The sequence below is a fragment of the Hesperophylax consimilis genome, chromosome 20 (assembly GCF_061612785.1).
Source record: "Hesperophylax consimilis isolate HC1 chromosome 20, BYU_Hcon_1.0, whole genome shotgun sequence".
Taxonomy (NCBI): Eukaryota; Metazoa; Arthropoda; class Insecta; order Trichoptera; family Limnephilidae; genus Hesperophylax; species Hesperophylax consimilis.
This window is the reverse complement of record NC_142855.1, coordinates 6,783,583-6,855,671: the sequence shown is the minus strand read 5'-3', so window position 1 is coordinate 6,855,671 and position 72,089 is coordinate 6,783,583.

Here is a 72,089-nt window from a genome sequence, read left to right as displayed (position 1 = left end):
CACTCTCTAGATCGATATCTTCGGGCTTTTTGTATGGCCCCATTTTGTCACCCCCTTAACCACGGACGAACACAGATAAAACGGTCGTTTGGTCCAGACAGGTAAATATATCGTGGACCATAAAGAATCTCAAGGCCATTTAAAAAAGTGTATACATAGACAATATAACTGCACCCAGCTAAAATCGTTCATTCACTAGCCCAAAAAAATTATATTTTAAAAATAAAAATATTGGAATGCAGGAAAAAGAAAATTAAAAAAACCCACAGCTATGCACACATAAAAATACTTTTTATTTTCAAAAAGACAATGGACAGTAATACAAAACAGGGTCAGTACAACCGATGTATTGAGCATTGATTTATCATTGAAGTAGAAGATAATACTTATCTATCTAAACAAAACATGAAACAGAACAAGACACAGAAAAATAAAAAGTAACGGTCTCAACTAGGAATCGAACCCAGTCTTACTGCAACAACTTAATAGGATTTAATTTGACCTTGCACAAAAATACAAGAATATATACACAAAATACATATTCAACGTGTTGAAAGATATTCATTATGTCAAGTAATAGTAACGCCTTTTGACTTTTACATGGTATAATTTAAATCATTATACATAAACCATAATAAAAGAAATAAAGTGTACATAATAAAAGGTTTAAATGACCTTGTTTGATGTAATCGTGGCTTTGTTTAGCAGTTTTAGCATCCTTATACGTGGTATAGTATCGCGTCGGAATACGGATAGGTCTGAAAAGGAAAATTAATTAAATTATTAGCCAATGAAGTACATTCAGGAATCAGGAACATTGTAACAAAGAACGAGAGGTTAGTACCTGTATTTAACAACGGGCTCGGGTCCTTCTTTCAATTGGTGGAGATAGACCGGATAACACACTTTAACACAACACAGAATTAATTTATCACCTTGAAGAATTCTAGCAAACAACATTATTTTTAGATGGTTGAAAGAAAATTCAAAATATTTACGCTAAAAACTTCAACTTTTGAAATGACGTCTTGGAAATTACCGCTAATTTTTATCGCAGCATAACCCATGATTAGCTTCTCTTTCTGTTACATAAGTCGCTTTGGTAGAGAGCGAGAGATCAAACTACAATTTTTGGTCTGAGCCAATGAGATCTGTGCTTTCAGCCACAACAGCTTTGTCTATAAGAATTTGGGTTAGGAATAACTCGTCCCATCAGGGGTTACAAGGTCAGACGGGAGTTGTACGCCCCTGCTGCGAGTACTGCCTACCAGGGGCATTTATCTCAGCTCTGGCCTTGAAACCCATTTGAAACCGCCACGCCCACCTTCTTATTCGTATAGAAAACGAATAGTGTGGCTAAAAGCTCAGATCTCATTAGTCAGAGCAGAAGGATTGGTTCGATATCTCGCTCTCTACCATAGTGAATCGTGTAACAAAAAGAGAGGACGGAATGTTGTCGTTTGACTGTTTTCAAATCATTCAAGCAAAATGAGAGTGGTTTATTTATACACGCGGTTGTCATTTGCTGCCGAAATACTATAATTTCGCGTCGAAAATATTGCTGTTAAAATATAGTGTTAGCGAGCTATATTCAAACATCTATTCAACCTACTCACTAAGTTCAAGTTTAAAGTGAATTGACAGTTTCAAGGTTATTCCTTCGTTTCGGTGTTTTGTTAAAAAATGCTTCATAGATGGCATATATCTTCCTCCACAACGTATAAATGTTTTTTTATTATATTGACCGACTTATTCATGCTATTGATTAATGTATCCTGTATTATTTTGGTGAAATTAAAGATTTTTAAACATACGTAACCATGAGTTCAAAATAAGCAAAAAAATGTCAGAGTTCATCGTCGTACTGTCGTACAATTGTGTTTGCAAATTTGCTGCAGTTTTTTTGAAAATTTCTAGATATTTTTATATTCTTCTCAGATCTCTAAGTTTCACCGACAAAGTTTCATCTTCGGGAAATAAACAATAAAAGTTCATTTTCTTTATCAGATGAACCTTGCCCTCAGAAGACATTTCGATATTTTTCTGTTTCTTATCTGTGGTGTGTATTTACTACACATTGCTTCTAATAACTATAACTCTAAAAATATAATAAATTCTGGGTTCAGATTTTAGGTATTCCTTCGTTATACATTTATGCACTGAATTAAAGATCAATATTTTACATAGTTTCCAAATTCAATTAAAAATCAGAGATTTTTGTTAAGAATCGGAAACAAATACACCAATACAATCAACCGTATGATACTGCTACGCAAAGAGTGTGTGAGAAAATGACACCCTATGATGTCCCGCTTTAGTTCGCTTCGCGGGAACATGAAAAATCCACACGTCCGCAGTTGTATTTTCATTTAGACCATCGATACCTGCGACCGCACTGCTGTGTGTGTGTGTCAGCCACCAGCCGCCAGCCAGTCGGTCGCGGATCGTCGTTAGATGTGGACTCCTCGCACGTTTTTTTAGCATCTGCCGATGGTTTTTTCATGTTTTCAGCAATTAAATTACAATTATTATCACTTTTGATATAAAATATAATAAACACAAGCGATTAGCTATGAATATTCATATTTTTCCGATATTAAATTGCCTATTTTGAAATGTGTATTGACTACACAGCACCGGAACGCGTGGATTTTTTAAGCACAGTAAGGGAAAGTTAAGGAAATTTTTATTTTTAAAATAGTTTTTTGGGCTAAATAATGAATCGCTCATTGCGATTATATTGTCTATGGTTGCACCTTTTCTAAAAGGCCTTGAGTTTTTCTACCTTGTCTACTGCTCCGCTCCGTACGTCAAGTACTGCTTGTATATCTGTGGTTAAGTACTGTATATAATTTTTGGACGAAAAATGCCGAAGATATTGATCAAGGGAGTAGTTTATTTATGCTGCCTACTGAGTAGCCGCCCCCCTGCGTTACTTCACCGCGCTGCTACAGGCCACAGACCTACTCACCAAGCCCGCTTTGCTTTCAATGTTGATCGTCTTATGCTGTCAAACATGTATCTAAAGTTGTTGCAAAAATTAGTAGCTTTTCTTTTGTTCTGAGCACCCTTAAAAATATCTTAAACATCGAGTCAGTAATCACCGCATAGGTACTATGGATACGTATACTCAATGATAAAATACGGAATAGTTTTTTGGGGAAACTCAGTAAACGCCAAAGATGTTTTTATCATCCAAAAGAGGTGCGTACGAAAAATTACAAACTCATCACGGAACACAAACAGATCACCGGGATTCATGAAGACCAATTTTTAAAAATCTTAAACTTCTGACAGTGACGGACATATAAATATAATGGAGTGATGCCTGTTAGTACGATCATCTCCAGAAAAGTTCCCACAAAAAAACTCAACACATAAACACGCTACAAGGTTCACAGAAAACCTATTAATCCCTAAAGCAAACATAACTATTTTTCATAAAGGACCACACTACATGGCCATTAAAATATATCACAACCTTCCACGTAGCATCAAACAAATAACCGACACACTTAAATTTAAATCAACACTAAAATCATTTCTTTTCTAAACCTTAGGTACATGAATTAAATACCTCTGTTTTTTTATTTACTGTTATGTCTTTTTATTTATTTGTTAACATGTAATTGTTGGGTTATGTGATATAATGTGTATTTGTTGGGTTAGCTGGAAGAAAAAAGATGTAACCTATAAGTTATACCCTTTCTACTCTTTTTGTGCAATAAATATTTTTTGAATTGAATTGAATTTGAATTGAACATTGGTCCCAACTGCTCCCAACCATTTGGAACTGGTGAGACTACGGCAACCCAGATTGGGGTGTGTTGTGAAGCTGAAGGTGTTGGGGAGGGAAAGGAGTTGGGATGAGGAAGGTGGGAGATTACATGGCTTTTTATATCTGGTCACCAAACACGGCTAAAAGCCATTCCGTTTCAATTCTGAATGGTGGTCTTACAACAGGGCTGTATATTAATTTAAATTGTGGGTGTGGTTGTGAGAGACGATAAAACGATGAGTGAAGTTCAGTGCGGATTAATTGAAGTAGTCAGAATATATAGAATAGAGAATGTAGTAGTGGTTTGATGCTGACGATGAATGACATTGTAGTGGTTGGTTGGTGTGAATCCCGATGGGATGCATGTCCTCAATGGGATGTGAATCCGTGCTCCATCATCACGGGGATGTAGTCGGTAGCTTGACAGAGACCAGACTGAGTGATCTTCCTGATGCTCCAGTGAGAGAGGTGCCGAAGATGCAGTGGAACTTGACGGTAGGTGATGCGACCACGTAGGGCTCGTAGTGCAGGCGCAGACCGGCCAAGTGTCGTATTCTGTGTGAATGACTAATAAACACTACTCCGAAGTATTGATCACTGTATGGGATCAAATGTGACTCGAACAGCCCCTTATGGATTTCACTGAAGACAATATTTCGTCATTCAGCTTATAATCGAATTTGGGTTTTTGAATCTCGTAGGTATGTGTCGTGGCGACAAATTCACTCGAGTAAAGTTTCTTAGCTTCGGCCCATAACCAGAAGCGGATGCCTAATTCAACAGTCATGAAAAGTATGTAATGGTGATGCATTAAAATAATGTAGTGGTGTGTACAAACTTATACCTGTCATGTATACCTATACATACCTAACTTTTTTGACAATTCAGTACGCACATTGTTCATGTTAAAAAAAAAAACATTATGTCGACTTTTATTCGACACCTTGTGTATTATCCTAAATAGTGTTTCTATAAGCGAACCTCGATAAATATATTTTCTACAAACCTTTAGGAAAGCAATTGTCCCTCTGACTATTACTAGAGTTTCAAAATACAAATTAAAGAAGGAAACTGTCCGATGCTTACTTTGGTGATTACATTCTTTAATTTTCTGTTGTCTATAGATATGTCAAAATACTTCGACCACTGTCATTTGGTGTGTGGTTCATTTATGGTAATTTGCTTCCTAAAACCTTAACACGCAGTTATTGCTACTCCGCCTTTCTAAAATAATATCTTATAAACTACCCAATCATTGTATTAAATTTATTACATTTTTATTGCAAGGTTTTAAAAATTCAAGCGCTTCAACTTTTCTAGTGACGTTTCTTCAAGACTTGAATTGACCGCTGTGTACGTACTTAATTAGGTTCCTTCTACATTGACTTAGTAATAACTAAACTTTCTTTTTTTCCTTAATTATTTGTGTTAAAAAAAGTAGTTCGTCATTTATTTCTTTCGAACAAATTTACAATCTGTATTTTAAAAGTTATGTGTGTGTGACTTGCAAGAGCATTGTGTTGGGTTAGGTTAGGTTAGGTTTCTTGGGTCGCAGGTAGATACTAAACAACAAACACGTGTTCGTAGATCACTGCATGTGTACCGGTATGCACACATATAGAATTCTCTGATTTGGTCGTCAAATTGAAGGAAACGTGCGGAAACGAATACAAAATATGGGATTGGCTTGAGGAATGGACAATCGGACGATCCAGCTTTTCGACATGGTTCATTCGGCTCTTGCAATGAAATTGTATATTTCCTTTTTTTGCAGTAAGCTACAGATAATTAACATCCCTTACTTAGAAAACCAAAATTACTGCGCTTCAAAGAGAATACTACAAATATATTGTGTCAACTTTTTTTAATTTTTTTTATTTTTATTTAAGTACATAAAACAGGCTTGGTGCCCAAGAATTTACATACATGGATGTTTAAATACATAATAACAACAAAAATAGTAACAAAATGAATAAACTTTGTCAAGTAAAGTAGACTAAAAATAAAGAATAAATGTCAAAGTTTGATGTAACATCTCTATCTGACTAGAGAAAAAAATGAGACGCCATGTTCAACGTAGGTTAACCAATTTGAAACGGAAAATAATGCGTTGTTTTCACTGTCTATACTCTATACCAAAGAAATTTAAAATATGCTGTTTCATTTGACGTCGAACTGTGATGATATTTAAGAAAATATTTTTTATTATTTGACCTAGAATTGCCACAGTTTTTAAAATATTTTTAATGGTTGTAAAAATATGTATTTTAGAAATGCCTAAAATACTGATTAATTTGTATGTGCTTTTACGGACATATGGAAGATTTAAAGACCAATATAGACCATCGTTACATTATGGAAGCGGCCGCGTTAAAGAACATAACAAAACTAAGTGCACAATAAACTGTTACACATTGAAAACATAAAATATAATTGAATATTTAGGAATAATAATAGCCAAAAACCTGAACAGGAGTGAAAGAATCAACCTTACCGTCAACAAAATAACAAATATAAATGATATATTTTTGAAAGTTTGAAACATCTCTCATTGGAACATCTAACGTCAATCTACCACGCTATAGTACAGTTATCAAATCTCCAATACGCTGTAGAGTCAGCTGGGGAGCTGCATACAAAATAAATCTACTCCCTGTTGAAATTGTACAATGTCTAGTTATAAAAACCAAGAGATTATACAACACATCTAATTTTTTTAATTTAAATTATTAAAAATTAATGATCTTCGTCCGATAAATACCTAATGATTAAAATAATAAAAGAAAAACATAAGCAGAACTTTTTAACTGATAGTCATACTTGTCGAAAACATACACTTCCAACACAAAAATGTAACACCACTTTTGCTCAACATCATAAAATATATTTCGGGGAAAAATGCTTCAACAGCCTACCCGAAAATATCAGAACAATCGAAAACGATGAACACCCGCCAAAAGCGATTTAAGAGAAATTCAATGTAAAAATACCAAATTGATGAAATTATCTTCATTATTGATGTAAATTTTAATTTGTTTATTTACGAGTACGTATATATTTTTTTAATAATCTTATTTCCTAAATTGATAATTAATTAAAAACACTTATTAACACGAGTGCCTGCTTCTATAGAAGAGAAACATAAAAAAATCAAAAGCGGTCAAAAGTAACTACGAATTATTTTAGTAAATATAAATGATATTCTGTGAACTCATTAATTATATTTAAAAAAAATATTGCGTACGAATATGAATAAAGAATTAGTATTTTAGTTATTATTGCTAAGCAATAGCTTATTTCAACCAAATAAATAAATTAACGTTATCTACGAAAACGTAGATTATAACGAGCGTTGTGTTCCACAAAATAACAAAGTGCATTTCGATACAATTCGAAAATACTTGTTTGACAACAAATTCATTTTTGAAATCAACGAAGACAAACATGAAAGTCAAATCAGTTTATTATAAGTTGTTTAAATACATAATTCATGGTAAATTCTAAGGTTGGGAACAAAAATGGGTTTCTATAATTAACAGCCACAATTCTTAGATGTACAATGAATGTACGTACAAGTTAATGTATGCTGTTGTTATTATTAATTTAACGATCGTAGAAATTAATGTGACAAATATTATTTATATTCTTAGAATTATGCTGGCAACGAAATCGCTATGGGTTTTATCTTATCGCTTAAAAGGTTTTTTTGCAGAGTATTAAATCTCCCTTCTGAGTGGAGGAAAAGCTACAGAATGTAAATTTATAATTTTTTTTTTTAGTATGGGTAAGAATGTGAAGTTTTAAATATCCCTTTTGAAAACCTGAATAGCTGCAGAAGGAACATGAATAAGGTTTTTCTCCAGTATGGGTAAACATGTGACGTGCAAAATTTATCTTAACTGAACATGAATAGCTGCAGAACGAACATGAATAAGGTTTTCCTCCAGGGTGCGTCTTCAGGTCCGATATTAAGCCTGAAAAAGTGGTAGATAAAGCTTAATAAGTTATATCTTCAAAAAAAAAAAAGAAAATTATAAAAACAAATTCGGACACACCAAAATAATTTTACCTGAAGTCTGGGCTATACTTTCAGAGTGCTCCAAGCATTCCTTTTTAACATCCAGCAGGTCTATGTCTATTTCCGTATAAGGAATCCCCCCTTCGTCTTCTTCTCGGTGTCCTGCCTGGATCGGAACAGTCTCCGAATGAATGCTACCTGGAATAACAATACAATGATATGTAAAGATCTGCTGAATGTCCAGCTGTTTGCAGTAACATAGCCTTTGCGGGTACAAATTTCAAAGGCAATAAATACAATATTTATTTATTTGAAGAACATAAACAGTCATAGTAATAAAATATACATAAGAGGATTACAAAAAACAGACCAATTATTAATGTTCACAGATATATATTCAGAAACATAAAACTAACCTGTAAACGATAAACCTATAATATGCCTACCATAAACAGCAATAAATAAAAGTGATTATAACTATAATTAAATAGACTTGGGTTGGAACGGAAAAGGGGAGGAGAGGGATAAGGAAAAGTTGCCACGCAAGTAATATTAAAATATTAGTTACAATCAATTTAACAGTCGTTAATATGAGTTAGAATGTGATACAATGAGATTCTGTAGTGATAGTAACTAGCAGTGAATATGTCAGCACGAGTGAGCAAGAGTGTCTATATTTGCAAATGTAATATCATAGTAGTTACATGTCCTTTGCATAAATTCATTTCGGTTGGAATTGGTATTGCATCTATCAATGTAGAAAATGGTATTTTGTCTGCTGTATCGAATTGGCGCATGGATATTTATTTTGTTCAGCAACTCCGGGCAGTCAACTTTTGAGTTAATAATTTTATACAAGAACATCTGATCAGCGACAATCCTCCTGTTGAGTAGTTTCGTGATTCGAAAATGTATCTCGATTTCGTCGTATGAGTTGTATATGTTAAATGATTTAAAATTGAGGAATTTGAGAAATCGTTCCTGAACTCTTTCTAACCTGTTAACATAAACAATATAGCGCGGGTTCCAAACAGGTGAACAGTACTCCAGGTGAGGACGAACATGTGAATTGTAGAGAGTCAGATATGTCTTAGTATTTTTGAAAATTTTGCACGTTCTCAGTACAAAACCTAGACTTTTTGATGCTTTGGTGACAATGTTATCAACGTGTTTATCAAAGGTAAGTTTAGAGTCCAAGAAAACTTATAATTTATTTAAAAGATTAATTCCCTTTTTCACAACAAAACAAATAAAAAATGTCATCCCCAAGTGATTACCTGTAAGAAAAACTTTTTTTTGACAAACATATTTGTTTTAACCAGAACTTTAGACTGCAAAAAACCCTTTCGGAGAAAGTGCTAGAGAAAAACTAAATTAAAAAAAAAAATTGTAATAAAATGACAATACCATTAACGAATGCATTAGATATTCTATTGAAAAATCATGAAGAAAGAGTAAATTAGAAAAATTAGTAATTATTTTCTCTTTTTAACATTAAACATTGTCTGTTGGGGTATAGTAGCTGAGAGGGGTGAATTTGGATTACTCTTATCGTAGCTTCTGTCATTCGGTCATCATACCTTAGAACAGTGTTCCGCAAAGCGTGCGCCGTGGCACACTGGTGTACCGCGGTCATCAGTTGGTGTGCCGCGGAAAAAATTCAAGGTATTGTGAAGATAATAAGAAAGCAAATGGGAGCAGATGAGAGATAATATCAATCACTTAAGTTTCATTCAGAAGTACGATGGCTATCTTGCGGGAAAGTGCTATTTCGGATTTACTAGCTAAAAAATGAGTCCTAGACGTTTTAAGAGGACAAGGGTTCAGATTTTGCTTCTGTGTTTAAAAGAGAAGAATGAGTATTAAAACTTGCATATCTGGCGGACATATTCGCTCATTTAAATGAGCTCAACAGAAAAATGCAAGGCAGTAATTCTTATATTTTAACGTCTTCGGACAAAATTGAAAGCTTTCGCGCTAAGTTGCTATTATAGATTAGCCACACTGTCAATGGTAGTAATGAATTGTTTCCAAATGTCATGGCTGCCGATTCAGAACAAAAGGAGGCTTTGATAGTAAAACACTTGGAGCTATTAGTAGGAAAAATTAACTGTTATTTTCCTAAGTGTAACCTACAACCTTTATGCTGGGTACACACTGGGTATAGATAGCACATTTTTGGCTACATAAAAAAATGAGTTTGCTACTTTCAAAGCTTGCTGTTAAAATATATATCCATTTGCCACAACCTAGTTATGCGAATTGGAATTTTCAACTCTCACTACTATCCATGAAGAGATGAGAGCAGCCGTATCAAAGATTGCTCCAAATTTTGATCGCCTCTGCTCAGTTAAACAGGCTCACATTTCTCACTAAACATCGTTTCATATTAGGTATATTGATTTTAGTAATAAATAAACATTCCTATTTTTTTGGGTGTACCTCTAAAATTTCTTGTTTTGATAGGTGTAACTTGAACACAAAAAGTTTGCGGAACACTGCCTTAGAAAGCCCATATTCGATATAATCCATCTTTGTATGTTATGTAATGTACTTATTTGATTAAGTTCAATTAGAATTGTAATGTGCTCATCTCAACACAGGTATTATCTAGAGACATGAGCAGCGGAGGAAAAAAAATCCGATATCATCGTAATAAGTCATGATACAGAATGATTCAATTCAATTCAATTCAATTTGTTTATTCCTTTAAAAACATTACAAAATTACATTTTATTTCGTTCTTAAGTACATTTGTAAAATGGTATTACATAATAAGTAAGCGGTGTATAAACTATACCAGCATCAATAGAGCTTGCCTTTTAGAGGCAGCTTCACCGTTGCTAAATATGTCGATATCCGAATTGATTCTGTTCAACAGCAAGACTGCTCTCCCCACCGGCATGACCATCGGCAAGTTAGTCCTGCAAGCCGGGAGATAAAACAGTCTATGCTGTCGGTGACGGAGATAACCATCAGGAACATAGAGACTAATACTCTCCATGATAGTCGGATTTTCAAACCATCCACGAATCAGTTTGAAGAAGTGTGATACAATATGCACATCTCTTCTGACCCGTAGATGGTTCATACCGAGCATGCCCAACAGAAAGTAGTAGTAGTAACGGGTAGTAGCCATACTCCCTTAGGTAGAGGAATCTCAGAAATTTCTTCTGCACTCTCTCCAACATGAGGGAATACTTCACCTGATGTGGGCTCCAAACCACCGACCCACTCTCAAGCCTACTCCTAACTAACGCAATGTATAGCACTTGAAGAACCCGGGTGTCTCTAAAATTCCTCGCAGTGCGTAGGACGAAGCCCAGCATTTTCAGTGAAGCACTACACGTCATTTCGATATGAGAATGAAATGTCAGCCTACTATAAAACATGATGCCAAGATCATTCATAGTGGAGACACGTTTTAAACTTCGGGCATTCGTGGTATACCGGTAAAACCAAGTATGACGTGCCCGTGTGAAAGAAAGAATGAAACATTGAATTCGATCCGATTCCGTTTACTCAAGTCAACAATTCTATTAATGTCCGATTGGAGTCGAATGCTGTCTTTTAAAGTTTTAATTTCCAAGAATAGTTTTAGGTCATCAGCAAAAAGAAGTGACCTGGAATGCAGAATATTTTCTGTAATATCGTTAATAAAAATCAGAAAGAGGAGCGGTCCTAAATTAGAGCCCTGTGGAACGCCTGAGAGCACAAGGGATAATTTTGACAAGAATATTCCATGAGATACAAATTGCTTTCTTCCAGTAAAATAGCTTGCAAAGAATATGAGAAACCGTAAAGAAAAACCTATAGTTGACAATTTATTTAATAATATGTCATGGTTTACGGTATCAAATGCCTTCGAGAAATCATTATATGAGCAATCTACTTGGTAGCCCTTATCTAAAGATTTGGAAACATAATCTGTGAGTACCAGTAGGTTAGTATCTGTTGATCGACCTTTTCTAAACCCATGCTGTTCCGATATTAAGAAAGGCTCTACTTGAAACAGCACATGTTTATGAATTATCGATTCGAATAACTTAGCCGGGGCGGAAAGTATTGCCACTGGCCTGAAATTTTCGACAGATGTCTTTGATCCACTTTTGAAAATAGGACAAATTTTTGAGATTTTCCAGGAATCAGGAAATATACCAGTATCTAAAGATAGGTTGAATATAAAACTTAGTGGCATTTTTAAAAATTCAACACATCCTTTTAAAAAAAATACTGGAAGAAAGTCTGGCCCAAGTGAATGTGTATGTTTCATGTTATTAATTGAAGATTTAACATCCGATTCGTCTATATGACTTATATCAATGTTTTGGGCTCCATTCACATTCATCTTGGAAGCAGAAATGGCATTTAGTAATGGAGGCTCATTACTGTACACTGATTGGAAATGAGTTGCAAATGCATTGGGTACATCCGCTCCTCTAACTTCCCGATCACCATGCATCATGATGTCTGTTATACCACCATCCTTGCGCAGTGATTTTACGTAGTCCCAAAATGCCTTGGGATCATGTTTGATATCACTCTCTATTGAGTCGACATACGTTCGGAATGCTATATGAACATTTCTTCTAACAACTGCTCTGAGGTTACTGAACATTTCATACTCATTTTGGTCACCAGTAGCTTTCCATTTTTTATGGTGAGCATGTTTTATCTCAATGCTCCTGATGGTATCTCTAGTGAACCACTTCGGATATCTACGTCCACCTCTGTTGGGAGGTTTCCTAGGGAAGCAAGCGTCAAATACATTATATAAACATGGTGTAGCGCCTCATTAACGGTATCGAATTTAGAAAGTTCATGCCAATCCAATTGTCTCATCATCTGATAAAGTTTGACAAAATCACCAAAAATCCATCCCCGCAAAGTGCCGTCTGTAGTTTTAGGTAATTTGGTAGTCTTCGGAGGCTTTTTACAAGAATACCGGAACTCTAATGCGGGGTGATATTTGTCCTCATATACGAGGGGAGAATCGCTATGTATGACATTTAATTCAATGTTACACAAAACGAGATCCAACATCCTCAACTCAGAATTGGGAATACCATTATGATGTTTTATAATACAAAAATACACTTTACATACATATCTTCTAATCTCAAATTATTTTTGGAATGGAGAACGTTTAGAAGAGATCTTTATTTTAGTGGTATAATATGGCGAGGAAACAGCTTGAGGAACTAGGAATTAAATTTTCACGTTTTCTTTGTTCTACAGTTTCCTGCAAAGTGATTTTTTTTTAAAGTTTCTTTATTCTATGAAATTATTAGTTACATGCATTGAGGAATTTTTCGACCACCATGCTAGGCACATGCCCGTGTTATGGTGGTCGAATTTAAAAAATAACGAAAGAAAAATGAAAATTACTAATGGACGACAAGAGGTGAAGAAGTATTCAAGCAACTGTCCTGACTGCGTCGTCTGAAACTCCTTTGTGACAATATACATAATGCAACTTACTAGTCAGCTGAACACTCTCAGCATACTGCAAACATTCCTTCTTTACATCCGGAAGGTGGATGTCTATATCCATATACGGCATTTCACCTGCGCCTTCTTCCTGGGATCCTGGTTCCGTCTTGATGGAAACACTCTCTTTGTTGGGAAGGTCCATGGCACTGCTGTTATGTGATGGTAATTGGTTACTTAATAAACATTAATTAATAAGTACAAAAAGGCTCTTATAATAAGATAACTTGAACACACTGATCGCGTATTCGAAGAATCTTACATTTAAAAACTTATTTGAGAAACATTAATGGCCAAGTCATCAATAATAAAATCAACCTAAATAGAAACCCAATACGAAGTTTGTCCCTCTTTAAAAAAGACCACTAGGCTCGGTTGGGATAGGTTACGTTATGTTATAGGTTAGATTATGGGTCGCCATTTCGTCAGATTTTTTTAATCTGGAGAGCATATACAACATGACTCATACTTCATAAAAAAAATGTGACCTCTCTTGAAGCTTCGTTAACTATAAGCATGAAAGGAAAAAAAACGAACCTCGACACAAAAATGGCTCAAGGAACGAATAAAATTCTGTGAACGAATAAATATTACATTCATATGGTTTCATTCGCTACATACTTTTAAATACATTTGAACTTTTCCAAAAACTATAACAAGAACTTCGTTCCTGGCATCTTTATAAGAGTAATTTTTGCTTGTAGTATACCCAAAGCTAGTCAAATCATTATACATATAATCTCAAAATATCCGTCAAAACTTCACGATCTTTAGTCATGCCTGACATTTTTATCTTATTTTATCAGTTAAATGTACGCTTACAAACAATTACGTACGACGGCTCCCTAGGCCGACTGAGAAAGGTTGATTCAACCACGATACAGATGATCCAACTTGGTTAAACGATTGTGTGATTGGATGTTCTAACCGTTCTCCTTAATAGCCACGCCACATATCACATACAACGCATCTTCACATGGTTAAACATTCGGCTAAACTCAACCAGATTGATAAAACCGCTTAACCAAATTAAATGGTATGTAAGGCACAATGCGCGAAGACGCACATAACCTCAATTAATTTGAACACAGAATATGGAACACGATCGATGGCATAACTCTCGGAATAATCCAGTAATGTTTAAAGTTAATGGGTACTCATATTATCTACTTACTCACAGTTAGCTGATCAATGATCACAATGAATTGCACACTTGATATTTACAACACATCAAACTGTGTTGTTCTTGTTCTTTTGACAGATAGGCCCATAAATATATCACTCTCTAGATCGATATCTTCTGGCTTTTTGTATCCAACAGAATTATACAGTACTTAACCACAGATATACAAGCAGTACTTACCGTGCGGAGCGGAGCAGTAGACAAGGTAGAAAAAAACTCAAGGCCATTTCAAAATATGATGCAACCATAGACAATATAATTGCTCTCGGCCTATTCCATTCATTCACTAGCCCAAAAAATATTTTAAAAATAAAAATGTCCTTGAAGCAGAAAAATGTCGAAATGTTTTCCAAGTGCAAGGTTCATCTGACTAAGAAAATAAACTTTTACTGTGTATTTCCTTAAGTACTGTATAAAATTTTTGGATGAAAAAGGCCGAAGATATTGATCAAGAGAGTAGTTTATTTATGCTGCCTACTGAGTAGCCGGCCCCCTGCGTTACTTTAGGCCACAGACCTACTCACCACGCCCGCTTTGCTTTCAATGTTGATCGTCTTATGCTGTCAAACATTGGTCCCAACTGCTCCCAACCATTTGGAACCGGTGAGACTACGGCAACCCAGATTGGGGTATGTTGTGAAGCTGAAGGTGTTGGGGAGGGGAAGGAGTTGGGACGAGGAAGGTGGGAGATTATCTGGCTTTTTATATCTGGTCACCAAACACGACTTAAGCCATTTCAAGCAACGCTTCAATTCTGAATGGTGGTCTTACAACAGGGCTGTATATTAATTTAAACTGTGGGTGTGGTTGTGAGAGACGATAAAATGATGAGTGAAGTTCAGTGCGGATTAATTGAAGTAGTCAGAATATATAGAATAGAGAATGTAGTAGTGGTTTGATGCTGACGATGAATGACATTGTAGTGGTTGGTTGATGTGAATCCCGATGGGATGCATGTCCTCAATGGGATGTGCACCAAGATCACGGGGATGTAGTCGGTAGCTTGACGGTATCGATGAAGAGACCAGACTGATCTTCCTGATGCTCCAGTGAGAGAGGTGCCGAAGATGCAGTGGAACTTGACGGTAGGTGATGCGACCACGTAGGGCTCGTAGTGCAGGCGCAGACCGGCCAAGTGTCGTATTCTGTGTGAATGACTAATAAACACTACTCCGAAGTATTGATCACTGTATGGGATCAAATGTGACTCGAACAGCCCCTTATGGATTTCACTGAAGACAATATTTCGTCATTCAGCTTATAATCGAATTTGGGTTTTTGAATCTCGTAGGTATGTGTCGTGGCGACAAATTCACTCGAGTAAAGTTTCTTAGCTTCGGCCCATAACCAGAAGCGGATGCCTAATTCAACAGTCATGAAAAGTATGTAATGGTGATGCATTAAAATAATGTAGTGGTGTGTACAAACTTATACCTGTCATGTATACCTATACATACCTAACTTTTTTGACAATTCAGTACGCACATTGTTCATGTTAAAAAAAAAAAAATTATGTCGACTTTTATTCGACACCTTGTGTATTATCCTAAATAGTGTTTGTATAAGCGAACCTCGATAAATATATTTTCTACAAACCTTTAGGAAAGCAATTGTCCCTCTGACTATTACTAGAGTTTCGAAATACAAATTAAAGAAGGAAACTGTCCGATGCTTACTTTGGTGATTACATTCTTTAATTTTCTGTTGTCTATGGATATGTCAAAATACTTCGACCACTGTCATTTGGTGTGTGGTTCATTTATGGTAATTTGCTTCCTAAAACCTTAACACGCAGTTATTGCTACTCCGCCTTTCTAAAATAATATCTTATAAACTACCCAATCATTGTATTAAATTTATTACATTTTTATTGCAAGGTTTTAAAAATTCAAGCGCTTCAACTTTTCTAGTGACGTTTCTTCAAGACTTGAATTGACCGCTGTGTACGTACTTAATTAGGTTCCTTCTACATTGACTTAGTAATAATTAAACTTTTTTTTTCCTTAATTATTTGTGTAAAAAAAAGTAGTTAGTTATTTATTTCTTTCGAACAAATTTACAATCTGTATTTTAAAAGTTATGTGTGTGTGACTTGCAAGAGCATTGTGTTGGGTTAGGTTAGGTTAGGTTTCTTGGGTCGCAGGTAGATACTAAACAACAAACACGTGTTCGTAGATAACTGCATGTGTACCGGTATGCACACATATAGAATTCTCTGATTTGGTCGTCAAATTGAAGGAAACGTGCGGAAACGAATACAAAATATGGGATTGGCTTGAGGAATGGACAATCGGACGATCCAGCTTTTCGACATGGTTCATTCGGCTCTTGCAATGAAATTGTATATTTCCTTTTTTTGCAGTAAGCTACAGATAATTAACATCCCTTACTTAGAAAACCAAAATTACTGCGCTTCAAAGAGAATACTACAAATATATTGTGTCAACTTTTTTAAATTTTTTTTATTTTTATTTAAGTACATAAAACAGGCTTGGTGCCCAAGAATTTACATACATGGATGTTTAAATACATAATAACAACAAAAATAGTAACAAAATGAATAAACTTTGTCAAGTAAAGTAGACTAAAAATAAAGAATAAATGTCAAAGTTTGATGTAACATCTCTATCTGACTAGAGAAAAAAATGAGACGCCATGTTCAACGTAGGTTAACCAATTTGAAACGGAAAATAATGCGTTGTTTTCACTGTCTATACTCTATACCAAAGAAATTTAAAATATGCTGTTTCATTTGACGTCGAACTGTGATGATATTTAAGAAAATATTTTTTATTATTTGACCTAGAATTGCCACAGTTTTTAAAATATTTTTAATGGTTGTAAAAATATGTATTTTAGAAATGCCTAAAATACTGATTAATTTGTATGTGCTTTTACGGACATATGGAAGATTTAAAGACCAATATAGACCATCGTTACATTATGGAAGCGGCCGCGTTAAAGAACATAACAAAACTAAGTGCACAATAAACTGTTACACATTGAAAACATAAAATATAATTGAATATTTAGGAATAATAATAGCCAAAAACCTGAACAGGAGTGAAAGAATCAACCTTACCGTCAACAAAATAACAAATATAAATGATATATTTTTGAAAGTTTGAAACATCTCTCATTGGAACATCTAACGTCAATCTACCACGCTATAGTACAGTTATCAAATCTCCAATACGCTGTAGAGTCAGCTGGGGAGCTGCATACAAAATAAATCTACTCCCTGTTGAAATTGTACAATGTCTAGTTATAAAAACCAAGAGATTATACAACACATCTAATTTTTTTAATTTAAATTATTAAAAATTAATGATCTTCGTCCGATAAATACCTAATGATTAAAATAAAAAAAGAAAAACATAAGCAGAACTTTTTAACTGATAGTCATACTTGTCGAAAACATACACTTCCAACACAAAAATGTTACACCACTTTTGCTCAACCTCATAAAATATATTTCGGGGAAAAATGCTTCAACAGCCTACCCGAAAATATCAGAACAATCGAAAACGATGAACACCCGCTAAAAGCGATTTAAGAGAAATTCAATGTAAAAATACCAAATTGATGAAATTATCTTCATAATTGATGTAAATTTTAATTTGTTTATTTACGAGTACGTATATATTTTTTAATAATCTTATTTCCTAAATTGATAATTAATTAAAAACACTTATTATTCTTCATATTAATGCTCACCACTCCTTTAAACACGAGCTCCTGCTTCTATAGAAGAGAAACATAAAAAAATCAAAAGCGGTCAAAAGTGACTTTACGAATTATTTTAGTAAATATAAATGATATTCTGTGAACTCATTAATTATATTTAAAAAAAATATTGCGTACGAATATGAATAAAGAATTAGTATTTTAGTTATTATTGCTAAGCAATAGCTTATTTCAACCAAATAAATAAATTAACGTTATCTACGAAAACGTAGGTTATAACGAGCGTTGTGTTCCACAAAATAACAAAGTGCATTTCGATACAATTCGAAAATACTTGTTTGACAACAAATTCATTTTTGAAATCAACGTAGACAAACATGAAAGTCAAATCAGTTTATTATAAGTTGTTTAAATACATAATTCATGGTAAATTCTAAGGTTGGGTACAAAAATGGGTTTCTATAATTAACAGCCAGAATTCTTAGATGTACAATGAATGTACGTACAAGTTAATGTATGCTGTTGTTATTATTAATTTTACGATCGTAGAAATTAATGTGAGAAATATTATTTATATTCTTAGAATTGTGGTGGCAACGAAATCGCTATGGGTTTTATCTTATCGCTAAAAAGGTTTATTTCCAGTATGGGTACGCATATGACGAAATAAATATCCCTCGAAACCGGAGGAATAGCTACAGAATGCACATTTATAAGTTTTTTTTTCAGTATGGGTAAGAATGTGATGTTTTAAATTTCGCTTTACAGAACATGAATAGCTGCAGAAGGAACATGAGTAAGGTTTTTCTTTAGTATGGGTAAGCATGTGACGGTTTAATTTTCCCTTTTGAGAACATGAATAGTTGCAGAAGGATCAAGAATAAGGTTTTTCTTCAGTATGGATAAGCATGTGACGATTTAAATTTCCCTTTTCAAAACATGAATAGCTGCACAAGGAACATGAATGTGGTTTTCCTCCAGTATGGGTAAGCAGGTGACTTTTTAAATATGCCTTTAAAGAACACGAATAACTGCATAATGAACATGAATATGGTTTTTCTCCAGTGTGGGTTTATGTTGTTTTAATATTCCCTTTATAGAACATGAATAGGTGCATAATGAACATGAATATGGTTTTTCTCCAGTATGGGTAAACATGTGACGTGCCAAATTTCTCTTATCTGAACATGAATAGCTGCAGAACGAACATGAATAAGGTTTTTCGCCAGTATGGGTGCGCAAGTGAAGTATTAACAATGACTTCCTTTGGCTGAAATAGTTACAATGCGAACATGAATAAGTCTTTCCACCAGGATGCGTCTTCAGGTCCGATATTAAGCCTGAAAAGATGGTAGATAAAGCTCAATAAGTTATATCTTCAAAAAACAAGAAAATTATAAAAACAAATCAGACACAACAAAAGTAATTTTACCTGAAGTCTGGGTAATACTTTCAGAGTGCTCCAAGCATTCCTTTTTAACATCCAGCAGGTCTATGTCTATTTCCGTATAATGAATCCCACCTTCGTCCTCTTCTCTGTGTCCTTCCTGGATTGGAACAGTCTCCACATTAATGCTAACTGGAATAACAATACAATGATATGTAAAGACCTGCTGAATGTTAAGCTACTTCCAGTAACATAGCCTTTGCGGGTACAAATTTCAAAGGCAATAAATACAATATAATTTATTTAAAAGATTAATTCACTTTTTCACAACAAAACAAATTAAAAATGTCATCCCCAAGTGATTACCGGTAAGAATTTTTTTTTTTAACAAACATATATTTTTTTCCAAGAACTTTAGACTAGAAAAGACCCTTTCCGAGAAAGTGCTAGAGAAAAACAAAATTAAATAATGTAATTTATTTATTTATTTGCAAAAACAGTACAAAAACCAATACATTGCAAAAGCGGTAAAAAAATTATGGATGAAAATTTTATACATAAGTATACAGTTAAAACATATGCAAAAGCGGTAAACAAAATATGGAAAAAAATTATACATGAGTATACAGATAAAACAAATACAATATTTCACGCTTAAAGTCGTTGTAGGACATATGGAAAATATCCAAGTTAGCTGGAAGGGAGTTAATTAACCTAGTGAGTCTTCCCAGGGGCATCACCATTGGTAAGTTAGTTCTGGACCTGGGAAGAATTAAAAGCCTGTGTTGGCGGCCTCTCGTGAAATTATCCGTGACATAAAGTCCTATTTTTGACAGAATGTCTGGAATTGATAGTAAACCATTCAGAAGCTTGTAGGCCATCAACAATAATGCGACGACCCGTCTGGAACTAAGGCTGCAGATACTCAGCATTCCCGAGATAAATGCTGTTGGAAACAGCCATGGGTAAAAACCAAACTCTCTCATATAGAGGTATCGTAAATTTTTTTTTGTATTTTCTCGACCATTAGTACGTAGACAGTGTCCTCTGGCCCCCATACCTGAGATCCACTCTCGAGAATGCTACGCACTAAGCTAAAGTAAAGCAGCCTAATGACTGCAAGGTTTGTCAGTTCCTTTGAATTATGTATGACAAAACCTATCATTCTTGTAGCTGATTTACAGATCTTTTCAATGTGAAGCAAGCGTCATACACAATTCCTAAGTCCTTATAAGTCACCGTATGCTTCAGTGATGTTTCTTTCATTTTGTAATTAAAATATACGATCTTTTGTGACCTCGTAAATCACATAACTGAGCATTTTTGGAAGTTGAAACCGAGTTTGCTGTCAATACTCCAGTCAATAATTGCATTTATATCTTCCTGGAGCTTTTTACAGTCTTCTAAAGATCTTATTCTTAAGAACAGTTTAAAATTATCTGCAAAAAGTAAAAAACGGACGAATTTGATTTTTCCCCGAATATTATTTATAAAAATTAGAAACAATAAGGGTCCTAAATTGGAACCCTGCGGCACACCAGAGTATGTAGGATACGCGATAGAGTTAAAAACACCATAGGAAACGAATCGTTCCCTTTCTTTTAAATAGTTAGCAAAGAGTTTTATTAAGTTATTAAGTTATGACGATACCATTAACGAATGCATTTAATATACTATTAAAAAATCACAAAGGAGGGGTAAATAAGAAAAAATTGTAATTATTTTCACTTATTAACATTATACATTGTCTGTTGGGGTATAGTAGCTGAGAGTGGTGAATTTGGATTACTCTCATCGTAGCTTCTGTCATTCGGTCATCATACCTTAGAAAGCCCATATTCGATATAATCCATCTGTGCATGTTATGTAATGTACTTATTTGATTAAGTTCAATTAGAATTGTAATGTGCTCATCTCAACACAGGAATTCTAGAGACACGAGCAGCGGAGGAAAAAAAATCCGTTATCACCGTAATAAGTCATGATACAGAATGATGTTTTATAAAACAAAAATACAATTTACATATTTATCTTATAATCTCAAATTATTTTTGGAATGGAGAACGTTTAGAAGAGATAGAAGAGAAAGCAATATTACAAAGGTAAAATGAAAAGTACTGATGGACGACAAGAGGGTAAAGAGAAAACAAGCAGCTGTCCTGACTGCGTCGTCTGAAACTCCTTTGTGATAATATACTTAATGCAACTTACAAGTTGGCTGAACACTCTTAGCAGACTGCAAACATTCCTTCTTTACATCCGGAAGGTGGATGTCTATATCCATATACGGCATTTTACCTGCGCCTGCTTCCTGGGACCCTGGTTCCGTCTTGATAGAAAAATTCTCTTGGTTGGGAAGGTCCATGGCACTGCTGTTATGTGATGGTAATTGGTTAATTAATAAACATTAATTAATAAGTACAGCAAGGCTCTTATAATAATGGAACTTGAACCCACTTATCGCGTATTCGAAGAATCTTACATTTAAAAACTTATTTGCGAAAAATTAATGGCCAAGTCATCAATAATAAAATCAACCTAAATAGAAACCCAATACTAGGTTTGTCCCCCTTTAAAAAAGACCACTTGGCTTGGTTAGGATAGGTTACGTTACGTTATAGGTTAGATTATGGGTCGCCATTTCATCAGTTTTTTTTAATCTGGGGAGCACATACAACATGACTCCTACTTCATAAAAAAAATGTGACCGCTCTTGAAGCTTCGTTAACTATAAGCATGAAAGGAAAAAAAACGAACCTCGACACAAAAATGGCTCAAGGAACGAATAAAATTCTGTGAACGAATAAATGTTCCATTCATATGGTTTCATTCGCTACATACTTTTAAATACATTTGAACTTTTCCAAAAACTATAACAAGAACTTCGTTCATGGCATCTCTATAAGAGTAATTTTTGCTTGTAGTATATCCAAAGCTAGTCAAATCATTATACATATAATCTCAAAAAATCTGTCAAAACTTCACGTCCTTTTGTCATGCCTGACATTTTTATTTTATTTTATCAGTTAAATGTACGCTTACAGACAATTACGTACGACGACTCCCTAGGCCGACTGAGAAAGGTTGATTCAACCACGATACAGATGATCCAACTTGGTTAAACGATTGTGTGATTGGATGTTCGAACCGTTCTCCTTAATAGCCACGCCACATATCACATACAACGCATCTCCACATGGTTCAACATTCGGCTAAACTCAAACAGATTGATACAACCGCTTAACCAAACTATATGGTATGTAAGGCACAATGCGTGAAGATGCACATAACCTCAATTAATTTGAACACAGAATATGGAACACGATCGATGGCATAACTCTCGGAATAATCCAGTAATATTTAAAGTAAATGGGTACTCACATTATCTTCTTACTCACAGTTAGCTGTAAAATGATCACAAGGAATTGCACTTTTCATATTTACAATACATCAAACTGTAAAGCGACTTGTTCATTTGACAGATAGGCCCATAAATATATCACTCTCTAGATCAATATCTTCGGGATTTTTGTATCCAACAGAATTATACAGTACTTAACCACAGATATACAAGCAGTACTTACCGTGCGGAGCGGAGCAGTAGACAAGGAAAAACACAAGGCCATTTAAAAATAAGATGTAACCATAGACAATATAATTGCTTTCGGCCTACTCCATTAATTCGCTAGCCCAAAAACTATATTAAAAATAAAAATGTCCTTGAAGCAGAAAAATATCAAAATATTTTCCAAGGGCAAGGTTCATCTGACTAAGAAAATAAACTTTTACAGTTTATTTCCTTAAGATGAAACTTTGTGAGTGAAACTTGTTAATCTAAGAAGAAACCCAAAATGACAAATTTTTACATTTTATGTTTAAAAATATTTAATTTCACCAAAACAATAAGATAATACAGGATACACTAATCAATAATATGAATAAGTTTGTCGAAATAATAAATACCATTTATACGTTGTGGAGGAAGACATATGCCAAGTATGAAGCATTTTTGAACAAAAAATTTTTAACCTAAAAACTGTCAATTCACTTTAAAATTGAACTTACGTAGGTAGGTTGAATATAATACGTTTGTAACTTGCTAACACTATACTCTTCACACTTAACCCTTGACTCTGTGCAAAAACGGGCGGTCCGTTTGATAGATTCCCCAATCTTAACAAACGGACTGCAATCTTTAGAGCACAGGCGTCAGGTAGGTATGCTGTCCTTGTTCTATCGGTATTACAATGGAAGATGCTCTGAGGAACTAGCGTCATTGATCCCTTCGGCACCGGTGCGTAGTCGGGATACACGCCAAACGCACGCCCAACATTTGTATACGGTTGACATTTGTCACATGAGACCGGGTCGCTTCTACGATTCGTTCTTAAGTTCAACAGCTCGGCTGTGGAACGAAGTGCCGGCGTCTGTGTTTCCTCCCTCCTACAACATGGTACTCTTCAAGACCCATGTTCACTCCTTCCTCTCCACAAAAAGACCCTCCACACAGCATCCCCAAAGATGACATAGGCCCTGAGGGAAATTATTTTCTTCAGGACCTCCTGTGTGGAGTTAATATAAAAAAAAAAAAATAAACTGGCTTTGTATTTTTATCCCGAAGAACATTAACAAGCAATATTTTCGACGCGAAATGATAGTATTTCGGCAGCAAATGTCAACCCGCGTGCATAAATAAACCACTCTCATTTTGTTTGAATGATTTGACAGTAAAACGACAACATTCTGTCATCTCTTTCTGTTACACTAGTCACTATATTAGAGAGCGAGAGATCAAACCAATCCTTCTGCTCTAACCAATGAGATCTGAGCTTTTAGCCATATTAGTCGTTTTCTATAAGAATAATGAGGTGAGCGTGGCGGTTTGTTTCAAGGCCAAAGCTTAGTTAAATGCCCCTGAGTACTGCTCGCTCATTCTCCGAGCAACTCTGTCGGAACAGCTAATAGGTGGCATTAACTGAATTATTTTAGTGGTGAGTCGTGGCTTATCTATGGAATTAAACTCTGAATATAACAATAAAGTTGTCCTTTAATTATGTTAAAGTGTTGCTATATTGGTGTTTCAAAATAATCAAGCAATATATCGTTTTAAAAAGAAGTGGTAAATGAATGTATTCGAATAATTGGTTTTTCGTTGCCTTGAGTAAACAAGGTGCAATATATCTTTAAAGTTTACATTAAAAGTTTTGACAGAAGAAAACCACAGAAAAACATTAAAATAGACAGGTGATCTGAGATAAACGGACATAAAACTTGATTTTTGCCGTGAATAGTGAAATAAATAAAGTAACTCAAGATGGATCCTAAAAGTTTTATTGATAAAGCCACAGATGCAGTTCTAATTCTACAAAATTGCATTAATGACATTTCGACAAAACTAAACAAAGAACAAATTAATAAATTAACCCCGAAAACAATTACAATTTTGGGGTTAATAAGCGAAATGGCAGCAAAAATGGCCGATATTTCTGGAGAAAATAGAATACTTAAGGAAATTACGGGTAACAATAAGCAATACCAAAATTTGGGGAAAAAAATTATTATCACTCCGAAAGAAGAGCAGACCACGGAGAAAACCGAAGAGGATATTAAAAAACAAATTGATCCAATTGAAACAGGAGTGATGGGAATAAAAAATGCAAAGGATGGTAAAATAATTGTTACATGTAGAAATAGTCAGCATATTGAAAAACTACAGGAAGACATAAAAAATAAAGTTCTGTGAAAAATATACAACGAAGATCCCAAATAAAAGATTCCCATCAATAAAAGTCGTTGGAGTAACACATAAAATGGATGAAAAAGAAATCGTTCAGAACATAAAAATTCAGAACGAGTTTCCAGAAGAACCACAAAAAATGGAAGTAACTGTAATAAAAAACATGAAATTAAAAACAGGAGAAGAATATATAATATATTTGGAAGTAGATACACAAACGCATGGAATAATGTTGCAAATGCAAAAAATAAATATTGGATGGGAAAATGTCAGAGTATTTGATGCATTTGACATTAAGCGCTGCTATAAATGCTACGGGTTCAACCATAAAGGAAGCGAATGTAAAAAAGACTCCTTTGTATGCCCTAAATGTACAGGTGGTCATAAAAGTGAAGAATGCAAGGCTATTAGAGGAACAGAAAAGTGTAATAATTGTATTAATACTAAAAGCAAGTTGAAGATAAACCTAGACTCAAATCATCCAGCGTGGAGCTTCGAATGTCCAGTATACAAAAGGAAATTGGAATTGGAGAAGAAAAAGGTAATTTTTTTATAAAAAGCAACCAACTGCAAGGAATTATATACTTAAATATTCAGAGTCTGATAGCGAATAATGAAGAAATCCAGATACTGATTGAACGAAATGATCCTGCACTTGTAATGTTAAGCGAGACTCACATAACATGCGATATTGAAGACAGCGAAGTTACTTTTCAAGGATATTCAACAAAACGCTGTGATTCCTACAGTAGACACACAGGGGGAGCAATAATAATTATCAAAAAAGACATAATATTTGAAGTTATTTCTAACACAAAATACGAAAAGAACTGCTGGATACTAGCGATCAGGATAACTTCTGGATATAAGAAAGGAGTATACGGAGTAATTTACCATTCTCCAAATGCAAGTACAAAAGACTTTTTATCATTTATAGAGAACTGGTGCACCCAAAACCTAGAAGAGGAAGAAGATAATATCCTAACTGGTGACTTTAATAAAAATTTCAAAAATTTGAATGATACATATACTAAAAGACTTAAAAAAATTATCCAAGCATCGGGAATGAAACAACTTGTTAAAAGTGAGACACGAATAACGGATAAATCCAGGACGTTAATTGACCTTGTCATATCCAACAGATTAGATTTGAATGTAAAAGTTCTAGATGAGCCAAAAATAACCGACCATAACCTTATCCACATTACAGATAACACAAAAAGAACTAATACGAAAACCAGCAAAGTAATAAAATACAGAAATTATAAAAAATATAACAGTGAAAGGTTAATTGAACTTCTGGGTGATATGAATGAACTTCATCAAATGGAATTTAATGAAAACGCTAAATCATTAATAAATAACCTTCAAGAAGTAATCGACCAGTTAATACCAATCCAAACTACTAAAATAAGAGGAACAAATAAATGGTATAACATAGAACTACAATCAATACAATATGAAAGAGATAGACTGTACAAAATTGCAAAAATCTCAAGAAACTCACAAGACTGGAAAGCATTCAAAAATGCAAGAAATAAATACTCAAAACAACTGAAAGTTTGTAAGAACGATTACTTCAAAAATAAAATTATCTGTGAAAAAGGAGACACTAAAAAAATGTGGAAAACCATAAAAGGATTAATGCAAACTGAAGATAAAGGGATGAAACATGACATTGAATTTCCACATCAGATACAGGGTAGCATACAGAACTGCTTCAACAAATATTTTGTAAACAGCATAACGGAATTACATCAGAGTATACCAATACTGAAGGAAGACAACCGCGTGAGAAATGTTCCCCTAAGCCGAGAAAAACTTGTGTTTAAAGAGATTGATGAAACATATCTTTTACAGATTCTAAACAGCACCAAATCAAAAGAGAGTCCAGATGGAATAAGCTTTACAGTTTTAAGGGATGCAATGCCAGTGATAGGACCTCATCTACTGAACATAATAAATGAATCGTTAAGAAGTGGAAAATTTCCAAACACATGGAAAACATCTATTGTGATCCCGATTCCGAAAGTTGTTAATACCAGAAAATGTGAAGAATTTAGACCTATAAATATGTTACCGAAATACGAACAGGTACTAGAAATTGTAATAAAGAAACAACTCGTTGAGTATTTGGAAAAACATCATATATTATGTGACGAACAATCAGGATTCCGTAATAATAACTCTTGTGAAGCTGCAATAAACATTGTGATTAATACATGGAAGAAAGAAATAGCTAATAAAAAAATCACCATTGCAACATTTTTAGATTTTAAAAGAGCATTTGAAACGATAGAAAGGAAAAAACTTTTGGAAAAATTAGAAGATATAGGTCTTTCTGAAGTAGCTCTAAATCTTTTCAAAGAATATCTCCATGAAAGAAAACAGGTAACAAAAGTGGAAAGCTCAGAATCAGAACCGATAGAAAACAACCTCGGTGTTCCACAAGGGTCGGTATTAGGTCCAATTCTATTCATTATTTACATTAATGATATAATTAAAACCATAAATCATTGCAAAATTAGATTATTTGCAGACGATACATTAATCTATATTTCATGTGAAGAATACATAGATGCAATCAATAAATTAAATGAAGACCTACAAAATATAGCGAAATGGCTGAAATTAAACAAATTAAAACTGAATGTCAACAAAACAAAATATATGGAAATAGGCAACAAAACGCATAACACAGAGTTAAAATTGACAATTAATGGCGAAAAAATTGAAAAAGTAAATGAAATTAAGTACCTGGGTGTGATACTAGATTCAAAACTAACTTTCGCAGCAAATTTTGAATATGTGCTAAAGAAGGTATCTAAAAAAGTCAATTGTCTTAGAAGATTAAGAAATAAACTAAATGGAAACACTACAGAGCTGATTTATAAAACTATAGTTGCTCCACATTTAGATTATTGCTCTACTATGTTGTATTTGGCCAATGAAGGAAACTTGAACAAGCTAGATGTTATACAGAATAGAGCTATGAGATGTATACTAGGAAAAGGAAAATACGCAAGCATAGATCAAATGAGAGAACAGCTAAATTGGATTTCTATAAAAAAGAGACTATTATTTAATGTGTTAATTTTTGTACATAAAATCATGAACAACCAAATGCCAAAATATTTTAAGGATGAAATTGTTTTTAATAGAGATGTTCATAGTTACGAAACCAGAAATGTAAATAGGATTAGATTGCCACATATGAAAAAAACAAAATCACAGAACTGCCTAATGTACAAAGGACTAAAAATGTATGATGAAATGCCTGAAAGTCTGAAGAATGAAGGAAGAATGATTGTATTTAAACAGAAATGTTATATTTATTGTAAAAATATGTAAAATTACAAAATGAAATATGATCTTGTTTATATTAGTTTATATTCAAATGTATAAACTAACTCAATAAATAATAAAAAAAAAAAATTATGTCCAGTCATTTGTCTGCTTCTGCTCGTCACTTAATTCCACCAATGTGTGCCTTCATGGAGGCGAACAGATGATTACCAGGGGGGGTGCTATATTGTTCATTGTATACTCTGAAGACCGTTCTGTAAAGCATTCTCCTACGATAAGCCTTTCGTAGAGCCAGTAAAAAATATGTTTTGTTCTCAAAAATTAATTACAAAACAATAATCAACAAGAGTTTATTGCCAAATATTTCATTTTTGAGAGGTGTATTAGAGAAGTCAATCTGTAAATATTTGAGCACTTGGGGTAATTTTTCTTTTCAGGATGTAACAGATTAGATTTACTAACAGAAAGGGTTCCATTTTTAAAGAATAAAAGAAAGATGAAGTTAACATTATGTAAAATAACAATTAGAAACATGAGACTCTCAAATTAGCATGGATTACAATATTTCAAGGTGTCTGCAGCGAAACAAAGATCACTAGCACAGTTGGATTTTAATGTAGCAATTTATAAGTTAAATTAGTGACAAACGATTACAAAGAATATTGTCTGACTTGTTTCTCATAAGGGTGATATACAGCTCTTAGATTAGAACTGCAAAATTTACGAAGGTTTACATGATGACCAGCGATTACAACAGCTAGCTGTTATTTTGGTGGCTGATTAGCCACCAAAATCTCCCGTAATGTCTGTCATCTGGAGCAGTCGCTCTAATCCTTCTCGTTGTCCTGTGTTTGCTCCACTTATGCCACCCAACGGTAGGTACCACTAGCTAGTTAGGGTATGTAGGTATGCCACCCAGCGGTAGGTACCACTAGCTAAATAGGGTATGTAGGTATGCCACCCAACGGTAGGTACCACTAGCTAGTTAGGGTAGGTAGGTATGCCACCCAACGGTAGGTATAGTGGTACCTAGTGAGCTAGTTAGGGTATGTAGGTATGCCACCCAACGGTAGGTACCACTAGCTAGTTAGGGTATGTAGGTATGCCACCCGACGGTAGGTACCAATAGCTAGTAAGGGTATGTAGGCATGCCACCCAACGGTAGGTACCACTAGCAAGTTAGGGTATGTAGGTATTCCACCTGACGGTAGGTACCACTAGCTAGTTAGGGTGTGTAGGTATGCCACCCGACGGTAGGTACCACTAGCTAGTTAGGGTATGTAGGTGTGCCACCCAACGGTAGGTACCACTAGCTAGTTAGGGTATGTAGGCATGCCACCCAACGGTAGGTACCACTAGCAAGTTAGGGTATGTAGGTATGCCACCCGACGGTAGGTACCACTAGCTAGTTAGGGTGTGTAGGTATGCCACCCGACGGTAGGTACCACTAGCTAGTTAGGGTATGTAGGTATGCCACCCGACGGTAGGTACCACTAGCTAGTTAGGGTATGTAGGTATGCCACCCAACGGTAGGTACCACTAGCTAGTTTAGGCCAATCAATAAAGAGTTTGAGGTATGCAAAAATTCCCCCGTCGATGAAATTTTTGCAGTCACGTTTAGTATCATTTAGGGATGACGAATGACAAGAGATCCAACAAAATATTTAACGGGAAGTTAGTTATTTTTAGCAAAAACTGAAAAAAAATTATTACTCTCGCTAGAAAAGTATTTCTTTCGAGAACTCTTCACATATTGTTAGTATTAATTAATATCCACCTGATTAAATAGAAATCCAACAATATTTTTGAAGGGAAAGTGTTTTTTTTAAAAGAGATTTGTTTTTTAATTCTATTGTTACCGGGAAAATTACTCCCTCCAATTTTTGATCACGGAGTGTTTTTATATTGGTGTTTGCTTTATTTAATCAAGAGATCCAACATTTTTTTCTTTTGGAACATGCTTTTTTGATATCAGTCAAAAATATCGCTCCGGAAAAATCATCCGTCCAATTTTTTTACGCCAAGTTGATGGGATAGCTATGTAAAAACGATTTCTGCAAAGATCCAACAAAATTTTGAACGGCAACCTATTTTTAAAATTAATTTAGAACGCACGCTCATTTCGCGTGATTTTTGGATGAACGGGAGCCCGCGGGGTAAGGGGAGGGGTGGGGCTAGTCGCACGGGGGGCAAGCGAGCCGTTCGGCGCGAGATATAGCTGACCGCTGCCCGCGGGGTAAGGGGAGGGGTAGGGCTAGTTCCATTCGGGACTACGCTACGCGTTTGACGGCCGCTTGTAGAGTCTGTGTAAAATTAACAAAGGGCAAATTGCATGGTTTATTGACAACGCTTCGTATATCTGCTTTCGATTCGAGCTTTTAAAACCACAATTCCTTATGGATTAATAAATCCAATATGGACTTTTTGTAAATTCCATTTTTATTCGAAAAGACGACAGACAGACGACGGACGGTTTTAATTAAGTAGTGTTTGTATGAGGTTAAACTAGCAATGTATATAGGATCATCCAAAACATATTTATTTCCAAGTACGTGCAAGCGATTCATTATGGAATTGAGTTCAGCGTTAGATCCTGTATTGTTGCAATGATAGGGTAATTTGAAACGAACTGATTGACTTGGTACATGGAAACATATTAACGAAAGAAGTTCAGGGGAGTTCAACAGGTTGGTAACGATTTTTAATAAATAAGAATGATTTTTCCAGAAGGGATTTCAATTAGCCTCATACTTTAAGCATTGAAGTTTATGAATCATGGGATGGGATGTTATTGAGGGTAGTTTGGAAACATATTTTTCTGCTAGGCATCGACTTTTTACATGTAAAGGAGGTTCGCAGCATTCTACTTGCATTGCGTTGATTGGGGAAGATTTCATGGCTCCTAAGACAAGGCGAAGAGAGTCTATAGTATGTAATAAACTTCTTCCGTTTTTTGTCAGCCTAGCCAAGCACGTTGTTTTATTGCGAACCTAATTATTGTCATATTATTTACAGTAGCTATGGGCAGGATCGAAACATTTACACGATTGAAATATTTTGATGAAAACATAAAAAGAATTGAGTTATTAATTGATTGAATTGCTCGGAGTTCAGCCGGAGCAGAAGCTGCGGAAAGAGGCAGATTTTTGAGGGGGAGGGGGCACATAGACAAAGTATGTTACATTGGTAATTTTCTGTATTTTTTTATAAAAATAATGTCAACTATGTATGGCCAAGATCGCCATAAAAACAACTACTCCAGTACCTACTACCTACAGTAACGCAAATGTAGTAAACTGAGCATCTAATTTAACACACGTATCTATGGCCTATCTGTCAAATGAACGAGACGCTTTACAGCTTGATAAGTTGTAAATATGAAATGTGCATTTCCACGTGATTATTAAAAAGCTACCTGTGAGTACCCTTTAACGTTAAATATTCCGAGAGTTAATAAATATGCCATCGATCGTTTTCCATATTTTGGGTTCAAATTAATTGAGGTTATGTGCGTCTTCACACATTGTGCTTACATACCATTTAGTTTGGTAAAGCGGTTGTATCAATCTGGTTGAGTTTAACCTAAAGTTGAACCATGTGGAGATGCGTTGTATGTGGCGTGGCTATCAAGTCGAACGGTTAGAACATCCAACCACACAGCCGTTCAACCAAGTTGGATCATCTGTTTCGTGGTTGAATCAACTTTTCTCAGCCGGCCTAGGAAGCCGCTTTGGGTAATTGTTTGCAAGAGTACATTTAATGAATAGAAAATAAAAAAGTTAGGCATGAATAATGGACGTGAAGTTTGGATGGATTTTTTGACATTATATGCATAATGATTTAACTAGCTTTGGGTATACTTAAAGCAAGATGTACTCTGATAGAGATGCCAGGAACGAAGTTCTTGTTATCTTTTTGGATCAGTTCAAATGTGCTTAAAAGGATGTAGCGAATGAAACCGTAAAAATATATTTTTTTACTATTATATACTATTAGTAGCATTTTATGAATTGCTAATGGAACGAATAAAATATAATTGATCGTTCCATGAGCCATTTTTGTGCCGAAGTTCGTTTTTTCCTATCATGCTTATAGTTAACAAAGGGTCAAGAGCGGTCGCCAAATTTTGTTTTTTGAAGTGGGAGTCATGTTGCATGTGTACTCCAGAATAGCAACTCACGAAATGGCGACCCGTAATCTAACCTATAACCTAACGTAACCTAACCTAACCGAGCCTAACCTAAAATCCTTTTTTAGGTTTAGATTTCTTAATATAAGCAGATACTTCGTTATGCATATTATAATTTAAAATAAAACAATTACTTAGTAAACACCACTTTCATCTTTATACTAAATCCCAAGGCTTTATATTACTGTATTTAACTTTAAAATCTAAAATCTAACATTAAAACGTGTGTGTAAAAATTTTCAGAATCCCAAATCAAAAATAACGCTGTACAATTCCTTCACCCGAAACGTGCTGGAGTACGCAAGTTCTATATGGAGTCCAACCTACAAAGTTCATATTCAGCGAATAGAGCGGGTTCAAAAACATTTTATGTACCACCTAGCGTATTGTGATAAGCGAGCTCGATCACTTCCTCACTACACCGATATACTAAATTTCTACAATGTACGCACCCTTGAACAGAGAAGACTAAATATTGATTTAAATTTTCTTTTCAAAATTGTTAATGCTCTAATAAACTGCCCTTTTTTACTCTATCAAATTATGTTCAACGTTCCTAGAATTGGTTGCCGACTTATACATTATATTCCGTTACATATTAAAAAATATAAAACTAAGCTGGGGTATGACTCACCTTTACCGAGAATGTGCCGTTATTTTAACGAGACATATAAAAGTCATCCCATTGATTTGTCAATGTCATCACTGGCCACCTTCAAATCAAACGTAAACAAGACTTAAAGCTACCTATCGTGTTGATCTAAAAAATAATTACTGTTGCTGTTATTAAATGTATATGTAAGTGTATGTATGTGTGTATACATGTATGCATGTAGGTGCATACATGTACATTAGTCTTTACTTACAGTGTTGTGTTCATCAATGTTGTGTTTGTCTGTAATTAGTAGTATCAACCAAGTTTAATTAATGTAATTGTATTTCGAGAGCTTTGATATGAATCACTGTTGACAAACCTAAGAAAAAAAAAAAAAAAAAAACACATCTTTCACCAAATATAAACAAGTCATTACCCAGTTTATTTCAGAAAGAAGAATATCAAATAAAATAAAATAATTTAACTATAGAAACTACGTAGCTCTGTTTATCTTACCAAAGTTTTGTAATTCTCCCAGTATTATATTTTTCCATCTTGCATAGTGGAGTGTCTAGTTTCCACTTTATTTCTTTTTGACTTTGTTTTTGTTTAAGAGGTTGTGTTTTATTATGTCTTGTATTTTCTTTTTGATTTTAATATGATTTTGTTTTTTTTTTTTTTTAATTTTGTTGTGTTTATTAAAATGTTCTTGGTAAAAAAATAAGAAAATAACAAGTAAAAGCACAGCCTGGCGTGAATTTATAAATAAATAAATAGTTTTTTTTTTGATCTTTTGGGAGTATCAATGTTGTCGAAAAATTTACAGAGAGCCGTTATACATTATGTACAACGTACTTGCTGACATAATTTTTCTTTCACAATACAATAACTGTGATGAATACATTTTATAAATTATTTTTTGTTCAACATTTAAAGGCTCTAGGGTAGTCTCGTGACAAGTACCGAAACAGACAACATTATATAAAAGCATTGTTTGAACAAGCGCGTAGTATACAGTTTTTAATGAAACTATTTCCAATATATTTCTCAGAGTCTTGAATATGTAGGCTACCTTTCTTATTTTGTTTATAGTAACATTATTGTTCCATTTTAGATTTCTATCGATTATTAAGCCAAGATATGTGATAGTATTAATTGATAATTATTCGTTTGACATTAAGAAACTAGACATTATCAAGAATAGAACACAATCTCTGAAAATGTTCTTACTGCGGCCATCTGTTGTAATGTTTATTAGTGAAATCCCTTGGTGATGGCATAATTTATTTTGTTTAAAGTCAAATAATTTAAGGTTAAATTATTTTATATGAAAAAGTGAATTTGTCTTTTTAATAATATATATTATATTTATTCTCTTTGAAATTTGTACCCGCAAAGTATATGTTACTGCAAGCAGCTAAACATTCAACAGTTCTTTACATATTATTGTATTGTTGTATTGTTATTCCAGGTAGCATTAATGTGGAGACTGTTCCGATCCAGGCAGGACACAGAGAAGAAGACGGAGTTGGGATTCCTTATACGGAAATAGACATAGACCTGCTGGATGTTAAAAAGGAATGCTTAGAGCACTCTGAAAGTATTACCCAGACTGCAGGTAAAATCAGTTTTGGTTTGTCTGAATTTGTTTTTATAATTTTATTTTATTTATTTATACGCCCATTGGGCTTTTACATACATAGTTCATAAAAAAATAATATTCTGAAGATTGTAAGTTCACAAAAGTAATAGTAAAAATACATATAACCATATCCATTTGACATATTATAACATCAAGTAAATAATAAATGCATACAATAATTATTTGTAGGTATAAACCTGTTGTACAAAAAATAGGACTATGCCTACTCCAAAGTGATACAAACTTAATTCAGTTATAAAGAAATTTTAAGTTTATATGTAAATGCTAGGTAGTGGCAGCAGTAACATGATACAATACGACACACAGTGTATGAGGCCTTTGAGTTAGAAAGTTAACGAAATGATTATTGGCAGTATTGTTAACAAATATACTACGTTTGACAAGTTTTCGTGGCCTTTTAAATCGAGGGCGTTCGGTCTGCCATTTTACATACATATTTTACATAAAAAAATATTGTGAAGATTATAAATATAGAATAGTAAAGCAATAATATAACCTTCACCATTTGACATGTAAAACCAAGCAAAAAGCAAATCTTAACATGATAGTGTGTAGATATAAGCCTGTTGTAAGAAAATAAGAATATGTCTACTTCTAAGATATAAAGACGAAAATTGTTTATAAAAATGTTAAGTTTATATGTTTAAGTTTATATGAACATTATTTTCTGTTTTCTTTTTAGATACATACTTATTGAGCTTTATCCACCATCTTTTCAGACACAATATCGGACCTGAAGACACTTCCTGGAGGAAAACCTTATTCATGTTCCCATTGTAACTACTTCAGCCACAGCAAGTCAATGTTAACACGGCACTTGCGCACCCATACTGGAGAAAAACCTTATTCGTGTTCCTTGTGCAGCTATTCTGGTTCTTGGAAGGGAAATTTAAACCGGCACATGCGTATCCATACTTCAGAAAAACCTTATTCGTGTTCCTTGTGCAGCTATTCTTGTTCTCAAAGCGGAACTTTAAAATATCATATGTTTACCCATTCTGGAGAAAAACCTTATTCATGTTCCTTCTGCAGCTATTCATGTGTAGAGAAGGGAAGATTAAAACGTCACATGCTTACACATACTGGAGAAAAACCTTATTCATGTTCCTTCTGCAGCTATTCATGTGTAGAGAAGGGAAAATTAAAACGTCACATGCTTACCCATACTGGAGAAAAACCTTATTCATGTTCCTTCTGCAACTATTCATGTTATGAAAAAAGAAATTTAAATCGTCACATGCTTACCCATACTCGAGAAAAACAATATTCATGTTCCTTCTGCAGCTATTCATGTTCTATAAAGGGAAATTTAAACTGTCACATGCTTACACATACTGGAGAAAAACCTTTTTCTTGTTCCTTCTGCAGCTATTCTTGTTCTCAAAGCGGAACTCTAAAATATCATATGTTTACCCATTCTGGAGAAAAACCTTATTCATGCTCCTTCTGCTATTCATGTTCTGTTAAGAGAAATTTAAAACATCACATTCTTACCCATTCTGAAGGAAAAACTTATAATTGTGCATTCTGTACCTATTGCTCCGCTTTCAAGGGGAATTTAATTCGTCATATGCAAACCCATACTGGAAAAAAACCTTTTAAGCGATAAGATAAAACCCATATCGTTTTCGTTGCCAGCATAATTCTAAGAATATAAATGATATTAGTCACATTAATTTCCACGATCGTAAAATGAATCATAACAGTAGCATCAATTACTTGTACGTACATTCATTGTACATCTAAGAATTGTAGATGTTCATTATTGAAACCCATTTCTCTACCCAACCTTAGAATGTACTATGAACTATTTATCTTATAATAAATTGATTTGTCTTTCCTATTTGTCTACGTTGATTTAAAAAATTAAGCTGTTATCAAACAAGTATTTGTGAATTGTATCGAAATGCCCTTTTTATTTTGTGGAACACCTCGCTCGTTATAACCTACGTTTTCGTAGATAACGTTAATTAATTTATTTGGTTGAAATAAGCTATTGCTTAACAATAATAACTAAAAGAATAATTCATATTCGTAAGCAATTTTTTTAAAAATATAATTAATGATTTCACAGAATATAATCATTTATATTTACTAAAATAATTCGTTAAATTAATTTTGACCGCTTTTGATTTTTATAATTTTTCTCTTATATAGAAGCAGTCGTGTTTAAAAGAGTGGTGAGCATTAATGTGAAGAATAATAAGTGTTTTTAATGAATTATGATTTAAGGAAATAAGATTTAAAAAATATATATATGTAAATAAACAAAATAAAATTTAAATCAATTATGAAGATAATTTCATCATTTTTGTATTTTTACACTGAATTTTTCTTTAATCGCTTTTAGTGGCTGTTTATCGTTTCTGATTGTTCGATATATTCTGGTGGGCCGTTGATATATGTAAATAAATAGTAAATATATGTTAAACAAAACTGGTGTTACATTTTTGTGTTTGTAATATATGTTTTTGACAAGTATGACTAAAAGCTTGAAAAGCTGTGATTATTGTTTTTTTATTATTTTAATAATTAGGTTTTTTTCGGACAAGATCATTAAATTTGAAACTTTAAACTCTTCAAAAATCTGGTATGTTGGATAATCTCTTAGTTTTTTATAATTAGACTTTGTACGATTTCAACAGGGAGTAGATTTATTATTAAAACCATCAAAAATATTTTTTTAATTGTCGCGATTCTAGGTAAAATAATAAAAAATGTGTTTTTATACATCAACACAGTTCGACAATCGTCACATGGTTACCCATACTGCAGAAAAACCTTATTCATGCTCCTTCTGCAACTATTCATGTTATGAAAAAGGAAATTTAAAACGTCACATGCTTATTCACACTGGAGAAAACCTTGTTCATGTTCCTTCTGCAGCTATTCATGTTTTGAGAAGGGAAGTTTAAAACGTCACACGCTTACTCTTACTGGAGAAAAAACATATGCATGTTCCTTCTGTAGCTCTAATTTAAAATACTTCGTTGCGCGTAAACCCATAAATAATACATTGATTTATAGAACAGATTCAATAATACATAGATTATAATATATCTTATTGATAAATTTAGTTCGAAATATAATTAATCGGATTTCAATAGTAGAGCTCGCGTTTGGCGTAATTAGCTCTGGATTTCAACTGTCGCCGACTTGTTCTTCAAAGACAACCGTAATCTAAAGAGATGTGCAGATAAACTAATTTAAAACATTATTGACTCTTGTGGGAAAGCAGGGTAAGTTAAACATAAAATTAATTATTTATTCGTTTATATACCAGTAAAACTTTAAATTAAAATGGAGTTCTACATATTTATCTTTTTAAGAGTATATAAGTACACAAGATAAATAAAATAATATTTATTATTTAATATATTACTATTTATTTATAATGCCTCAAGCTTGTTCAGTACAGATCATCCATTTTTACACTTTGAAATAAAACAATAACGTTTTTTAAAAATCACGGATTTTTTTGACTATTAATGATTTTGTACAAAATATATTTAACTGAGAGGGAGACACAATATAAAATAACATAAATGATACATGAGATAGAAATAGATTACAATGGAACAAGTGGTAAATATTACATATTACGTTTAAATATTACACATTTAGTAAATATACAGATTATTATTGTTGACCCCTCTATGAATATTTACTATGTTATAGTACATGCTACTCTGGGTCAAACTACAGATTGAATTAGCATTTAGTATTATAATAATAATATCATTAATAATTAAAAAAATAAGCATAAAAAAAAAAATCCATTTATTATTTCGGCTAATGGCATTATACCTAGCTCTCTCATTAAAAATTTAGGCGTATTAGATCTATCAAAAAATTTATATTTAAAAATGCAAAAATCTGTAATTTTAAATATGTACATGTAGGATAACAAAAGATGTTTAAATATTTATGTTGAGGGATCAGTAGGATTTATAGGCCCTGTTAGGAGTTCTACTGAGCCAAACCCTCTGATATGAAAATATCTGGAGTCGGTGAATTATTTTCCCATTTGATCTCTGGTGAGTTGACGTGTTGTTCTTGTTTTGTTTTGTATTTATTTTGTTTATATAATGCACTTGCATAATGTTGATTGACTAGATCATTTGTGGAAAAGTTTGTGGAAGGGTTTAGTTTTTCCTATGGGGAAGATTTAACCCGGACATAAAATCGGAAATTTATAAAATATCTGAACTTAGGAGCCGTGTTTTCAGCATAGATAGGCATCGTTTTAATTGGAAATTCACATTCCTTAATATTACGTGGTAACAATTCCATGGTAGTGTTTAGAACGTCGAACAATGAATATATTCCTGTTTTATGACAGTTACAGTTATATTACAGCAAAGATAAATAAAAAAAACTGCTAAAAAATAAGACAGAAAATAAATACGTTGAAATCGTTACATTCAGTGTAATACAGAAAGAAGTCATAACAATAAGAAAACAACAAAATAGCCGATATAACCATCGGGACGTCCTGTGCGAAGGATACCAGAGGATGTGGTAATACTAAATGGCAGAACGGCTGTGGTAATTGTAACATATCCGTATACATCTCCGGCAACTAGCTCAGAATAATATTTAAATAAATTGCAGTTTTATACTTACCTCGTATATTCTGCCTTCTCACCAACTCGGGTCGCTAGGGTGGGGACAAGGGAGGTAAATTTAATTATAAACATCTATTAATTATGTGTCTGGTTTTTAATTAGGTTTGTCGAGTTATAAAAACTGCTGATAAGAGAATATTTGCTTACTGGGTGATGCAAACGTTCATACAATGAACCGAGTCAGCGATCCTGTGGGTTTGACGTCCAGCCGCTACTCCAACCGGTGGCAGACAAGAACAAAGGAATCAGCAGCTAAATTAGCGGTGGAGGACCTAAGTACATCATCATTCCATTCAACAAGTTTGACACGACATCATACAACTCGAGAAGTCCGACTCGGCGTAGCGGAGAAATCAGCCATCATGGCCGGTTCCCCCCGCGTCACGCTTCGATCTTTCTTCACCACATCGCTACACACCTACACCCGAGCTTGCGCGGACTACAACCATGTACTCTTTGGGTTTTCACCTCAACGCCCTGACCCAGGCTATCATTCCTGGCCAGCGCTAACCTCACGCGCCTAGACCCTGCGACCAGCTCATCACCGTCTGCGCCTCGGCTCTACGACCATCGTCACAAGCCTGTACCTCTCCTGATCTGCCGACCAAGTCCATCGCACCTTCGGCTACCTCGTTCACGCTGAAGTACCAGGAAGACTCCTCGCCTTCACCAGTGCTGAACAAGCCCACAAGTCCGATCTCCATCAACGCGGTGTCGACCCACTGACCCGCATCTCGACCATTCTACCACAGTCATCGCCGACTACGCCTTGTGTCATCATCATCATCGATCCAGAGCCATCTCCCAACTGCGCAACTCAACTGATGTGTTATACTGACTCACAATAAACGCTGCAACAACAAAAACATCATATTTTATTGTCTCACTACCAAGTCCCCATAGTGGTGACCCCGACGTGATCCTGCAGCCCGACGTGATCCACTACCAAGACCCCATAAGGTAAAGGATTTCCAACTCGGAAGGTAGATGATGGAAGCAGAAGGAGCCAGAGGGTGCGTTTGACCAATAGCTAAGCGGCAATGGGAGAATGCGTGGTTAAACGTGACAGTACAAATAAGATGCCAGAAAAGGGGTGAGTGATTTATATGACGTTGATGTTAAAATATTACTATTTTTATTAATATTAGAATGTTTGGGTGAATGTACTTCCTACAGCCATTAAAAATCAAGGTTGATTAATTTGAAATTTTGAGGGATTCACAATCTTTTGAACCTCAAGCGTTGGTACATACGTCACAAGAAAGCGTTGAAACTGAATTTTAATTGGAGTCAAAGGTTTACGATCACTTTAAGTTTTGAGTAGGTATCATAACATGACTTAGAGAAGACTGGAGAGGTCCTTCAGCTGTTGAAGTATAAAAAAAACTCAGCATAAGGAATATATTAAAAGATAAGTATACGAAATAATAAAAATTAACTATTCGTCAACTTATTAAATTTATTGGTTTTTTCGGAGTTATCTGGATTCATCTTAACAGTTAATTTCCTTTCGTGCGTGAGAGGGACAAAACAGGGGCAGTGGAAGGTAGAAATTAAAATCAGATTGTCATTATCAGATGTAAATTTTAGTTAACTATTTCAGAACAAAAGGTAGGTGGGAATTAAGAGATACTTTACCCAAGGGAAATGGTAGTGTAGCCTGGACACGGTGCGGACGATGATTGTGTTCTGATTGCCAATCACCGTTTATTGTTTAGCAAGTGGAAGAGCCAGCGAAATTTGAAAGAGATTTCATTTCTATAGTTACCCCTTTTCCTTCCCATCCTCTCCCCACGCATTTCTTTTCCCGAGATAAGACTAAGTGGTTAATAACAAAACTTACACATCTCAGAACAGGAAGAAAACACGGATAAAATGGCGGCGATGACGACCCCAAAGAGAGATGGCAAGAAATCATCAAAACCCGACACCCTATGCATATCGATTCAATACTTCACCAATTTATGGAAAAACAAACTATTTCATTTTATCAAATTTTAAAATTTAAAAAAAAATTACGGAAAAATTAAAAAATCAAAACATACGAGTAGAGACTACAAGATTAGGGTTATATGTCCTGTAGGGAAAAAGATGAAGTAAGACGCACGGTTTTATGAGAAAAGTTTTAACAATTTCATTAGTAAAGAGGTCACCCACTCTATTTAAATGGAACTGGATTACAACAAAACATATGCATTAATGGATCGTTCATACAGGGGAAGCTTCATATGCATTTAAATAGTAAAAAAAATCACGCAACGCTGAAATATAAGCATTATTGTGAAATAATTCTCAAGATATTGTATACTCTGTCTATACTAACAGGGATCGAGGGATTAGTTAAGGTATGTAGGTATGCCACCCGACGGTAGGTACCACTAGCTAGTTAGGGTATGTGGGTATGCCACCTGACGGTAGGTACAACTGGCTTAGGAAATAATCATCGGACACAGGCCGGAGATCACGGATTATTCAAATAGGTTAGTTAGAGAAGGGAATATCACAAATTGTACCAGTGACCAGGAGATCTCGATGAACGTGATTTATATTTACTTTACTCGACACCGAGGTCACCACAATGCGGCCGTGTCCATGAAGTACGGATACTTTAGTCACAAACATAGGAGGAACATTACACTTACAAACACATAAACATAGACATAGACACATAGGCCCTGCAATGGGAGTCCTGACTGAGTTTTGAACCATCTGTGAAAAAAATTACACAATTTGACAAGTTTTTTTCAATTCTCCATTATTTGAATGCGGTGAGTTTTGAATGATTATTTATTTATTTATTCCTCTAAACTGATTGACCTTGGGATAGAAAGTAAAGATTTCATAGGAACATAAGTATAACGAAAGAGATTCATTGAGAGGCGTGTGAAGATAAACCCAGGAGAGCATTGTAGGAATCATAGAGAAAGCGAGGAGAATGATTTTTCGAAAAGGGAAATTATTAAATTATTATTTGAATTAACACCATACTTTAAGAATTGAAGTTTATGAACCAAGGGATGGGATCTTATTGAACGTAGTTTGTAAACATATATTTCTGCTAGGCATCGAGTTCTTAAAGGAGGTTCGCAGCATTCTACTTGCATTGCGTTGATTGGGGAAGATTTCATGGCTCCTAAGACAAAGCGAAGAGAGTCTATGGTATGTAATAAACTTCTTCTGTTTTTTGTCAGCCTAGCCAAGCACGTTGTTTTATTGCGAACCTTATTATTGTCATATTATTTACAGTAGCTATGGGTAGGATCGAAACATTTACACGATTGAAATATTTTGTTCGAAACATAAAAATAATTGAGTGATAAATCGATTGAATAGCTGGGAGTTCAGCGGGAGCAGTAGCAGCGGAAAGAGGCAGATTTTTATCGGTTTGGGGAGAGGGAGGGGCGTACCCCCAAAGACAAAGTATGTTACAATGGTCATTTGCTGTATTTATTTATTAAATAAATGTCAACTATGTTTGGCCAAGATCACCTTAAAAACAACTACTCCAGTACCTACTACCTACAGTAACGCAAATGTAGTAAACTGAGCATCTAATTTAACACATATATCTATGGCCTATCTGTCAAATGAACAAGACGCTTTACAGCTTGATGTGTTGTAAATATCAAATGTGCAATTCCTTGTGATCATTGAAAAGCTAACTGTGAGTACCCTTTAACGTTAAATATTACTGGATTATTCCGAGAGTTATGCCATCGATCGTTTTCCATATTTTGTGTTCAAATTATTTGAGGTTATGTGCGTCTTCACGCATTGTGTTTACATACCATTTAGTTTGGCTGAGCGGTTGTATCAATCTGGTTGAGTTTAACCTAAAGTTGAACCATGTGGAGATGCGTTGTATGTGATATGTGGCGTGGCTATTAAGTCGAACGGTTACAACATCCAATCACACAAGCGTTCAACCAAGTTGGATCATCTGTATCGTAGTTGAATCAACTTTTCTCAGTCGGCCTAGGGAGCCGCTGTGCGTAATTGTTTGTAAGAGTAGATTTAATTTATAGAAATAAATAAAATGTCAGGCATGATTAATGGACGTGAAGTTTGGATGGATTTTTTCACATTATGTGTAAAATGATTTAACTAGCTTTGTGTTTACTTCAAGCAAGATGTACTCTGACAGAGATGCCAGGAACGAAGTTCTTGTTATATTTTTGGATCAGTTCAAAAGTATTTAAAACGGTGTGTACTCCAGAGTAGCAACTGACGAAATGGCGACACATAATCTAACCTATAACCTAACGTAACCTAACCTAACCGAGCCTCACCTTAAATCCTTTTTTAGGTTTGGGTTTCTTAATATAAGCAGATACTTCGTTATGCATATTATAATTTAAAATAAAACAATAACTTAGTAAACACCACTTTCATCTTTATGCTAAATGCCCAGACTTTATATTACTGTATTTAACTTTTTTATTTTATTTTATTTTTTATTTTTTATTATTGATACATTATTTTACAGTATTTCATATTTTAATTCAGTAATGTTGGCCTCACTGGGTTGTTTACCCGTGCTGAGGCCCTAAATACTTTAAAATCTAACATTAAAACGTGTGAGATTAATATAGTAAGCTAATATGGGTTACATGGAATTGTGCTGAGTTCCAGTGGCAGAGGTTGTAGGAGTAGGTAGGGGGTTGGGAAGATAGTGGTCTTTGTCAATAGGGAACAACCTAAGTATTGGGTTTCTATTTAGGTGGATTTGATTATTGATGACTTGGCCATTGGCATCAATGTTTCACAAATAAATTCTTAAATATAGGATTCTTCGAATTCGCAATCAGTGGGTTCAAGCTCCCTTATTATAAGGGCCTTGTTATACTAATTAATTAATGTTTATTAAATAACTAATTACCATCACATAACAGCAGTGCCATGGACCTTCCCAACCCAGAGAATTTTTCCATCAAGACGGAACCAGGATACCAGGAAGTAGGCGCTGGTGAAATACCGTATATGGATATAGAAATCCACCTTCCAGATTTAAAGAAGGAATGTTTGCAGTATGCTGAGAGTGTTCAGCCAACTGGTAAGTTGCATGAAGTATATTATCACAAAGGAGTTGCAGTCAGGACAGCTGCTTGTTTTCTCCTTCGCCTCTCGTCGTCCAGCGGTACTTCATTTTACCTTTGTGATATTGCTTTGCAGGAAACTGTCGAACTAAGAAAACGTGAACTTTTAATGCCCGCAAAATATTCCTAGTTCCTCAAGCTGTTGCCTCGCCATATTTTACCACTAAAATAAAGTATCTCTTCTAAACGTTCTCCATTCCAAGAATATTTTGAGATTATAATAAATGTACTTGAAATACATTTTTGTGTTATAATATATTTGTATCATGACTTATAACGGTGATATCGGATTTTTTTGTCCCTTTCCTGCTCATCTCACTAGGGAATTCCTGTGTCGACATGAGCACATTACTATTAGAATTATATTAAACAAATAAGTAAGGAACATAATACATACATAGATGGATTATATCGAATATGGGCTTTCTAAGGAATAACGACCGAATGACAGAAGCTACGATAAGGGTAATCCAAAATCACAACTCTCAGCTACGATGGAATTTTTCACCATTTTCTTTGATAAATTTAACGAACCTAAACTTTTTTATATTTTCACTGTGCATATTATAAAGCAACGGAGCTCCATAAGAAATCTTTATTTGTCCAAATAATGTTCTGTTATTCACCGGCTGATACATTAAAGAAGAACCCAATCTAGTGTTGCGCACTTGTTGTGATCTTTTGGCAGCATCAATGTTGTTGAAAAATTTGCAGAGAGCCTTTATTATTTACAACTGCCTTACTGACATAAGTTTTCTTTCATTGTATAATAACTGTGAGGAATATATTTTTTAAATTAATTTTTGTGCTACATTTGAAAGCTCTAGGGTAGTCTTGTGTGGAGAACCCCAACAGACAACATAATAAGAAAGCATTGTTTGAATAAGCGTGTGGTTTACAGTTTTTAATGTAACTATGTCCAATATATTTCTCAGATTCTTGAAGATGTAGGCTAGCTCTCTTATTTTGTTAAGTAATACAGTAACATTATTGTTCCATTTTAGATTGTTAATATTATTAAATGATAATTTATTCTATTGACATTAAGAAACTAGACATTATCAAGAATAGAACACAATCTCTGAAAATGTTCTTACTGCGGCCATCTGTTGAAATGTTTATTAGTGAAATCCCTTGATGATGGCATAATTTATTTTGTTTAAAGTCAAATAATTCAAGGTTAAATTATTTTATATGAAAAAGTGAATTTAACTTTTTAATAAAATATATTATATTTATTGTCTTTGAAATTTGTACCCGCAAAGTATATGTTACTGCAATCAGCTTAACATTCAGCAGGTCTTTACATATCATTGTATTGTTGTTTTGTTATTCCAGGTAGCATTAATGTGGAGACTGTTCCGATCCAGGCAGGACACAGAGAAGAAGACGGAGGTGGGATTCCTTATACGGAAATAGACATAGACCTGCTGGATGTTAAAAAGGAATGCTTAGAGCACTCTGAAAGTATTACCCAGACTGCAGGTAAAATCAGTTTTTATTTGTCTGAATTTGTTTTTATAATTTTTATTTATTTATTTATACGCCCATTGGGCTTTTACATACATAGTTCATAAAAAAAATATTCTGAAGATTGTAGGTTCACAAGGTAATAGTAAAAATACATATAACCATATCCATTTGACATATTATAACATCAAGTAAATAGTAAATGCATACAATAATTATTTTTAGGTATAAACCTGTTGTACAAAAAATAGGAATATGCCTTCTCCGAAGTTATACAAACTTAAATTAGTTAATAAGAAATGTAAAGTTTATATGTAAATGCTAGGTAGTGGCAGCAGTAACATGATACAATACGACACATAGTGTATGAGGCCTTTGAGTTAGAAAGTTAACGAAATGATTATTGGCAGTATTGTTAACAAATATACTGCGTTTGACAAGTTTTCGTGGCCTGTTAAATCTTGCATAAAAAGTTTTAATTTTAAAAATTTTACATAAAAAATTTTGTGAAGATTATAAATATAGAATAGTAAAGCAATAATATAACCTTCATCATTTGACATATAAAACCAAGCAAAAGCAAATCTAAACATGGTAGTTTGTAGGTATAAGTCTGTTGTAGGAAAATAAGAAAATGTCTACTTCTAACATATAAAGACGAAAATTGTTTTTAAAAATGTTAAGTTTATATGTTTAAGTTTATATGAACATTATTTTCTGTTTTCTTTTTAGATACATACTTATTGAGCTTTCCATCTTTTCAGACACAATATCGGACCTGAAGACACTTCCTGGAGGAAAACCTAATTCATGTTCCCATTGTAACTACTTCAGCCACAGCAAGTCAATGTTAAGACAGCACTTGCGCACCCATACTGCAGAAAAACCTTATTCGTGTTCCTTGTGCAGCTATTCTGGTTCTCAGAAGGGAACTTTAAAACGTCACATGCTTACTCATACTGCAGAAAAACCTTATTCTTGTTCCTTGTGCAGCTATTCTTGTTCTCTAAAAAGAACTTTAAAATGTCATATGTTTACCCATTCTGGAGAAAAACCTTTTTCATGTTCCTTCTGCAGCTATTCTTGTTCTCAAACGGGAACTTTAAAAATTCACATGTATACTCATACTGCAGAAAAACCTTATTCGTGTTCCTTGTGCAGCTATTCTTGTCCTCGGAAGGGAACTTTAAACCGGCACATGCTTATCCATACTGCAGAAAAACCTTATTCATGTTCCGTCTGCAGCTATTCATGTTTAGAGAAAGGAAATTTAAAACGCCATAAGCTTACACATACTGGAGAAAAACCTTATTCGTGTTCCTTCTGCAGCTATTCTTGTTCTCAAAAGGTAACTTTAAAATGTCATATGTTTACCCATTCTGGAGTAAAACCTTATTCATGTTCCTTGTGCAGCTATTCTGGTTCTCGGAAAGGATCTTTACACCGGCACATGCTTACCCATACTGGAGAAAAACCTTATTCGTGTTCCGTCTGCAGCTATTCATGTGTAGAGAAGGCAACATTAAAACGTCACATGCTTTCTCATACTGCAGAAAAACCTTATTCTTGTTCCTTCTGCAGCTATTCTTGTTCTCAAAAGGGAGCTTTAAAATGTCATATATTTACCCATTCTGGAGACAAACCTTTTTCCTGTTCTTTCTGCAGCTATTCTTGTTCTCAAACGGGAACTTTAAAACGTCACATGCTTACTCATACTGCAGAAAAACCTTATTCGTGTTCCTTGTGTAGCTATTCTGGTTCTCAGAAGGGAACTTTAAAACGTCACATGCTTACTCATACTGCAGAAAAACCTTATTCTTGTTCCTTCTGCACCTATTCTTGTTCTCAAAAGGGAACCTTAAACCGGCACGTGCTTACCCATTCTGGAGAAAAACCTTATTCATGTTCCTTCTGCAGCTATTCATGTGTAGAGAAGGGAAAATTAAAACGTCACATGCTTACACATACTTGAGAAAAACGTTATTCGTGTTCCTTCTGCAGCTATTCATGTTCTAAAAAGGGCTATATAAAACGTCACATGCTTTCCCAAACCGGAGAACCATATACATGTTCCTTGTGCGGCTATTCATGTTTTAAATAGGCTTATATAAAACGACACATGCTTTCCCATACTGGAGAAAAACCATGTACATGTTCTTTCTGCAGCTATTCTTGTTCACAAAAGGAAACTTTAAAACTTCACATGCTTACCCATACTGGAGAAAAACCATATACATGTTCTTTCTGCAGCTATTCTTGTTCACAAAAGGAAACTTTAAAACTTCACATGCTTTCCCATACTGGAGAAAAACCATATACATGTTCTTTCTGCAGCTATTATTGTTCACAAAAGGAAACTTTTAAACTTCACATGCTTACCCATACTGGAGAAAACCATATTCTTGTTCCTTCTGCAGCTATTCATGTTCTAAAAAGGGATATATAAAAGATCACATGCTTACTCATACTTCAAAAATTCTTTTTACATGTTTCTTCTCCAGCTTTTCTCGTTCTTAAAAGGGAACTTTAAAACTTCACATGCTTACCCATAATGGAGAAAATCCTTATTCATGTTCCTTCTTCAGCTATTCATGTTCTAAAAGGGGACATTTAAAACCTCACACGCTGACTGATTCTAAAGATCATAAATTTTAAATGTGATGAACTTTATTGTCCGCTCAATAGTCTCAGAGCGTGCTGCAGTATTTACTTCGCCACATCAGCCCTCTCCGAGAATTCTGTACTCCCACCACCCCTAGTGTTAAAATATCTTAACCTACAGACTCCAAACCTCCAAAGATCAGATCCAGAGACAGTCCAAGCATTACACTCATATTTTTTTACTACACCTTTAATTTCTTGTTAGTAAAATGAAAAGATTTAAAGAAATTCAATTAAAAAGGGATTTTCTGATCCCCTTCACATCTGTGTCGAAACTGTTTTATAGTAACGTAGGTGCATACGTAATTAACTGTCAGCTATGTTATACCTCACTTTGGTTTTTGTATTAATGTCTTAAAAATGTATCCCAAACACCGCGTAAGAAAATCTGTATCGCGTTCTGAAAGAATTTATTTTTGTACTATTTTTGTGGTCAGCAGGCCGGACAGAAAGCGAGGGCCTCATGCAACCCGCAGGCCGCAGGTTCCTTTCCCTTGCCATGAAAGATAAATATTGTTCTTCAATTAGTACAGCCTTTTATTATAACCGTATATTATTATTATTCAACACATACCCATTATGATAAATTACTATTAGGATAAATTTATTAATTAATTTGAATGTCATATGTTGATTTTTAAGTGACATTTTCAGCATTTTTCCAGTGCCAATATCCACTCACGGAACAATGTTTTAGTTCTTAAATTAGTTTCCTCAAACTCCCGGATATTGTAGTATACATTTGTTAGCTTTATTAGTACGCTGTCCTAGTTCTTGTATGTTCAATAGACCTTTTTTTGCAAAACTGAGTTATGAATGCCAATATGTTCATTAGCCTATTGCGCATTAATGAAGCTAAAAAAAAACATATTTTTTGGTTTTTAAGTGACATTTTAAGCATTTTTCGAGTGCCAATATCCACTCACGGAATAATGTTTCAGTTCTTATTTGTTCAATCTCCTGGATATTGAACATTCAAACACTCAACGTTATGAATATGATATATTTTTTAAACTTCATAGATATTTGTTCAACATCCCGCCGAACGTTGAGGTCTTGAATGTTCAATCTCCACTTTCAACCAATCAGGACGCGGCTAGTTAAAATGAGCGGCCATGTTGATTTTGAGTTGTTTTCTTACAACTAAATTGTTCCACTAAAAATACGTTTAATTGCGAATATATACTGTTATTGAACTGAAAAATGACTTCACCGACTCCAGAATCAATAAACCTTAAATAGAAAGGTAAGTCTTTTTCACCATATTTTACATGTACCTACTTCTTGAATTTGCTTGGCAAATATACAGGATGCTTCATTTATTATTTATTTATTTTATTATTTATTTACACCCTTACGGCTTTTACCGAAAATGAGTATAAATAAATTAAATTAGTGAATTAAAACTTATTTTTATTCAAGAAATACAATAAAAGAGCCAGGACATGGAAATGTGCAAGAAGTCGACTATCCTCATAGTCTAATTGAAAGACATCTACGACACATATTTAGTCCGTTATCACTGCTGAGATCGCTGATGAAAACGAAGTACAGATCTTTAAATTATGAATGCATTCAATTAAAAGTTTCCGATTTTTTATTTTTTAGTCACATCAAAAACAATAAATAAATTCTTATGTCGGAACTACTATAAAACCAACTAAGCACACGACTAACAATAATTAATGTATTGTTATACTAGACACATAATTCAATTCCGCCATCATATTTAAATATTTATCTTTATCGTTCGATGTATAATTGTGCGATATATTTAAATTAATGTCACCTAAAACTATTGTATTCGCGTTTCTGTAGTTTAATAACACATGTCTTAATTCTTCTATAAACAAACAGACAGCAGATTAGTGAGTTCTGTATAGAGAGATAATATCAATTTTTTTAAATATTGAAGACAATATTAGTGATTTCTAAACGAAAATCTGAAACAGAAAAATCAGAAAAGGATACGGTCACATCTAGGACCCAGGACCCTTGTCTTTCCGGGACAATGCTCTACCAACTGAGCTAATGGGACCCTATCCCCCTCGGTCACTTTTAACTTTATCATACTTCGAATAAGAACTACCAACATTGCCTTAGTATTAGTATGATACAGTTAAAAGTGACCGAGGGGGATAGGGTCCCATTAGCTCAGTTGGTAGAGCATTGTCCCGGAAAGACAAGGGTCCTGGGTTCGCGTCCTAGATGTGACCGAATCCCTTTCTGATTTTTCTGTTTCAGATTTTCGTTTAGAAGTCTTCAATATTTAAATATTACAATTTGAGGTTTTACTCAATAAAGTTATTCCGAAAAATAAATATCAATTTTTTTGTTATAACACTTCATTTGGCAGTTTGTTCCATTCATATTACTTTCTTCCTCGCACAATATGTCACAATTATTTTGTACGAACATATCGAATCCACTGTTTTTGTTAATTCGGTTTGTAGTAGATACATAGGTATATCCCGGTATATAGTACGCCACTTCGCCACTTGAATGTGTTTCTGTTAACACAATACGACGGCCGGCATAGTCCAGTGGTAACGCATTGGACTGCCATTCCAAAGGTCTCGGGTTCGAACCCGGCGTGCGCAAATAAATTTTATTTGATTAATTTGTGTTATTTCACAATTAATTAATTAAAATAATATATAGTATATTTGCGGCACGTTCCAGAGTGGAAGATACTACCAGTATCGCCCTGGTGTAAGACCACCATTCAGAATTGAAACGTTGCTCCAAATGGCTTTAGCCGTGTTTAGTGACTAGATCTGAATAGCCAGGTACTTCCCCATCTTCCTCTTTCCCTTCCCCACTTACCTTCAGCCTCACAACATCCCCTAATTGGGGATGCCATAGTCTCACTGGCTCCAGACGGGAGCAGTTGGGACTCTTGTGAGGTATTCACTATAAAAAAAAAAAAAAATGCAAGCCGGCTTCTTGAGATCATTATTTACTGCTGTCAAAAATTCATCCATGCTCCGTTCTATGCTTCTTATGTTCATGTGTAGAATTAAAGGGCTGCGATTGAGGTCGTTTTGATGGGTACGGTATTCTTGATAGCTGTTATATTTTTTTCGTCAATATTATTTTTTTCGTCAAGTGCGTTATATAAAAAAATCTGTCATTGTTCTTCGAAGTCTATTCTGTCTCTTGCTACTTTGAGCATTTTATTTTTGTAGGGACATAAGTTACTGAAAGATGTGTGGTCTGTTTTATTTTTCTCGCCATATTTCTTATTTTGCGATGTGCAATTTGCACAAACCGGTGTTTTTTCTCTTTCAGGGCATTTAGCAAAAGTATGATCACCCGTGCAATGCGGGCACACCGATGGATTCGTTTGATTTAGGCATCTGGAGGCTGTGTGCATGAATTTGCAGCAGTGGTAGCACTGGGTTAAAGGATCACAATCCACTATGTTAACCCTTTGGTACTGGATATTTATCTTTTCTAATGATGGCAAATTTTTTCGTGTTGTACCGCTGGTTTCCACGATATAGTTCGAGAATTTGTTTTGTTCTTCATCTTCTTGATCCCGAGTACCACGTTGGTATTTCTTAGAACGTTTTTTTTTTTATTTCAGTAATCAAATTTATTTTATTTTCTTCGTTTTTCGTTACAATGTCTTGAATCCCAAACATTTGCACAACATTTACATATAATGTCAGGATTGATTTGCCGGCCTCTGGGTTTCTTCCTCCCCACCACATGTAACTCAGACCCAGGTGCAATGAGCACATTATTTTTCTAATATATTAGTTCATACAGCAACCACAGAAGTGACATTCGCCCTGAGTGAAATACTTTCCAGAAAAATATCAATATAATTTATATTTTGCTCGAAGGTGGGATACGATTTCAAAATAAACAACAATATAAATGTATTAAGTGTTGATGTATTCCACCTTAACCCTTTCACACCCGCATTATTGTTTCCACAAATATTAAATATGTAATGCTTGATAACAACTCAGAAAAATATTTGAAAATTTTTGATATAAAATATTTTTTTTTTAGAAATTATTCAATGATAATTTAGATTGACATTGGATGTCAGAGGGTATTTTTTTGCATAGTTAGGTAAAATACACATAACACATGTTGGCACCTAGCATCGTGCTACCTACCTTTATATCCTTTCTAAAATTATTGTGGCCTATCTACCCAACTCCCCCCTCTCTCCTCTCCTATGCCGACGTTAGTTGAGTTAAAATATTCGTCCTGTCAACATCGTTTGATTACGGAGCCCCCTTTATCGACCGTGTCGAAAATTCAAAGCCATCGTGAGCTCGCGCGTGGTGAAATTTGTGAATTGTTGTGAACCAGCGCAAAGAAGGATTGAAAACCGTGGAAGAATAGAAAAGGGTAAGTCGGCATTCCGAACCTTTTCCATTTCCTATGATTCCGCGTTGCGACGGTGCTATATCCGTCCCCAACATTGGTCATTCGAGCCTGATAATTTATATTAATTGAAAAAATTGTGGTTAATTTAATTATTTCAAGGTTAAATTGTTCATAAAAGTTGATCTATGTGTAAAATTCGCGTCAGCCGTGCTGTTCGCGAAAATTGCCTATAGGTAGTAAAAAATACTTAACTGGTGACAAATTTGTTAATATTTAAAATAAATTGTTGTATTCACTCGGCATTTTTGTGCAGATTAATTTCTCAAAACAATGGCTGAGAAAAAAGTACTTTTGTTGCAATCCCGACGTGAGCGAATAGTATCTCGTATTCGTATTACGCAAGAGCTCATAACGAGCACTTATGATGATAGTAAGAAAAAAGATACGTTTCTTGCTAGATGTGAAAAGTTAAAAGATTGGTTAGAAGAATTTGAATCAGTTCAAAACGAGATTGAGGAACAATTACTGTCATTAGACAAGATTACAGAAATGTCGGAACTAGGAAACATTGCGAATAATGTTGATTCAATGTATTTCGAGATCATGCAAATGAAAAGCGTTATCACTAGTAATGATGAAAATTCAATTCCTAAAACGGCAAGTAATTCGGTGATTCGTGCACCAGTGATAAAGTTGCCTACTTTTGATAGTAACATTAAAAGTTGGTGCTCATTTCATTCATTATTTAAAAGTCTTATACATGACAGCAATGCATATACGAATGTAGAAAAATACCATTATCTTTTATCGGTAATTACAGGGCCGGCACTGGCACTTATACAATCATTGCCTCTTATCGAAGAGAATTATGACATTGCCTGGAATATTCTGGTAAATCAATACCAAAATTCTAGAATTCTTTTCACGCATTATGTTGATGAAATTCTTAATTTCAAAATATTACAAAACGAGTCTGCGTCAGGTATAGCGCGGTTACTCAGTACGTTTCAAGAGAATTGCGCCGCTATAAAAGCGATGAATATAGAAAATATCTTTGATAAATTTGTTGGTCATATTATGATACGATCGATGGATCTGACTACTAAACGTCAATTTGAATCCAAATTGTCCGGTGAAGAGATTCCAGGGTTGGATTCAATTTTCGAGTTTCTGAGAAATCAAACGCGTATTTTAGAAATGTTATCTCCACATACTACAAAAGAGAAAAAAGGTTCGTTTAAAACGTTGTTATCTGCCAATAAGAATTATAATAACCTTAATTGTCCATTATGTAAAGGTGCACATTTTCTTTACAAATGTGCATCTTTTACATCTTTAAGTCCCCATCAAAGGAGGGACAAAATTAAAACTTTAAACCGCTGTTTCAATTGTTTGAAACAACACCATGTAAAAGATTGTGTATCAAAATTTACATGCCAGGTTTGTAATAAAAAACACCATTCAATGTTGCACATTGCCGCCGAACCATCGGGCGAAAATGAATTTAATAATTCAAGTGCAACCCTGGCCGCAACAACGATTCCGAGCGTTTCTACAGTTTTGTTAGGAACTGTACAACTTGAGGTCCGAAATCAGTATAATGATTATATACCTATCCGCGCCGTCGTGGATTGTGGGAGCCAAGTCTCTCTGATTACGGAAAGATGTACTAAGCTCTTGGGTTTGTCAATTAAAAAACATCGTATTTCACTGAACGGTTTAGGAAATTCTAGTATAAATTCTTGTCATGGAAAAACAAAATGTTTTATAAAACCTCGAAATAAAAAAGGGCCTATTCTTCAATGTCAAACTGTCGTGATTACAGAAATCACTTCTAATCATCCGTCATATGATTTACCATCGAGTGGAACGTCACAATTTAAAAATTTAAAATTAGCTGATGAATCATATTACAAGTCGGGCAAAATAGACCTTTTGTTAGGAGCTGACGTATACTTGGATATATTTAATAGTGGCCATGAAATAATTCACGGCTCTCCATGTGCTGTAAACAGTGTATTCGGTTACATTATAATGGGGAAGATGGAAAATTCGTCATTTCAAACGCCTTCGTCTTTATTTGTTGAAACAAATTCGTTAAGCAATACTCTTAGAAAATTTTGGGAAATTGAAGAAACACCTTCAATTGTGACGAGTAATCCGGACAACGAATTAGCCGAAACAATGTACGCTTCGAATCACTATCGAGAATGTGATGGTAGATATGTTGTACCATTATTAACAAAATCTGAAATTATGCCTTCTCAAAATTCCTTAAAACTTGCGGAATCGCGATTGAACAAACTAGAAATTCGTTTTAAAAGGGATCCCATGTTAGCAATTAATTATGGAAATTTTATCCAAGAATATGAGGGTCTGGGACACATGACACGGGTACCTCGGAATTTAGATGCATTCTATTTACCTCATCATTGTGTTTTGAATCCTGACAGTAAAACTACAAAACTACGTGTGGTTTTTGATGGGTCGGCAAAAACCCAACCAAATAACTTATCTCTAAATGACTTATTATTGAACGGTCCAAAATTGCAAACTGAAATTCCACGTATGATTTTAAATTTTCGTTTTCATAAGTATGTATTTACAGCTGATATTTGTAAGATGTATAGGCAAATATTAATTATTCCATCTCAGCGTAAATTCCAAAATATTTTGTGGAGAGAATCTCAGAATGAACCGGTTATTGATTTCGAGTTACAAACTGTAACGTACGGGTTGTCTAGTTCACCATTCTTGGCCATTCGTACCCTTCGTCAGCTAGCACAAGATGAAGGATCAAAGTATCCTGATGCTGCCAAGGTTCTATGCGATGATTTTTATGTAGATGATTTGGTAACAGGGACAGAAACGATTAGCACAGCCCTCAGACTAAAACAAGATATCATTGGATTGTTAAATCTTGGGAAATTAGAACTTAGTAAATGGCAATCTAATACACCTTCACTTTTGGATCACGTTTCGCAAGAGCACCAGCAAGATGGTCATTCTTTTGATAACGCCGGAACTGATCAAATTGTTAAAATATTAGGCATTCAGTGGAGTCCAACGACTGATAATTTTACCTACAAGGTCGATCTACCTTTAAATGAGATATGCACAAAAAGAACAATTTTATCAACGGTAGCTCGTTTATTCGACCCACTTGGGATCATCACCCCAGTGACATTTTTCGCAAAATGTCTATTACAGGAACTATGGAAGTTAAGTGTCGATTGGGACGATCGTGATGTTCCACCACATATTCATAATACGTGGAGTAAATTTGTAAGTCAACTTTCATTACTTCGAACATTGAATATTCCTAGATATTACAACACGGTGATGACAAGTCGTCTTTTCCTCGTAGGGTTCTGTGACGCTTCACAATTGGGTTATTCAGCAGTGGTATATTTATTAGAGCGGAGTAGCAATACCACTCACATCTTAATGGGAAAATCGAAGGTCGCTCCTTTGAAAACCCTGTCAATTCCACGACTAGAATTATGTGGGGCCGTTCTTCTCACGAAACTTGTAAAGTATATTATGTCATCTGTAAAGTTTGCCGAACAAATAGAAAACGTTTTTCTATTTACAGATTCGACTATTGTACTAGCGTGGCTAAAAACGCCGCCATATTTATTGAAAACATTTGTCGCTAATAGGGTTGTGCAAATACTGGAAAATACACCAAATGCTGTTTGGAAGCATGTTGTCTCGGAGGAAAATTGTGCCGATTCTGGTTCAAGAGGGCTTTTCCCAGCAGACATTATATCACACCCTTTGTGGTTTACGGGACCAAAATGGCTTCACCAACCAATAGCACTCTGGCCTTGTTCAGCTGTGTACAATCAATCTGACGGAGAAATACAAGAACTCAAAACATGCAACCTTAAAACGTTTGTATCATCTCAAATAGTACCTAATTCGATTATTAGTAAATATTCTTCATTTTATAAATTGCAACGCGTCGTCGCTTTGATAATGCGTTTCGTAAATAATTGTCAGAAACGTCCTGGTAGTGGAAATTCAAACTCGACTTATCTAAGTTCTCGCGAATTAAATGATTCGCTTATGAAAATCGTACGCATTGAACAGGAAACGTATTTTTCTGTTGATATACGTAATATGCGAAATGGCAGTCCATGTTCAACGCAAATTCAAAACTTGAAACCGTTTCTTGATAGCCACGGTATTATCAGGGTGGGCGGTCGACTCAAGTATTCAAATTTGTCATATGAAAGTAAATTTCCGATCTTACTGCCGAAAATCTGTCATTTAGCTTATTTAATTATAGATTATTATCATAAACTATATCTTCATGTTGGGCCACGAAGCCTTCAATTCACTATTCAGCGTAAATTTTGGATAGTGGCTGCACGGAATAAAATTCGCTCACAACTGTCGAAATGCATTGTCTGCTATAAAATGAAATCTTCGGTGCTACCTCCCCTAATGGGTGATTTACCTCCCTCTCGAGTGCAACAAAGCCGTGCTTTTTCTCGAGTTGGTGTAGATTTCGGAGGACCTTTCACTTTGAAAGATCACAAACGTAGGGGAGCAAAAACGTCAAAGGGTTATTTATGTCTATTTGTATGTATGGCGACGAAAGCAGTTCATTTAGAGATCGTGTCTGATTTATCTTCTGAAGCATTTATTGCAGCCCTTAGCCGGTTTACAGATCGTCGAGGGTTATGTTCTGAAATCATAAGCGATAACGGAACCAATTTCGTCGGTGCAAATCGGTACCTACTCGGTATAAATAAATTCTTGGCATCACAGCGTGATGTTATATCTAATCATCTAATTCAGAGCGGCATTATTTGGTCTTTTAACCCTCCAGCGAGTCCTCATTTCGGAGGCTTATTTGAGGCAGGGATAAAATCTGTAAAATACCATTTAAAACGGGTGATAGGTGAGACCGTTCTAACTTATGAAGAATTTGCGACAGTTCTCACTAGAATTGAGGCCATCCTCAACTCCCGCCCTTTGTGTTCAATGAGCTCAGACCCCGAGGATGTGAATGGACTCACCCCGGGCCACTTTTTAATCGGTGGATTCCTACTAGGTTTGCCTGAATATGACTTTCTTGACACCACGTCTAATCGTTTAAGTAGGTGGCAACATCTCCAAAAGATGTCGCAACATTTCTGGAAACGTTGGCATTTAGAATATTTAAATACGCTTCAACAACGATCAAAGTGGTGCAAAATCAATCCAAACATTAAATTAGGTCAATTAGTGTTAATAAAGGACGATCGTCTTCCACCGATGAAGTGGGTATTAGGACGAATTATCCACGTTCATCCCGGTAAGGATGGAATAGTTAGGGTAGCTACTGTTAAAACTCAATCTGGTTCGTTGGTTCGACCAGTGATAAAGCTTTGCCCGTTACCGGAAGAATAAAATTATTATTAGTGATAAATCTTAAGATATACATCTAAAATAAAAATACGTCTTCATTTTCCATATTTTTGTTGTGTTTTATTTTTATTTTATTTACCATTGGGATCTACATTTTTTTTTGTTGTTGTTTAGATGTCTATACTCTAATTCTCGTTTTGTTTCTTACTCAGATTCTAGACCAAAGGAATATTACCAATTTTAAATATTTTTCAAAACCAAAATTTTTGTCATGGTCCAGGAACCATTCTTTGAAAAGTTATACTTAATTTAGTAAAAGTTATTTATTTTTATTTTTATAATTGTTTTCTGCGAGGCATTACGGATACAACTTGAATGAACAATTTACCTATGTATATATTTAAATTTACCTTTTATTAAATTTTGTATCATAATTATTAATTTGTTCAAATTAGGTGGGCGGAAATGTTGGCACCTAGCATCGTGCTACCTACCTTTATATCTTTCTAAAATTATTGTGGCCTATCTACCCAACTCCCCCCCTCTCTCCTCTCCTATGCCGACGTTAGTTGAGTTAAAATATTCGTCCTGTCAACATCGTTTGATTACGGAGCCCCCTTTATCGACCGTGTCGAAAATTCAAAGCCATCGTGAGCTCGCGCGTGGTGAAATTTGTGAATTGTTGTGAACCAGCGCAAAGAAGGATTGAAAACCGTGGAAGAATAGAAAAGGGTAAGTCGGCATTCCGAACCTTTTCCATTTCCTATGATTCCGCGTTGCGACGGTGCTATATCCGTCCCCAACAACACAAAAGTAATACAAATAACTGTTTCATGTCAAAAATGCACATTTACTAGGTAGTGATAATTTCTAAGGTACAAACAAAAAACATTTTAACTAAAATTCATTCAGAAATAAATAAATAATCAAGGATAATAAATCTTTAAAAATTCGCCAAACTAGTCGAAAACATGTCCGTTACTACCAGTGTTAATTTGAATGAACATTGAAATTCATTTACAATATTCTGGGAAATAACTGTGAACAGTGAATTGAACTGATATTATTATAATAGAACACATCTTAATGCGATAAAATATTTGTAATTCGAGTAGAAAATATTGATGTATCACCTTAAATTAAGTAATCAATGGCGGCAGAAATTCGATGAAACTCACATTCAGCAGATGTCAAAATATTTATCGTTCTTGTGGCGGGAATAACGATTTCAACCGAGCGGAAAAAATAGACGCCACAGAAAAGATTACAAGCTATAAGAAAACAAAAACTTGGCTATTTAAAATCGCTACCGTTACGGTAAAAAAATCACAAAGTTCATGTTAATTTGAAATTACACTGGGGATGAAAGGGTTAAATGAACTGAGGTGTCCAGAGTTGAGGTGTGAGGTAATGCTAATAAACTACTTCACAAATACAAATACTGATACACAGCTGTCTTGAATATTGTACGTCAAAGTTGATTTCTTAGAAGTAGTTGATTAATCGCAAGCACTATTAATAATATTTATTTTATATTTTGCTGTTAGTATGGTCTGTAGGTACTAATGAAATGGGAGGATATTTGAATCGATGCGCGAAGTGGACACACATTTGTTGCTATAGACTCTAGTACCTACCGTATTGCAAATGTCATAAACTGGCCATCTATTATAACAAACATCTATGGCATAGCTGTCAAATGAACAAGACGCTTTTATGCAGCGCGGTGTGTTTTAAATTCCAAATGTGCATTCCAAGTGATTATTGAAAAGCTACCTGTGAGTAAGAAGATAATGTGAGTACCATTTATCTTCAAATATTATACCGAGAGTTATTTCAGAATATTAGTAAAATATGTGATCGATCTTTTTCATTCGTTATTCGTGTTAAAATTAATTGAGGTTATGTGCTTCATTACGCAAAGTGCCCTAAGGACCATTCCATTGGGTTGAGCGGTTGTATCAACCTGGTTGAGTTGAACGTAAAGTTGAAGTGGCTATCAAGTAGAACGGTTGTACCGCCATAGTATCTAACCGCTACCCACCCCCCAAACGTTCGGTCGTCCCAAGTTGGTTCGTATGTATCGTGATTGAGCGGTTGGATCAACTTTTCTCAGTCGGCCTAGAGAGCTGTCGTGCGTTATTGTTTGTAAGCGTACATTTATCGAATAAAAATAAATAAAACTGGACTTAAAGTTTTACAGATTTGTTTACTTAATATGCATAAGGATTTACAAGCAAGATGTACTCTGATAAAGATGCCAGGAACGAAGTTCTTGTTATCTATTTGTTATAATTTAAATTTATTTAAAAGGATTCAGCGATTGTAATCGTAAAAAGCAATTTTGTCTTCTTTTGGTAAAAAGTGATTGAGTTTTATTCGATGCAAGAGCCAGTTTTGTGCAAATTTGTTTTTATACTTTCTTGTTAATAGTTAAAAAAGCTACTAGAGCGTTCGCAAAATCTTATTTTTTCATGAAGTGGGAGGCATGCTGCGTGTGTTCTCCAGAACAACAACTGATGAAATGGGGATCCATAACCTAACCTAACCTAACCGAGCCTGACTTAACCTAACCCAAAAAACTTTTTTACATTTGGGTTTTTTAATATTTAATTTATATTTGTTCATATGAAACAGATACTTCGTGATTCGACATTATATTTAAAAAAAAACCATAACTTTGTAAAAACCACTTTCGTTTTTCATACTTAATGCCGACCCGGTTTCGCTAACACTGTAGCTTCGTCGGGGCTGTAATACACTGTATTGAACTTTAAAATCTTCAATCTACCAGTAACATATGTTATCAATATATTAAACTTATATGGGTTGCATGGAATTGTGCTGAGTTCCAGTGACAGAGGTTGTAGGAGTAGGTAAGGGGTTGGGAAGATAGTGGTCTTTGTCAATAAGGAACAACCTAAGTATTGGGTTTCTATTTAGGTGGATTTGATTATTGATGACTTGGCCATTGGCATTAATGTTTCACAAATAAGTGTGGTGAACGTATGTCTGTCGGTATGAAAGAGACAGGCATATCTGAGTGAGACAGCATGACCGAGACGTATAAAAAGGCGTGTCTGTTGTAACTCGTCCTCTCTTTGCAACAACATCTCGAATACTGTACATTTCTATAAATACTAAATAAACCAAATAGTATGGAGTATCCAAACGACTATTATTTACATCTTATCTGAGTGATCGACACGGCAGATCACCACAGTTGGCGCAGCCGAAAAAGGAAGCTGAACAGCCGCTAAATTCTTCCTGGAGGAAGAACCACAGTAGGCGCAGCTGAAAGAACTACAGTTGGAGCAGCCAAAAAAAGGAAGCTGATCAGCCATTAAATTCTTCCTGGAGGAAGAAACACAGTAGGCGCAGCTGAAAGAACCATAGTTTGGTTATAATCCCACCGAGCACCGCGGAAGGGATTATTGTCGCATAAAAAAAAAAAAATAATTTGGGGGCAGCTTCACGGACAGTATCGGATATTGAAGGAGCATCAAGGCAAGGAACTGGTGAGGAGATTCAAGGCGCTGAGCTCAAGGAATCAGCAGCCGAGAAACCGGATGAAAAACGGATCCAGGCAGCTTGTACCGGGACCCGACACGGGAAGGCGTGGCGGTGGTGACCGGACGAGAAGGACGACCAGGAATCCGGACGGAGCCAGAAGACGGTCGGACGCGGAAGGGCGGTGATCGGCGGCAGCATCAATCATCAGATTCGTGAGTTGAGTGCTGTTTGTTGTTGTTTTTTCTGATTATTGGTAATCTGTGTGGAAATGGAGGGAGTGGGTTTACCCAGGTTTTGTCACCTTAGGGACGGGCTGGAGACGTTCGTGCTACAGTTTGAGCAGTTGATCCTCGTCAATGATGACAAATTTAAATCTGAGGATAAAAGGAGAGCGGTTTTAATATCCCACCTACACACAGACACGATTAATCTACTGATAGATTTATGTTTTCCAAAAAAAATAACAGAATTATCGGTTGAAAATATATTTTTGTTATTAGGAAACCACATTGGTGTTTCAAAGAATGTGTTTAAGGAACGTGGAAATTTTTTTGCAGCGAAACAAAAAGTCGGGGAATCTATAAATGATTATATAGCTAGGTTACGTTGTCTAACAAGATTCTGCAAATTTGAAAGCAGACTGGAAGAAAACTTAAAAGATATTTTTGTGACTGGTTTATTAGAAGGTCGTATTAAAGAAAAAATGTTTTTAGATGCAGAGAAGCTGACTTTAAAAAGTACATTAGAGTGCGCATCGGGAATGGATTCATTTCATAAAAATATTACGTGTATTAAATCCGAGAGTGTCGGGCTTATTTCTAGAAATAAGCAAAATTTTAATAGTAGTGCAGGTAGGAATTATTCTACTTCACCGGCGCGGGCGAAAGACAAAAATGTTACATTTCCCAGAAAGAAATCAGTAGAACGTATACAACAGTTGAAGTGCAAATATTGTAATTTAAATAATCATGATTCCAGTAATTGTAGATTAAAAAACGTGACGTGTTTTAATTGCAAAAACAAGGGACATTTTAGTAAAAATTGTCGCGAAAAAAAACGGGAGGAAGTTTCATCTGTGTTTGTGAATTCAAGTGAAATAAATTCAAGGTTAACAAGAAATACCGATCCCATTTATTTATCGTTAAAAGTTAATAACGGTATCATCATAAAAGGATTATTTGACACGGGTGCAGGAATATCGATCCTATCGGATAAAGATTATTGGGAACATTTTAAAGATGTACAATTGAAGCCGAAGAATTTAACCCTGAAGGGTTACAATAATTGTAAGTTACAGTTACTTGGATGTTTAATTTTGTCAATTAATTTCAATGGTATTACTAAAATAATGGAATTTTGTGTTGTAAAGGATGGTTCAACCACTGTGCTAGGTAGAGACTTCGTAAAAGAATTTAACATTGGTTTTACGGGTTTCGAGACGGTTTCTTCACAGTTGAAAAGTGAAATACTCACGCATAATATTCATGACGTAAACAATAATAGTATCGATACGTTAGTGCGTAAATATCCGGAGGTATTTTCAAGTAAACTAGGTAGATTTAATAAATTTAAAGTTCATTTAAAATTGAAAGAAAATGCAGAACCAAAATTCTGCAATCCGAGAAGTATTCCTTTCGCTTTGAAAGCAAAAGTTGAAACGGAATTGAACCGTTTACAGGAAGAGGGAATTTTAGTTCCGATTAGTTATAGCAAGTTTGCATCTCCTATCGTGCCCGTAGTTAAAAGCGATGGAAGCATTAGAATTTGCGGGGATTATAAATGTACTGTGAATCCACAATTGATTGTTGACAAATATCCCATGCCGAAGATAGAAGTTTTATTATCACAAATTTCGGGCGGAATAATATTTTCAAAAATTGATTTACGTCAAGCTTATTTACAGTTGGAACTAGACGAAGAAAGTATGGAATATACTACGATTTCTACACATTTAGGGTTATTTAAATTCACTAGGCTAGTGTTTGGGATTAACAGTGCACCGGCAATATTTTGTAGAACTATAGCTTCATGTCTACAAGGTTTGAAGAAAACAGCGGTTTTCCTGGATGATATTATGGTTACAGGAGAAACGATAGAGGAACATAATGCTAATTTAAATGCAGTTCTTAATAGGTTAAAAGATTGAGGTTTGTGCGTAAATATTCAAAAGTGCAATTTTAACGCTTCATCGGTATGTTTCTTAGGGTTTGAAATCTCGAAGGAAGGGATTAAACCTATGGAAGATAAAACGAACGCAATTAGTAAAGTCGCGCAACCAAAAGATTTATCAGAGCTACGCAGTTTTTTAGGAATGGTAAATTTTTACCGATCTTTTGTGCCAAATATGTCTATGTTATTAGATCCTTTGCACAAATTATTAAAAAAAAATACGAATTTTGATTTTAATCAAGATTGCGTAAAAGTTTTTAATAAAATAAAATTAATTTTATGTGATAATCGAGTGTTAGCACATTACGATCCAAATGTTACTTTGAAGGTAGTTACGGACGCCTCAACGAAAGGTTTGGGTGCAACATTGTTACATGTGTATGAAAATAATTTACAAAGACCTATTTCTTTTGTTTCTCGTAAACTGACAGAAGCGGAAAAGAAATATTCAATTTTAGACCTCGAGGCTTGTGCAATTGTGTTTGCTTTTAAGAAGTTTTTCGAGTACATTTACGGAAGGGAATTCATTCTAGAAATAGATAATGAACCTTTATGTAGAATTTTTGGTGAAAAAAAAGGAATTCCTGTTTTAACTTGTAATAGATTACAACGTTATGGTGTAATTCTCTCATCTTTCAATTATAAAGTTCAATACGTAAAATCAACATTAAATTGTTCGGATTACTTATCTCGCGTACCTGTAGGAGATCCTGTTGAGGAAAATAATAACTTTGATTCAAGAATTTTGTGTTTATTCAAAAATAATAGCGAGATGCCAATAGATGTTGAGGAAGTTAAAGCAGAATCTAATACGGATAAATTATTATTAGAGATAAAAAATTATCTTAGAACAGGGTGGCCAAATAAAGTCAATAAGGATGATTGCAAATGGATTTATTGGATAAAAAGGAACGATTTATCAATAATTGATGATTGTATTTTCTGGAACCATAGGTTAGTAATTCCAATAAGTTTAAGGGATAAGATATTAAGCTTATTGCATAGATCTCATCTAGGGATTGCCAAGATGAAAGGGCTAGCTAGAGGCTATTTTTGGTGGCCAGGGATAGACAGTCAAATTGAATTTTTAGTTAGAGAGTGTGGAAGTTGTGCGGAAATTCAACCATCACAACCTAAGAGTGAGTTAACTCCATGGCCGATAACGGAAGAAATTTGGAGTAGGGTTCATATAGATTACGTAGGGCCAATCGGAAATAAATATTTTTTGGTAATCATAGATTCAACCTCAAAATGGTTGGATTACGTGGAAGTAAATTCACCTAACTCAGATAATACCATTAAAATCTTAAAGAGATTATTCAGTTATTTCGGTAGTGTACAAACCTTAGTTTATGATAATGGAGCAGCATTCATGTCAGCAGACTTTAAACAGTTTTGCGAGTTAAATGGCATTAAACATTTAACAACACCTATAAATCATCCTCAATCAAATGGATTGGCAGAGAATGCAGTCAAATCGTGTAAAAATTTTTTAAAGAAAATATTATTAGAAAAAAAATTTCAGTCAGGTTATTATGAGAAGTTAGAATGTTTTCTCACAGATTATAGGAATGCACCACACTGTACAACAGGGTTAGAGCCAGCAGTTCTAATGTTTGGTAGAAGGTTAAGGTCAAATTTGAATAATTTTATACCTAGAGGGGGGAAGGTAAAGGAAAATGTGATTGATAAAGATACCAAAATGAAAATGTCAAAATGTCAGGAAAATCAGAAATTCTATTATAAAAGGAATAACAAAGTATCTACGAATTTTAAGATTAATCAGAAAGTTATGGTTAGAGATTTTAGAGACCAAAACAATGATAAGTGGGTACCAGGGAAAGTACATAAACGTTTGGGAAATAAACTATATTTAATTGAGGTTAAATTGAATGATAAAATCATGTACTGGAAAAGACATTTTGATCAATTATCCAAACTGTGTGTATCATGGGAAAAGAACCCTAGTATTTTAATCCCTGAGTCTGAGACGAGGAGGCTATCGTTCGATGAGTACGATGTCTCCGACTTTGTTTCGGATGACAATCTAATGGGTGACCCTCTTTTTCCTTCCAGCTCCAGTGAACCCGTGGCGTCAACGTCAGGGAACTGGAAGGAGCGCCTTCGACCAAGGACAGAGAAATCATAATAAGCAGCAGTCAACTCCCGAATGAACATGGTTATGAATAAAAAAAGAAAATGTTGTAAAATAATAATTAAATATGTGTATGTATGTTTTATAATTATTATTATGTTAATCATGTTGTGTTACTGTCTGCTGATTTAAGTGTGGAGGGATGTGGTGAACGTATGTCTGTCGGTATGAAAGAGACAGGCATATCTGAGTGAGACAGCATGACCGAGACGTATAAAAAGGCGTGTCTGTTGTAACTCGTCCTCTCTTTGCAACAACATCTCGAATACTGTACATTTCTATAAATACTAAATAAACCAAATAGTATGGAGTATCCAAACGACTATTATTTACATCTTATCTGAGTGATCGACACGGCAGATCACCACAATAAGTTTTTAAATGTAGGATTCTTCGAATACGCAATCAGTGGATTCAAGCTCCCTTATAATAAGGGCCTTGTTATACTAATTATTGAATGTTTATTAATTAAACAATTAGCATCACATAACAGCAGTGCCATGGACCTTCCCAACCAAGAGAATTTTTCCATCGAGACGGAACCAGGATACCAGGAAGTAGGCGCTGGCGAAATGCCGTATATGGGTATATAAATCCACCTTCCAGATGTAAAGAAGGAATGTTTGCAGTATGCTGAGAGTGTTCAGCCAACTAGTAAGTTGCATTAAGTATATTATCACAAAGGAGTTTCAGACGACGCAGTCAGGACAGTTGCTTGTTTACTACTTCGCCTCTTGTCGTCCATCAGTAATTTTCAATATACCTTTTTTTTTTAAATTTCTATAAAATATTTACAGTGTTCACATAATTATTTTAATTTGTATGTATATATTTCAAACTTATAACTGTAATATGTTGTTTGTAAGGTAGGTTTGAGAAGGTGAAACTGTATGTGAGTAATTTTGAATGTTTCCTGAACACCTCACTAGGAGAACCTGTGCTGAGGTGTTTACGTGGTTATGTATAGGTGTGACAAGAATTTATATGAAGTAAAATAATGTTTTTAATTTTTATAAGTTTTAATAATTTGCCACTAAAATAAGGAATCTCTTCTAAATGTACTCCATTTCAAGAATAAGTTGAGATTATAATATAAAGTGTATTTTTGTGTTAAAATACATTTGTATCATGACTTATTACGGTTGATATCGGAATTTTTCTCCTCCGCTGCTCATCTCACGAGGGAATTCCTGTAACGAGATGAGCACATAATAATTACAATAATATTTAATCAAATCAGTAAAGTACATAATACATACATAGATAGATTATACCGAATATGGGCTTTCTAAGGTATAATGACCGAATGACAGAAGCTACCATAGGACCACCACTCTCAGCTACCATGGAATTTTTGATTATTTTCTTGAATAGATTTAACGAACCTATACTTTTTTTTATATTTTCACTGTGTATATTATAAAGCAACGGAGCTTTATAAGAAATATTCCTTTGTCCAAAGGATGTTCTGGTAATCACCGGCTGATACATTAAAGAAGAACCCAATCTGGTGTTGCGCATTTGTCAAGTTGATTCAGTCTATACTGATTTTAGCAAAGCATTCGACAAAGTTAATCACAATCTGTAGTTAAAAAAGCTTCATAAATTGGGAATAGCAGGGTATTTATACGTGTGGTTTAACAATTATTTAAGTAACAGGCAATTGGCCGTTCAAATTAATGGCTTTATTTCTTATAAATTTACTGCTACCAGGGGTGTCCCACAAGGTCACATTTGGGACCAATTTTATTTTTTATATTTTTGAACGATGTGCTCACTATATTCATCGATGTTGAAGTTTCAATGTTTGCGGAGAACTATCTACAACTAAATATAAACAAATGTCTAGTTATTAGATTTCATAGAATAAAAAATCCAACTATTTATGATTACTCCATCAATGATGTAGTTCTAACCGCTGTAATCGACGTGAATGATTTAGGTGTAAACTTTGACCAAAAACTGAATTTGAACCATATTGAAATTACATCAAATAAAGCTTTGAAATCATTGGGTTTTGTTATAAGAATTTGCAGCCAATTAAAAAATATTCAAACCTATAAAAAATTGTATATGTCATTGGTTAGGAGTCAAATTGAGTACAACTCGACAGTGTGGGCACTTAGTTACGCTAGTCATTCACTCACGATAGAAAGAATTTAAAAAAAATTCTTAAGATATATTAATATATTAATTTCAGAATGGGCATTACAAGGGAATGCGTCAACTATGATTACCTACTATGTCAACTCAATTTATTAAAATTATCTGAACGTAGAATAGTTAGTTACCTAAGGTGTTTATATTAAATCATAAATTATATAATTGACCGCCCTTAACTATTATATTTGATTTCTTTACATATACCTCGCAAACCAACATCGAGTCATTATCTACCGTTCTATTGTGATAACTCCAACACAGAATCTCAATTCTATACTCCCGTTCGCCGTATACAAAATTTGGGTTATGACTATAAAGATGTTGTTGATATATTCAACACATCTTTCACCAAATATAAACAAGTCATTACCCAGTTTATTTCAGAAAGAAGAATATCAAATATAATATAATCTAACTATAGAAACTACGTACCTCTGTTTATCTTACCAAAGTTTTGTAATTTTCCCAGTATTATATTTTTCCATCTTGCATGGTGGAGTGTCTAGTTTCCACTTTATTTCTTTTTGACTTTGTTTTTGTTTAAGAGGTTGTGTTTTATTATGTCTTGTATTTTCTTTTTGATTTTGTTTTTTTTTTTATTTTGTTGTGTTTATTTAGATGTTCTAGGTAAAAAAAAAATAAAAAATAATAACATGTAAAAGCCCAGCCGGGCGTGAATTTATAAACAAATAAATAGTTTCTTTTTATCTTTTGGGAGTATCAATGTTGTTGAAAAATTTACAGAGAGCCATAATACATTATGTACAGCGTACTTGCTGACATAATTTTTCTTTCACAATACAATAACTGTGATGAATACATTTTATAAATTATTTTTTGTTCAACATTTAAAGGCTCTAGGGTAGTCTCGTGACAAGTACCGCAACAGACAACATTATATGAAAGCATTGTTTGAACAAGCGCGTAGTATACAGTTTTTAATGAAACTATTTCCAATATATTTCTCAGAGTCGAGTCAGAGATGTAGGCTACCTTTCTTATTTTGTTTATTAATACAGTAACATTATTGATCCATTTTAGATTTCTATCGATTATTAAGCCAAGATATGTGATAGTATTAATTGATAATTATTTGATTGACATTAATAAACTAGACATTATCAAGAATAGAACACAATCTCTGAAAATGTTCTTACTGCGGTCATCTGTTGTAATGTTTATTAGTGAAATCCCTTGGTGATGACATAATTTATTTTGTTTAAAGTCAAATAATTTAAGGTTAAATTATTTTATATGAAAAAGTGAATTTGTCTTTTTAATAAAATATATTATATTTATTGTCTTTGATATTTGTACCCGCAAAGTATATGTTACTGCAAGCAGCTTAATATTCGGCAGGTCTTTTCATATCATTGTATTGTTGTTTTGTTATTCCAGGTAGCATTAATGTGGAGACTGTTCCAATCCAGGCAGGACACCGAGAAGAAGACGAAGGTGGGATTCCTTATACGGAAATAGACATAGACCTGCTGGATGTTAAAAAGGAATGCTTAGAGCACTCTGAAAGTATTACCCAGACTGCAGGTAAAATCAGTTTTTGTTTGTCTGAATTTGTTTTTTAATTTTTTATTTATTTATTTATTCGCCCATTGGGCTTTTACATACATAGTTCATAAAAAAATAATATTCTGAAGATTGTAAGTTCACAAAACTAATAGTAAAAATACATATAACCATATCCATTTTACATATTATAACATCAAGTAAATAGTAAATGCATACAATAATTATTTGTAGGTATAAACCTGTTGTACAAAAATAAGAATAAGAATACGCCTACTCCAAAGCTATGCAAACGTAAAGTAGTTATAAAGAAATGTAAAGTTTATAATGTAAATGCTAGGTAGTGGCAGCAGTAACATGATACAATACGACACATAGTGTATGAGGCCTTTGAGTTAGAAAGTTAACGAAATGATTATTGGCAGTATTGTTAACAAATATACTGCGTTTGACAAGTTTTCGTGGCCTGTTAAATCGAGGGCGTTCGGTGTGCCATTTTACATACATATTTTACATAAAAAAATATTGTGAAGATTATAAATATAGAATAGTAAAGCAATAATATAACCTTCACCATTTGACATATAAACAAAGCAAAAAGAAAATCTAAACATGATAGTTTGTAGGTATATGCCTGTTGTAAGAAAATAAGAATATGTCTACTTCTAAGATATAAAGACGAAAATTGTTTATAAAAATGTTAAGTTTATATGTTTAAGTTTAAATGTACATTATTTTCTGTTTTGTTTTTAGATACATACTTATTGAGCTTTACCCACCATCTTTTTCAGACACAATATCGGACCTGAAGACACTTCCTGGAGGAAAACCTTATTCATGTTCCCATTGTAACTACTTCAGCCACAGCAAGTCAATGTTAACACAGCACTTGCGCACCCATATTGCAGAAAAACCTTATTCGTGTTCCTTCTGCAGCTATTCATGTGTAGAGAAGGGAATATTAAAACGTCACATGCTTACTCATACTACAGAAAAACCTTATTCGTGTTCCTTCTGCAGCTATTCTTGTTCTCAAAAGGGAACTTTAAAATGTCATATGTGTACCCATTCTGGAGAAAAACCTTATTCATGTTCCTTCTGCAGCTATTCTTGTTCTCAAACGGGAACTTTAAAACGTCACATGCTTACTCATACTGCAGAAAAACCTTATTCGTGTTCCTTGTGCAGCTATTCTGGTTCTCGGAAAGGAACTTTACACCGGCACATGCTTACCCATACTGGAGAAAAACCTTATTCATGTTCCTTCTGCAGCTATTCATGTGTAGAGAAGGGAATATTAAAACGTCACATGCTTACTCATACTACAGAAAAACCTTATTCGTGTTCCTTCTGCAGTTATTCTTGTTCTCAAAAGGGAACTTTAAAATGTCATATGTGTACCCATTCTGGAGAAAAACCTTATTCATGTTCCTTCTGTAGCTATTCTTGTTCTCAAACGGGAACTTTAAAACGTCACATGCTTACTCATACTGCAGAAAAACCTTATTCTTGTTCCTTCTGCAGCTATTCTTGTTCTCGAAAGGAAACTTTAAAATGTCATATGTTTACCCATTCTGGAGAAAAACCTTATTCATGTTCCTTCTGCAGCTATTCATGTGTAGAGAAGAGAACATTAAAACGTCACATGCTTACTCACACTGCAGAAAAACCTTATTCTTGTTCCTTCTGCAGCTATTCTTGTTCTCGAAAGGAATCTTTAAAATGTCATATGTTTACCCATTCTGGAGAAAAACCTTATTCATGTTCCTTCTGCAGCTATTCATGTGTAGAGAAGGGAACATTAAAACGTCACATGCTTACTCATTCTGCAGAAAAACCTTATTCATGTTCCTTCTGCAGCTATTCATGTGTAGAGAAGGGAACATTAAAACGTCACATGCTTACTCATACTGCAGAAAAACCTTATTCGTGCTCCTTCTGCAGCTATTCCTGTTCTCAAAAGAGA